General features: G+C 35.3%; 1 protein-coding gene across 1 annotated transcript; it reads left to right on the forward strand.

Moving 5' to 3' along the window:
- The first annotated feature begins 4,331 nt into the window (after positions 1–4,331).
- LOC110283778 (vomeronasal type-2 receptor 116-like) lies at positions 4,332–30,321 on the forward strand. The gene is made up of 6 exons (XM_021149261.2): positions 4,332–4,552; positions 16,909–17,203; positions 17,583–18,374; positions 19,107–19,322; positions 21,423–21,546; positions 29,393–30,321. Exons 1-6 carry the CDS (start codon positions 4,332–4,334, stop codon positions 30,319–30,321), a joined length of 2,577 nt encoding a protein of 858 aa, XP_021004920.2.
- Positions 30,322–50,704: the final 20,383 nt, after the last annotated feature.

Genomic DNA, 50,704 nt, shown 5'->3' on the forward strand with positions numbered 1-50,704 from the left:
AATATCCAATATATATAAAGAACTCAAGAAGGTGGACTCCAGAAAATCAAATAACCCCATTAAATATGGGGCTCAAAACTGAACAAAGAATTGTCACCTGAGGAATACCGAATGGCAGAGAAGCACCTTAAAAATTGTTCAACATCCTTAATCATCAGGGAAATGCAAATCAAAACAACCCTGAGATTCCACCTCACACCAGTCACAATGGCTAAGATCAAAAATTCAGGTGACAGCGGATGCTGGTAAGGATATGGAGAAAGAGGAACACTCCTCCATTGTTGGTGGGATTGCAAGCTTGTACATCCACTCTGGAAATCAGTCTTGCTGTTCCTTAGAAAACTGGACATAGTACTACCGGAGGATCCAGCAATACCTCTCCTGGGCATATATCCAGAAGATGTCCCAACAGGTAAGAAGGACACATGCTCCACTATGTTCATAGCAGCCTTATTTATAATAGCCAGAAGCTGGAAAGAACCCAGATGCCCCTCAACAGAGGAATGGATACAGAAAATGTGGTACATTTACACAATGGAGTACTACTCAGCTATTAAAAACAATGAATTTACGAAATTCCTAGCCAAATAGATGGACCTGGAGGGCATCATCCTGAGTGAGGTAAGACAATCACAAAGGAACTCACACAATATGTACTCATTGATAAGTGGATATTAGCCCAAAACTTAGGATACCCAAGATATAAGATACAATTTGCTAAACGCATGAAACTCAAGAAGAATGAAGACCAAAGTGTGGACACTGTGCCCCTTCTTAGAATTGGAAACAAACACCCATGGAAGGAGTCACAGAGACAAAGTTTGGAGCTGTGACGAATGAATGGACCATCTAGAAACTGCCATATCCAGGGATCCATCCATAATCAGCTTCCAAACGCTGACACCATTGCATACACTAGCAAGATTTTTCTGAAAGGACCCAGATATAGCTGTCTCTTGTGAGACTATGCCGGGTCCTAGCAAACACAGAAGTGGATGCTCACAGTCAACTATTGGATGGATCACAGGTCTCCCAATGGAGAAGCTAGAGAAAGTACCCAAGAAGCTAAAGGGATCTGAAACCCTATAGGTGGAACAACATTATGAACTAACCAGTACCCCGGAGCTCTTGACTCTAGCTGCATATGTATCAAAAGATGACCTAGTCGGCCATCACTGGAAAGAGAGGCCCATTGGACAAGCAAAGTTTATATGCCCCAGTACAGGGGAACACCAGGGCCAAAAAAATGGGAATTGGTGGGTAGGCATGTGGGGGGGGGGGGAGGGTATGGGGGACTTTTGGGATAGCATTGGAAATGTAATTGAAGAAAAGACATAATAAAAAATATTTTAAAAAACAATATAAAAAAGAGAGAGAGAGAATTGTATAACTGCTTCCTGGAAGAGATCTTCTAAAGATTCATGTGTCCTATAGTCCCAACTAGAGTCTTTTAAATTCCCCCTTAATGTCTCCTTCTTCTCTGACCTCTCCCATTTCCTACTGCTATCAGCACAATCTAATGTATTTTCTTTAAAAATACAGAATAGTATAATTTTGGGAATCCGTACTTTTTCTAAAAACATTCATAATTCCACAATCCTCAATCTTGTACCTCTTGTGTATCAGGAAATTGTTACTTAGTCCAAGTTTCAGACAGAGATGTTGTCTCAAAGTTCATATGAGCAATGACAGTTTTTTGAAAAAAAAATCAATAATGTTCATTGGTGAAAAGATTTTCTGTTCAACAATAACAGGGAAAACTATACATCCACCTACAGAGTGAGATCATCTGTTTATTTTTACCTAATAGAGACACCAATTCAAATCAGGTTAGTGGTATTCACTTCTAACCCTAATACACTGAAATTTGCAGAAGAAAACTGAGGGCATACAGTTAATGTCACATGTATAAAAACTCTCTGAACAAGAATGCAAAAGAGCTGAAAACCATCAAATCATCAGCAGATGAGACTACATGAAATTAATTTCTCTGCAGCAATAGAAACTGTCCCCACAAAGACTCAGCAGCCAAAGTAGTGTTGAAAAAAAATCACTTCAAAGTGTACTGCAGAGAGTACACTTGGATATCTAAAATATTTAAGGAAATGTATAAGCCAAATAAATACCACAAACACAAAATTTTCAGTTAATAATTCTTCTAATCAAATGAAAAGACAGTCCTAAAAGTAGAAAAACAAAGTCTAATGAATATTGTTCTGTAATAGTCACCATTCTTGCCTATCAGAGGAAACTGAATTACAACTACCTATTTTTTTCAGCAGTAAGAATGACCAAATCAGTGAATTGAATGACAACACATTGATTACACTTCAATAGAGTTACTATGGAAGTCTGTGTAGAAGTTCGTAAAAGTATTTAAAACAGTATCAGCTTTATCGTTTCTGGGCACACAATCAAATTACTCCTTACCCAACTTCAGACATACTTGTTTATCCATGTTCATTGTTACAATATTTCTATTCACAAGCTAGGAATAAAGGAAAGAGCCAATATTCAGAGAAAATGAGTAGGTAACAATTTCTAGTATATTTACACAATGAAAATTTTGAGAAAGTGTTAAAAATAAACTCATTTACCCCATCCTCAAAATTCTATATTCCAGCCCAAATCTCTGGTTGCTCTACCTGAGGTCATGCTGACACAACAGAGCCCATGTAACCAAATCTTCCCTGAATTCCACCCAGTTGACCTAAATTGCACCCTGTCACTTGTATCCCATATAATGGTACATACCTTAGGCAGAATATCTCAGCATTCCTGGAAGCAAAAAATTTATCTATGAATTCCAGTGGTAACATTGTCACAAATAAATAAACAAATAAATTAATTTAATCAAATACAGATACCACACCAAGGTAAGATAGATAGTAGAAGTACTTTGTTCAAAGTTATGAAATATAAATAAACTGGATATTGTAAATATAATTCTTATTCTGATATTTCTCATACTTGTTTTTATTGTATATAATATCCTAATGTGAGAGATAAAGCCCTGTTTTGGAGTAAAAGGAGGGTAGTTGATATATCCTTTGCTTACACTTTCATTGTCAACTGACTGTGAATGTGTATCCCTGTAGTTAAAATTGTAAATTGTGCTGGCAAGTTAATTGCTGACAATTTATATGATGATGTCATTTCTGTAATTTACAATTACTGCTTTCTCTATATAATTGATTCTGACTTCTTTGTCTGACAAAAAATAAAAACATGATTTTCTGAGATTACCATATTAAAATATTAAAATGCAAACTAATGTGGAATATGGCCACATGTGCAGAGTTCTGCTACTGAATTGCTTATAATGAGTAAGCTTTGGAATATCTCCCACTAGTATTTTTGTTATTGTTGTTTTGTTTTTTTTTGTTGTTGTTGTTGTTTTTGTTGTTGTTTTTCCTTATTCTTTGTGGCTGAAAAAAAAAGTATGTCATTTGATAAAGAAAGAGCTGAAAGGTGTATCTGTGTCACAGCATGCAGAAACATGGTAGGAATACAAGGATGCAGAAAAAGGATTCTGAATGATGTGAAATGAATAGAGTACTGAGGTAAGCAGAGAGAGAGAGAGAGCCACTTGGTAGAAACAAGGTGGCAAGAAAGTCTGGACTAGAATATTAGCTGAAAAAACATCCCAGCAAAAATATCAACAATATTATACAGATAGCTCTGTGTTTTAACTATTAAGGCATAAATGGGATCTTTCAAAAACCCTACAATAAATATTTTTGAATATATATATATATGCAATGTTTACATTTTTATTGTATCTTCTTCTGTTTTATTTTATTTTTTTCCTCATTATTTTTTTAATTAGGTATTTTCTTCATTTACATTTCCAATGCTACCCCAAAAGTTCCCCAAACCTCTCTCTCAGTCCCCTTTACATTTTGTTCCTTTCCTTTTTCATGTAATTGGGCTACTCTGATGTAACATGTGGGAATAGCCCTAATTGTTTTCATATAAAAACTTCCTTGCTTCATAATTTTAGGCAATTCATCCCAAGAGGAGGTCAACTCTTATCTTTGGCTATTTGTATCATTGGCTGAAATCACATTGCCTTTGACTAGTAAAGGCACAAACTTATATCCGAGGTTGATTTTCATATGAATACAGGCCTCAGCTGTATAGCTCAAGAGAAATTGGTTAAAAATTCCCAATAGAAGGCAAGTAAGGAACAGAAAAATTTTGAAATGATTAGTGTGACAGTTTCACACATTAACAAAGTCAAAAACAACCTTGGTCATAAAAACATGCCCTTAGCATATATATATTAGATACCGTGTGATGTGCATCAAGCAAATCAACTTATCAATAAGATGTTCTACTGGATTTTTATTTTCTGGTTCTTACAGATTCCCAAACTTGTCTCTGCCTTTATAACTATGAATATCAATCTGTGCTTTTACAAAACCCCTGAAGATTTTCACCATGATGGAGATGTGATGATTGGTGCATTTTTTCCTATTCATACTTACTACACTGAATACAAAATTCCACATCCATTTCTTCCATACCAATATATGGACAATTATTTGCAGTAAGTACAATTATTCTTTTTTATGTTTAGAATTCTTATAACTTTTTGAATGTGGTCATTAAAATGTGCTAATACTTTAATTTTCTTTTATTGTTAGCAACTCCTCTTTTAGATATTCTAATATCTGTTCTTTAAATTCATTATCATTTTCTTTTTTTTCCTCTCTCAGGGAGAATGAAATGATAACTTTGAGTTTATTCATTTTAATTTCCTCATTTGGTTAATAAAGCATACCTCTTCTTTACAGTTGCCGTTATGCCAGAATATCAGAATAGTTTTCAATATTATGGTCTCAAGGAGAAGTAACTTAATCTCAGCCTGACCTTGTTGCTTGTATTCTGAGCTTGTTCTTCTGATGATTTCAATAAACACAGTATGCCCTGTGTGTATTTTGTGCTGCTTGATTGAAGAGACTGTGTTTTGGTATGTGCTACTGATTCCTAACTTACTGTGTCACAACTGGAATTTGTGGATACTTTTGTAGTGCACAGATATTTCATCTATCTCATGTCTCATTATGTGTTTACTTGCTGATTTCACTTTTATTCTTTGCTTTCCAGTGTTTACCTACTTACTTTACAAGTTTGAAATGTTTTCATTTTCATGGCTGTAATTACTAAGATATTATGACTATGAGGGAGTCATCTTTTTGCTGTTTCTTAGCCTGTATGAAATATTTCAGTTGGATGGATAGTATCAGACAGGTCTTTATGAATTAGAGAGAAATATTCCTGAATGTTTTCTCATAAAGGCAATAAGATTTATTTATCCCAATCAGACTTTACATTCCCATGAAAACCATTTATATCTTTACTTATCCAGAAAATAAGACACTAAAATAGAATATTAACACTTAGAAATTCCTTTAAAGACATAAGGAAACCTGTTGGGAGTTAACAAGTGAAAAATAACCAAAACAAATACAGTTGTGGAGGTAGAATATGCTCAGTATGACAATACAATGTGTTAAATCATAGTGTGATATTAAAAATTACATCAAGTATAGTGGACAAGAAAGTAGGTTTACTTGTGAATGTATATTGAAAATTATGTTACCCTAAGGGATTTATTTAGATAATTAAATTATAGCAAACATGGCTATGGAAAATTTGACTTTTAGATAAAATAATTCATGATCAGACTATTTATTTTAGAGAATCACATTTGTATCAAATAAAATTGCAACATTTTTTAAATGCTTAGCAGATAGGGAACGTTTGGATGTTTTTTTTTTTTTTTTGTTTTTTTTTTCGTTTGGATGTTTTGGAGTCTCTTCTATTTATCATAGTTAATGTTCCTTGCAACTTCACTTTTCCTGTGTCCTTTACTCTTCAGCAATTCAGGCACCAATATTCATTGAAATGTGCTTCCAGTATATTATGCACTATCAAGCCCTTCACTGCAAAGACAATAGTTTTTGTTCTGTGAGAATTATTGTCTGGCATGTTCATTATAAATAAAAGTATTTTTCCTATCACAAATATTTAACTTACCATTATGTCAGGAAAATTATATTCATGACATAAATGTGTTGACATTTATTATAAAAATTAACAATATTATCTTATAAAATTCATTCACTAAGTGTAGTTTTTCATGTAGCATTGACCACAAATAGTCATATATACTGCAAAGCAGAGAATGTTCTTTTATCTTTCTCACTTAATTCTTTACTTATCTGTTTGGAAATATTTTATGTATTTTAAAGGATGATTTCTCTCTCTGCAATTCTTAATTTTTTTTTTTTTTTTGGTTTTTTCGAGAGAGGGTTTCTCTGTATAGCTCTGGCTGTCCTGGAACTCACTTTGTAGACCAGGCTGGCCTCGAACTCAGAAATCCAATTCTTAATTTTTATGTTTGCCAGCAAAAATGTTTTCCTTGTTACTATCACATTTGCAAAAAATAAGTGTACTGTCATTGTATTCTGGTATATTAACTTTTTAAAGATCACATTTTCTAAGAGGTTCTTTCATTTTTATCTACCATATAGGAAATATAAAAAGTGAATATTGTATAGAGTTCCTATTGAATATAGAATAATTTAAAGGGGAAAGTGGCTCTTTTGTCTGTTGCATTAATAGTATAGTCTTTTCAAGTTTACTATCATATATAATATTTGTGTGTGTGTGCACATACTTTTGATGTAACTCACATTTTCAGATGAAAGAAAAATTGTGAGGACAAATTGTTTTATCCTACAGTGAGTATATTGAGATCAAACTCAGACCCTCTAAGTCAGTATCAGGATCCTACAGTGCCCAAGCCATTTTTAGGCAATATTTTCCGTCCTTTCATTGATCTTTCTGTTTCCAAATCCAACTGAAAATTTCCTCTATGCTTTTGTATAGTAAATTATTTTCCCCTCACATCAACTAAATTATGGTTATAAACTTATATATCCAAGTATCCCATCCCGCGGGACTCAGTTATTCGTGGGTGTGAAGGGGACCACAAACCTTGGAGAAAATTGGATGGGAGAGAAAGAAGAGCCGGTGACCAAGTAGATCTCTCCTATCAAGGTCTCCTTTTATTAGGCTAAGATGCCGGGTTTTGAAGCATACATTGAGGGGAATAGGGAGGGGTCAAGGGGGAATTAACAAAGAACAAAGAAGTAGGCATCTGCTGACATGAGGGCTGAAGTCCTGCTCCAGTCGGCCCGCACGCACTCTGCGTCTTATGTCCGGAACTTAGATCCTCTTTAACAGCCTTGGGTGTTAGGCCTTGGGTGTCAGGCCAGGCTCAGTGCATAACTCATGTTCTTGGATGTCATAGGAGTCAGGAAGAGATACGGAAGAGGGGACTATAATTCAGCTTTTACAGCCTCTGGTGCCAGGAAGGGAACAGGGAGAAGGGAGTGATGACAGGCTCCTAGCACGAGACCATTTGGCTTGTCAGGATGGGAGATTGTGAAGGGCTTGCTTTCTTGTGGTATGGTCTCTGACATCCAAGTGTTTTTTATCAACCATACATGTATTTCTTTTGTTTTGTCTTTATAAGTTTGACATATCACAAGAACTTATTCCTTGTCAATTTAGATAGTAGTTATATACCATCATCAACAATTTTTCCTAATAAATAAAAAATTATCTGAAAAGTTATTTTAAATTATTTTACTTTATGATATATTTTATTCATATTTTATGTTCATTACTCAAAGTATAGGAAATTACACTATAGCTAGAAGTTTCCAATATTTAATCCCTAATAACAAACAAAAATTATCATTTTGAAATGCAGAAATATTTAATTATAAACATATATACACTAATCCAAATGAGTACTACATTTGTTTGAAAAATGAAGAACTTATAAAATATTACATTGCAAATTTTCTAGATTTCTCTTGTAGATAATGAAACCCCATAGTCTTTATGTTTATATTATGTACATTTTCAGTGAATGTGGTCTATTAACTATATTTTGATTCTGGATTGGCCTTGACATTGATATTCCTCTTTCTTTAAATTTCAGCAGTATGGTTTTTCAGTACATGGAGAAAGCCTGGATCATGAGTGTTCACAAAATTCCTTCATGTCCTACCTTTTTTATGTTAACTAGAAAATCCTTTCCTTGGTGATTTCCCTGTTGCTTCCACTTGCCTTCATTCATTCTCAGCTTATGCTTTTTATTGGCACCTGGGTCTTGTTTGCTAGCTTTTTATCAGTGTGCTTTGTAAATAAGATGTAATATTTTTTTAGAGGAAAACAAGAAATAACAACACAATCAGCTCATAAAATATACAGCAAACTTTCTGGATTAAGGGTGTTTGGCAAAGTTTCACTTGGGTAAGTACCAATGTCTCTTGTGTTTCAGCAGGGTAAATATTAGTTCACCATTCATCACATATAAATATGTGCATCCAACTAAAATATTCACATTAATATTTCAGACATGTATAGACTGATTTTCTATAAAATTAGTCACATGCTCAAATAATATAAAATTAAATAGTATACTGCTTCACTTTGTTTTATTACAATTGCATAAGTAAATAGAGAATTTAATTTTCTAAGATGTTCAAATATTTTTATGTTGAAAAAAATTCATAACTGCTTTGTCTCCTATTTTGTTGTGACTATCATACTTCTTGAAATGCCAATTCTGATTGATTAGAATTATTTTTTTGAGTACACACAATCTTAGATTTTATTATTGAACGAGATTTCCACTTTCTAAACATTTTCACATGGCCCAAACACAGTAATATGAGTAACACCTAAAAACAGGTCAGGTACTTTGCATATAGTAATCATAATGAACTGTGATCCAATCTCTGAGATACAAGCTTCAAACTCTTTGAGGAACAACAAAATGAGCTAACCAGTACCCCCAGAGCTCTTTGGGACTAAACCACCAATCAAAGAAATCACTTGGTGAGACTCATGGGTCTAGCTGCATATGTAGCAGAGGATGGCTTAGTCAGTCATCAATGGGAGGAGAGGCTCTTGATCCTGTAAAGGTTCTATGATCCAGTATAGGGGAATGCCAGGGCCATGAAGCAGGAGTGGGTGGGTTTAGGAGCAAGGGGAGCGGATAGGGGATTTGGGGGAGGGGAAAGTAGGAAAGGGGATAACATTTGAAATGTAAATAAAGAAGATATCTAATAAAAAAAAAGAAATGTTAAAAAATAATCAGAGTATATTTTAGTTCATAACATTGCTTTGTGTTTCTTGGGTGTGACCATCATCCTTAATACTAACTTCACTTTCCTTTTAGGTGGTTCTTTCTTTGGATGCTTTCCAGAACCGAAGAGGTTTTTGTTTTGTTTTGTTTTGTTTTGTTTTGTTTTGTTTTGTTTTGTTTTGTTTTGTTTGGGGGTTGTTATTATTTTTTTTTAATCTTGTTTTTGGATTTTTTTTTATGATGCTGAGAGTGGCTCTATTTTATTTAAGTCTAAGTTTTCTATCATATGGCTGTATCATTGCTCTTAGCCCGATTAACATACAAACATTCTCAACTTAGTTTTCCTGTAGGCAGGTATTCAACTTGGAAGCTTAATATCTCTTGGCATATTTTTAATAATCGCTAAGGAAATTCTCTTTATTCTATAAAATCCTATTGAGCAACTTTAATTTTACTTGTATATAGTATTTCATTCGGTGGTGGATAACCATTTTGTGTATCCGTTTCTTTGGAAGAATATAACAGTTTGGGTGGTCTTCAAAGCATACTCGAGTTAGAGTGTGAGTATGTGTATATAGTTGTGTGTGTGTGTGTGTGTTTGCATGTATATAATTTTATGCCATTCTTGGCTATTAATAATTGAAGAGTCCATGAATTAAGAATGGGAAAGGAGAGTGATAAGGTTTTACATAGAGCAAAAAAGACGGGAAATGAAACATTTAAGTCATAATGTCAAATAAGAAAGATTAAAAATAGTTGTCATTTTCAAAATATATTTATTATATTTCATGCTCTATCAAAATCAGGTATACAATAGAGAATGATCAAATCTGTTCTATTAACCTTTCTTCTTATCATTGTTCTGTAATTGGAGATATTGAGTTTCTCTGCTGTCTTTTTATGCAATTCATAAAAGTGTTTGTTACTTATTTGTATGGAATTGTCAAAAATCATTTATATCATTAAATATATATGTATTTATTTGAATATATAGTAGTTATCAATCATAAAATGTTATTTTTTTCTATTTTGCAAAATTAAATAGTCTACTTATCAGTTCTCTTCCAGTGAATAATATTATTGTATTTACTCATTATTTGTCTCTTTTCTTTAAAAATAATATCCACTAATTTCTTTTTAACATCAAATAACTTTCTTAAGCTATTTAATGTAAAGTTAAGTTAATTTTAAAATAGTGCATGCATTTCATAAGAGCATTATATAACGTCTCAATGATAAGCACAATTAGGTATCATAAGCAGAAATCATACACCACAGCTGCCAGGTTCTTAATCATGCATTTTATATTTCAGAAGCTTTATTAATCCACATCATATTAACATTAATAAGATGACTGTATTTCTTTTTATTTATGTGTGTGTGTTTGTGCAAATTAGTATTTGATCATATATATTTGGAATTTTGCATGGTTTTATGCTAATATGAGTTCTGGGAAGAATACTAGGATTCTGTGGAAAAAGAGTATTATATATTGCTGAACCAGTTCTCTTCCACACCACAATTTTTCCTTACAAATCTTATTCAATATATTTACACATATAAGCAATTAAGTGTTTTGGTTATATTCTCCAAAGTTCCAATCTACTTTAATATCAACCATTTCTGTCAGTATCTCTCTACCAACCCAATTTTAATTTTAATACTTTCCTCCCCAATCATTCCACTCTTACTAACCCACGTGATTGTGAAGCCATTCCAGAATCTAATTTGACTATGAGACATCAGATTATTAAGGAATTCTGATTCTTCTTGCAGCAGTTATCAAGTTTCAATAATGTTATTCTACGAGTAAAAGTAGCCCTTATAGATTCATATGTTTCTATGCTTGTGACATACTGAGCAGCACATTTAGGGTACGTTGTCATTCTTAAGCATGTGTGACCTTGCTGTTAGGAGTGGTTTAGAAGTCTAAGAAGCTTATGTCTGTTCAGGGTCTTCACTTCTGTTTCCTGAAGAAGAAAATTTAGTACGTTCATCTCTGTCTCTAAGACCTGGCCTGCTTGCTCATTGCCATGCTTCTCAACATGATAAAATGGATAAAACCTATGATCTATAAGCTAGTCCCAATTAAATGTTTTCTATTATATGAGTTGAAAAGGACTTTGTATCTCCTCACAACACTAAATCCCAACGAACACAGAAATTTAAACCAGTTGCTGGTGTTTTGTTGTGATAGGCAAGGTTTACTGTTTGCAGAAATAATGAGTGTGAATTTGTTTGAGGAAATCAGTAAAATTCATTAAGTGGTGCTTAATGAGCCATTCTAAGAGGAACTTGGAAAAGGTGTTACTGGGAGTCAGCTGTACTCTGTGTTCCTGGCTAAAATGTTATGAGAGTAGATGAACATTAGTATGATTTTTAGAGATTATGCTTGTTATATTTGAGCAAATACTATAGTTGCTTTTTGGCCTAGTCAAAAAGTTTCACTGAAGCTAAAGTGAAAATATATAGATTAAATCATTTGACAGAAGTAATCTCAACACTCTTATTTTGGCTTCGTTGTGTGGTTATTACTGTCTACTGTTATGAAGTTCTATAATGAAAAGAAAGAATATGAGGGAGGAAGATTACAGATTGTACATTACTGTACAGAATGTACAAAGTACAGAGATTGGGGCCAAAAAGGAATAAGAGTTAGAATGGTGCTAGATAATGTTTTAAATATAGAGACTAACTGAAAGCTTGATGGTAATTGGAATGGAGGCAGTGGAGACATTAGGCAAAGATTTCACCCAGATAAGTAAAACAGAGTTCAAGATATACTTAGTCCTGTGTGTATTGGACCACAGCTGTAATTCCAGTTGGTACATTTCTGAGTTTGATGTGAGATTGAACTGACTGTGGTTTAGGACATTCAAAAATAGAAAGTAAAGGAATTAACAAGATGAGAAAGCTGGCAAAAAATTAATTTTATTAGGTGGAGGGAGCATGTTCCAGCTCTAACAAGCAAGAGAACTTGGCAGCTGTAGTCATGAGGTTCTGGCATTAAGAGTCAATGATAGAAGAAAGGTGTTATTGAAATTTTCTCTGGAAAGAAGGAAAGATAAGGCCAACAATTTAAAGGGGATGTCTTTGTATCCTAGAGGAGTCATTATGTGAAGCTCTAAAGGAGAACCCTGGCTTGCCATTAAGATCAAATGATGTAGAAAATGCCTGAGCTCAGGGATACCAACCAAAAAGCACTGCTATCAGGAAATGGAATAAATCCAAGAAAAAGAAGTGTTTTACAGTCACAAAAGATGAAAGAAATTAGAGATCTAAAGAGTATTTTAACATCAAATATGGGGAAGCAAAGTTTGGAGTTTGCCCAGCTATTTATTTTCTTCTTTCCTTCCTTCCTTCCTTCCTTCCTTCCTTCCTTCCTTCCTTCCTTCCTTCCTTCCTTCCTTCCTTCCTTCCTTCCTTCCTTCCTTCCTCCCTCCCTCCCTCCCTCCCTCCCTCTCTCCCTTCCTTCCTTCCTTCCTTCCTTCCTTCCTTCCTTCCTCCCTCCCTCCCTCCCTCCCTCCCTCCCTCCCTCCCTCCCTCCCTCTCTCTCTCTCTCTCTCTCTCTCTCTCTCTCTCTCTCTTTCTTTCTTTCTTTCTTTCTTTCTTTCTTTCTTTCTTTCTTTCTTTCTTTCTTTTCCTAGCTTTGTTTCATCATTTCAACGCTGTGCTGTGCTCCCCTTCCTCAAATTTGAAATGGTAATGTATATTCTGAGTCAATATATATTATAACTATGGGATCTGCTCTTTTATTTTGATTTTACTGGAAATTAGTTGATGAGAGAATGCAGGATTCTCAGAAGAGAATCTGAACTTTAGATTTTAAATAAATTTGAGGATATTTTAATTATGGGATGTTTTGAAGACAGATTCAATTCATTTTTCATTATGTTATGCCTACAAGCTAAGAATGCCAAGGAAAGGAAGGTAATGGTTTTAACAGGAATGCCTCCCATATTCTATTCTTTTTTAAATTTTTTGCATATAATGTGTTGTACTATTATGAGGTATGACCTTGTTTGAGTAAGGTGTAGACTTTCTAGAGTAAGTGTGTCACAGTCGGGGTAGGCTTATATGTCTAAGAAGCTTAAGTCTTGATAGTATGTCTTAGTTTCCACTTTTGCTGCATGTAGATTAAGATGCAAAAATATAAAATGGAATTTCTGCCTGCATAGTGCTGTACTTTCCACCATGACCATACTAAACTAAAGCACTGAAATGGGAAGTAATTCTTAGTTAAATGTTTTCCTGTATGAGAGTTGCTGTGGTTATTGTGTCTTCTCTCAGTAATAAAGCACTAATAAGGACAGCCTGTCAGCTTGTGCTTAGTTTGCCTGGATACCTCCATTCTCCATGCTAGTGCTTTGATTTATGTGAGCCTTCACATGTCATTGTGTATAGTTATAAATACTATGAAATCATAAATATATTCTCCCTAAATTATTGAGGAATTATTGTACTCTTGAGATTAATCCCAAAAACTGATTCTAAGACCAAGACTTTATAGAATATTTCAGTGCTTCTGAACTAAGTTCTATAAGCTATTTGGGGAAGAAAACATCACACAATGGAAACTTAATGAAGCCTGTTTATGAACAACACCCTGATACTGAAATGAAATATATTTGTATGTAATATATTTGGGGCATTTTAGAGAAAAACTGTAGTTTTCTTTTCACATAAGTTATTAATATACAATTGAAAAGAAGTCTCAGAGAGTATACTATTCCAAGTAAAAATCATGACTGGAGGTAATATTTCCCAAAGCAATGTGAGAGCATGCCTGTAATGCATGATCATATGGAGTAAGTTCTAAGCTGGTCTTTTATCCACCAGCAAATTCTGATTGCCATAATGAGAAAAATAATATCAGAGTTATGTTAACAGTGACCCATATGAAATGTATTTAACTGGGAATATTATTTAATAAATATACTGTTTAAAAATCTTATTGGTTGGATAATAAAAAAATGTGGATTTTCATAATTAAACATCCTAGAAGACCAAGATCAAGATACCATAAGATTTCTATTTTTGGGAGAAGGTTGATTCAAGATATGTAGACTGATCATTTTTGTATATAATAATAAATAATAAATAAAGTATGCTTTGAGGAACTATAATTAGTGAGAAGTAATATAAAATGAGCATAAGCCATTGATTATCTGTCCAGGAAAATTTTCCCTGTGCCCATATGTTCAAGGCTTTTCCCCACTTTATCTTATATTACTTTTAGTGTATCTGGCTTTATGTGGATGTCCTTGATCCACTTGGATTTGACCTTTGAAAAAGGAAATGATAGTGAATTGATTTGCATTCTTCTACATGCTGACCACCAGTTGAACCAGCACCATTTGTTGAAAATGCTGTCTTTTTTCCACTGGATGGTTTTAGGTTCTTTGTCAAAGATCAAGTGACTGTATTATGTGAGTTCATTTCTGGGTTGTTAATTCTATTTCATTGATCTACATGCCTATCTCTATACCAGTACCAGACAGATTTTATCACTGCTGCTCTATAATACTGCTTGAAGTCAGGGGTGTTGAATCTCCCAGAAATTATTTTAGTGTTGAGAATAATTTTGGCTATCCTTGGTATTTTTTTTTTGTTATTCCAAATGAATATGCAAATTTCTCTTAATGTATGAAGAATTGAGTTGGTTTAACTGGTGGTCAGCATATAGAAGAATGCAAATTGATCCATTATCATTTCCTTTTACAAAGCTCAAATCCAAGTGGATCAAGAACCTCCACATAAAGCCAGATGAGGATTGTATTGAGTTGGTAGATTGCTTTTGACAAGATGGCCATTTTTACTATATTAATCCTGACAATCCATGAGCATGGGAGGTCTTTCTATTTTCTAGATCTTCTTCGATTTCTCTCTTCAGAGATTGAAGTTCTTGAACATACCCATCTTTCACTTGCTTGGTTAGAGTCACATCAAGGTATTTTATATTATTTTGAATATTGTGAAAGGTGTTGTTTCCCTAATATCTTTCTCAGCCTGTTTATCCGTTGAGTAGAAGAAGGCTACTTATTTGTTTGAGTCAATTTTTATATCCAGCCACTTTGCTGAACTTGTTTTCAGGTTTAGTAATTCTCTGGTGTTATTTTGGGGGTCACTTAAGTATAGTCTTGCCACAGACTCTCTGGGTCCTGTGCCTGCATAAAACGGTTCTCTAGAGAAGATGGGCAAAGATTAGGACGTGACAGACAGACAAACACACAAGAGAGGTGTTGAATCTGAATGTAATCTTCTGGTTGAGCTTAGACTAATTATATTACAGCGAATATCATAAATTGTAAAACATAACAGATATGGTACATTGAAGTTTCCCAGGTGCAAAGGGAGTGACTGCAAAGTTTACGTTAGGGATCAGCATCCCTCCAGATGTAAGAGGAGTGACTACAAAAGGGCTATGTTTATCTTAGAGATTAGCACCTGTTGGGGTCTGGCTGAGTTTCACACTTTAGAGTTAATTGGGCTAGAGGGGTTTTTAACTCTTGCCTGGCCTCAGGAATAAAGTAGTGTCAAGGACTTAGGCCTTGTTAATACTTATCTATGTCTGGAGAATTCCCATTTATCAGTATAGTAACTTAATTTGCTGTTGGCACAGAATATAGTCTGTAATAAGAATTTCTATCTCAGTGAGAATTCCAGTCTCTTTCTGTAGATAGCTGATTTAATGACTAGTACTTAATTGGTTATTGAATAGGTTAAATTCCTTGTTACTATCTGGAATCTAAGAACACTGGGAAAAGGCTTTAGCTAATGTTAGAATACAATCTTAAAGGGCATTTACTATAGGGTAATGCTTAATAGAGTGCGCGTGAGTCTATACATTAAACTAATGCGGTGGGAATTTGATAATTATGGGTTCAGGAGAAAATGCCAAACCTCCAGGAGAAGAATTACCATGGAACTCTGATCCTCAAGAACAGCTTCCAGGCTTTATGCCTGCCAAACTCATCCAAAGACTGGAGGGTAGACTTTCGTCAGACCTCCAGGAGAAGAGTTTTAGGAATTCATTTCTCATGAGCAGCTTTTTGGCATTACTGCCTACACAAGCCTACTCCACCGGAGTTCTCTGGCATAGTCTCATATCATCTGCAAATAGTGTTATTTTGAATTTTTTCTTTCAAATTTGTATCCCTTTGACCTCTTTTTGTTGCCTAATTGATCTGTCTAGGATGTCAAGTACTATATTGAATAGGTAGGGAGAGCACAGGATGCCTTGTCTACTCTTTGATTTTTGTGAGATTGCTTCAAGTTTCTCTCCATTTAGTTTAATGTTGGCTACTGGTTTGCTGTATATTACTTTCACTATGTTTAAGTATCGTCCTCCATTTCCTGATCTTTCTAAGATCATGAAGGGGTGTTGAATTATGTCAAATGCTTTTTCAGCATCTAATGAAATGATCACATTCCTCCATTGTTGGTGGCATCAATGGGAGGAGGTGTCATTGATCCTATGAATCAGTGAAGGGGAATTCCAGGTTGTGGAAGCAGGAGTGGATGGGTGTGTGGATGGTGGAGAACCCTCATAGAAGTAAGGTAAGGCATGGTGGGATGAGGGTTTCTTGGTGGGGGAAATCAAGAAAGGGGATAACATTTCAAATTAAAAAAAAAAAAGAAAATAGCCAATAAAAGATAAGAATACAAGCTTACTATACTCAACATGTGGTCCATGCTGTATTTTTCTTGTGTGTATTTTGCCATTTATACAGGTATAATTTTAAGAACTACCAATATATTCTGGCTTTGGTATTTGCTATTGAGGAGATCAATGGGAATCCTAATCTTTTACCTAATATATCTCTTGGATTTGATTTCTACAATGTCAGATTCACTGAGAAGGAAACTCTCATGAATGCCTGTTTTTGGCTCACATCTCAAGGGCAGAAAAAGATTTTACCAAATTACAATTGTGCCAAAAGAAAATTTACTGCTGCCCTCACAGGAACATCATGGACAACATCTGCCCAAAATGGAACATTACTTCAACTCTTTAAATTTCCTCAGGTAAAAAGATTTGGAGTGTGAGAACTGGAAATCACATCCCTTGTTGATAATACAGGTGTTTTTAAAACTACAAGAGGGGTATTCAAATTGTTCAACATCAAAGCAAGTACTCAAACACTTGGATATCAATCCAAGTTTCTCTTGCATGCAAGAGAAAGAATGAAGATATAATAAATAAATAAATAAATAAATAAATAAATAAATAAATAAATAGGTAGACCCTTGAAACTAACAGGTTTGGCAGGAATTTCTGTACAATTATATAAATGGCATTTTCCTATAAATTTTCGATAAAACTAACTTTGTTTTCTGTTGTCATTTGTTGTTAAGGAATGGAATTTTGTTCAATGTTAATATTCTTCCTCTTTTTTTGGTTCAGCTTTCTTTTGGACCTTATGATCCCATCCTGAATGACCGTGGTCAATATTCTTCGCTTTACCAGATGGCCCCCAAGTACACATTAATTCCACTTGGCATTGTATCTTTGATGGTTCATTTTAGGTGGTCCTGGGTTGGCCTCATACTCCCAGATGATCACAAAGGAAATATAATGTTATCTGAGTTCAGAGAAGATATGGATAGAAAAGGCATCTGCATAGCTTTTGTGAAAATGATCCCTGACACGTGGGCTTCATATATTAACAAATTTTGGGAAAATATGGATGAGACAAATGTCATAATTATTTATGGTGACATTGATTCTCTCACAGGTCTAATGAGAAATATTGGTGAAAGATTGTTGACAGGGAAAGTCTGGGTCATGAACATTGAACCTTATATTACTGACTATGCTGATTATTTCATGTTTGACTCATTCCATGGTAGCCTAATCTTTACTTACCATTATAGAGAAAGATTTGAGCTTACTAAGTTTATTCAAACAGTTAATCCTTACAAATACCCAGAAGACATTTACCTTCCTAAGTTATGGCATTTGTTCTTCAAGTGCTCATTTTCTGATATTGATTGTCAACTGTTGGCTGACTGTCACTCCAATGCTTCTCTGGATATGTTACCTAGTCATATAATGGACATGACTATCAGTGAAGAAAGCAACAATATCTATAATGCTGTGTATGCTGTGGCTCATAGTCTCCACCAGATGACTCTTCAACAAGAACAAATACAAGCACATGAAAATGATGAAATGATGGCCTTCTTCCCCTGGCAGGTAATAACCACTGTAGTATATTGTATTATCAGTACCCTGATGTATGCAATCTGCAATGAAAGCAAATTAGGTATCCTAAAATATATTCATCTTGTTCACTCATGGGAAATTTGTGTTTCTAAATTCATTTAGAAGTAAAAAAATTTCAAGTGTGTGTTGCTGATAAATGGAATGAAATATTACAGGAGGATATGTTATTAGTCAATACAAATGTCATGTCATCAAGAGCTAGATATGTGATATTCTCATTATAGTACATACAATAAAAATCAAAAATTTTTCTGTATATTTCTTACAACAGGAATAAATGATTAGAAATTTAAGCGAAACAATGAGAGTGGCTTTATAACTAAATAACTCCCTTTTATTACCCTTTAAACATCAGCACCTTCATTTAAGACTGTCGATCTTTGAAGATATTCTGAAAGCAAATGAGTCTGGCTAAGTTTCAAAAAAGTTAACATTTGCATGAGTCCAAAATCTTTCATCATTACATGAGTTTGCTTAAGGTGATAAATGTATTAGTTAGAAAGTATAAAGATAGTATCACTGTGGAGTGATTCTATCATTTTCTCTTGAAACTGCATTGTCATTCAAAGCAGAATGGTATCCCACACACTCAGCCATTCATTTATTTAACATTAATGGAAGCTTCATTAATTTGACTTTCATATCAAAATTCAATTCTGCTTCTTGGACACAGTGTAATATAAATTAATGAATTTCTTTTAGCTTAACATTTTCCTGAAAGACATTGATGAGAGAAACAATATGAATTCAGGTGGGAGACAGAAATTAAATGCAGAATATGACATTCTTAACCTGTGGAATTTACCAAAGGGTCTTGGACAAAAGGTGAAAATAGGATCCTTCTCAGCAAATGCCCCCAAGGGCCAACAGTTGTCCTTATCTGAGCATATGATACAATGGGCAGGAGGATTTTCAGAGGTGGGTTATATATTAAATCAATACTTTAAGCTTGTGTTAAAAATTAATTTCAGATGAAATAGCATTTGTTTTATGACTTAAGGTTCATCACACTTTGATTACTAGACTAAAATAGCACAATTGTAGTACTAGGGTATTATGTTTTTTGTTCCTTCATTCAGATTAGAGGAAGTATTTAGTGTGAAATAAGGCTTGCAGTAATCATTCATATGAATATTATTTAGTTTCCACTTGTCAAAAATTAGCAACACTGGAAGAGGAAATTTCCAGCTCTCAAATGTCTTATGGGTCAAAGTGTTTTAGAAATTTTCTCATTTGGGATTAATAACATGAAACAATATAAAATTTACTTTTTATTATATAATCAAATGACATTTTCAAATGTGACTTATGGTAAAAACCTGTATATTTTTGGTTATGGCTTCAGAAGTATGAAGGTCTTCCATTGACAGAGAATGGCAGCAAGGGTAGATTTGTCATGAAGAAAGGCTCAAAAACTAGAAAGATACTGTTACTATATATCCATATTTACAGTAAGAACAATGTTAAACCTAGACCTTAGTAGAGGATTAAAATGTTTCAGTTCCAACCACATTGAAATAATTACTCCAGCAATTCTGTATTTCCAAAAGTTTAACTTACTTCACAAATGTTGCCAGTAGTATGGAAATAGATACCCAAATAGTTTAGCCTTTATTGTATTTTAAATACCATAACTCTGTTAGTATCCCTTAACTGTCCATATATTCTCAGTAAGTTCATTGTCAATTTACTTAAAAATTCCATCCCATGAACAATTGTGCTAGCTTTTTCAGGCACTAGAAAAAGAGACCTATATGGCATGCACGTGGAGAATCTACTGGTTTGCCAATGTCCTATAAATAGAGAACTGAAATAACTTAAGAAGAAATTTGAGGGTGCAGTATATTTAGACATATATATATATATTCTCTGAATGAGAAAAAAACATGAATAATGCTGCATTCTTCTATCTTCTATACATTTGTTGTAACATCATCAGAATTTAAGTGCCCCTTTTTATATAAGCTAAATTTATCTATATATTTCTTCCTAGATATACACATAACTTTGTTTCTATGTCCAATCTAAATCCTATCAAATTTAAAGACAAGATTCACAATCATGATGGAAGTAAAGATGATAAATGTCAGAAAGTATAAAGATAGTATCACTCTGTAGTGAGTCCATGATTTTCCTTTTTTTTTTTTTAGCCTTCTTGAAACATTTTATATTTATTTGACAATTTAGTTCTCTTTTTAAATTATTAGATATTTTCTTTATTTACATTTCAAATGTTATCCTCTTTCCTAGTTTCCCCTCTGAAAATCCCCTATTCCCTTCCCCCTCCCCCTGCTCACCAACCCACACACTCCTGCTTCCTGGTCCTGGCATTCTCCTATACTGAGGCATAGAACCTTCACAGGACCAAGGGACGTTCCTCCCATTGATGACCGACTAGGCAATTCTCTGCTACATATGCAGCTAGAGCCATGAGTTCCACCATGTGTTTTCTTTGATTGGTGGTTTAGTCCCAGGGAGCTCTTGGTGTACTGGTTAGTTCATATTGTTGTTCCTCCTACGGGGCTTTTAGCTTCCCCTTCAGCTCCTTGGGTACTTTCTCTAGCTCCTTCATCAGGAACCCTGTGCTCCATCCACTGGATGACTGTGAGCATCCACTTCTGTATTTGCCAACCATTGGCAGTGCCTCTTAGGAGACAGCTATATCGGGCTCCTGTCAGCAAAATCTTGTTGGCATCTACAATAGTGTCTGGGTTTGGTGGTTGTTTATGGGATGGATCCCCAGGTGGGGCAGTCTATGGATGGTCATTCCTTCAGTTTCTATCCCCTATCACCTAAGTTTCTCAAACTTGTCCATACCTTATTATGTATACAAATTCACTAACATTGATAATTCTCAGATAAATCCTTAAGCACATTTGTTTCTCCAGGACATAATCTTTCTAAACAATCCTCTGTATTTATAAAAATACTCAGAAATTCATTGTATAACATTAAAGATTCTATTTATTATTTTCATAAAACCATAAGATTTAGAAAACATCACTTTTATTTTCTCAGATCCCTGAGGCTGTGTGCAGTAAGAGCTGTGAGCCTGGTTTCAGAAAAGTAACCCTGGAGGGCAAGGCCATCTGCTGCTACAATTGTACTCCTTGTGCAGACAATGAAATTTCTAATGAGACAGGTAAAAGCAGGTTTTAAAGAAATCTTTCCCATTTCTCCACAGGATTCCATAATAAACTAGGCAATGAAAATGGTCTGAATTCAATCAGAAATAAATATTTTCATTTCTTTTTTAGGAATTTAAATGTCATAATTCTTAGCGTCTCTTTGAAATGGACCATCATAGCCATAAAAATTTATACTTGATTTATTTCTGTGATTCACTGACAATATTTATTGTGGAAGAAAAAATATTTTCATTGTACTTCACAATATGTTTATATGATGGTGCCATTTAGCCCATATTGATAAGGTGCCAATATCGCTTTTCCAGCTGTTTCAATAAATTTAATACTCAGATCTTTTACATCTTCATAGCAGTGATTATCTCCAATTCATTTTCAAAATATAATTTCTCTCATTGTTTAGTTGTTTAATAACTTTGTACAATGTGTTTTGATTATATCCACTCCTTGTTTTAGTTAGGGTTTTACTGCTATTAACAGAATACATAACTACAGAAATTTTGAAAAAGGCAATATTTAATTGTGGCTAGCTAGCAGGTTCAGAGATTTAGTCTATTATCATCAAGGTGTGAGCACAGCAGTAGCCAGTCAGGCATGGTGTAGGAAGAGCTGAGAGTTCTACATTTTGTTCTGAAGGTAAACTGAAGAAAATAGCCTTCAGGACATCTAGGACCAGGGTATTAAAGCCCATGCCACAGTGATACACCTACTCCAACAAGACCACACCTCTTATACTGCAACTCCTTGGCCCAAGCATATACAAATCATCACATTCCACTCCCTGACCTGCACAGGGTTATTCAAACCCTATGTTCTATGGAGCCATGCCTAGCCACACCATAATAATAAATATATTCTGTCTTTGACTTGCAAATTCCCCCAGGTCTATATCATTCTCAACAATGTTAAAAGTCCAAAGTTCAAAGTCTCTTCTGAGATTCATTCAGTCACTTAACTGCTATCCCCAAAGTAAGACAGGAAATCAGCTGGGCAAACTCAAACTCTTCATCTTTACATCTGATGACAAATAGACTTTAGTTCATCAACTCCATTTTCATCTTTGATCTCCTGGGCAGATACCACTCTCTGTGAGCAGCTTTCCTCAGCAAGTATCCCACAGCTCTGACATCTTTCACATCTTAGGGTCTCCAAGACAATTTCAACTTCATCGCTTCTTATTACGGTGTCTGAAATGCACACATGATCTTCTCAGCTCCTCTAAAAGGCTTATGTCACTTCTCTAGCTCTGTCCTCTGTAGCCCTCTAGACTCTTGTTGACTTCACTCCACTGTGACTGCTATTCTGGGAGATCATCTCATGGTACTGGCAATGCCAATATACTATGGCCTTCTGCTGCAACTAGGCTTCACCAATAGCCTTTTTGCATGGTCTCATGCCTCAGCATCTTTGCATGACCTCTTAATCCTGGGTTATCAACTGCAGCTGAAGTTAAACCTTCACCAACAGCCTTCTAAGGTCTCTCACAATGCCAAGCCATAGCTGCTCTCCCCATCAGACCTTAAAAGCCAGTACCATCAGATTTCTTACACATTACTAAGTTCAGTTCTTACACGTTACTAATTTCAGTTCTAGCTGTAGGTGCAACCTTGGTTATCTCTAGAATACATCTTTGTGCTCCTTGAAAACTCCTCCCAGATTGCACCACAGTGATGCTAGTCTCTTCTTAATAATTGCTAATTTCTTAGCTACAGCTAACCAGCATCAATTGTTTCCGTACTCCCTTCTATTCTTGAATCTAAAACTAGCACTACAAAGTCATACTGCTGAGTTCTGCTGTTTGCTGTGACTGAAACTTTGTCCCTTTACTCTATTATATTATCACCAACTTCCTGTTTTCCAACTTCTTCTTGGCCTAAACTTGGCTATCCTGGAACTTGCTCTATAGATTTTTCTTGAATGCAGAGATCTACATGCCTATCTCCTAAGTGCTATGAATAAGCTGTGATCCTCCAAGCCTGGACTTCAACTTCTCTCTACTTACAAATTGCTCTTTACTAGGCTGCACTTGAACTCAGAGATCTGCTTGCCTCTCTCTCCTGGGATTAAAGGTGAGTACCACTATGCCTGAACCTAAACTTAGCTGGGGGCTGAGGAAGAATCTTCCCTCAAAGCCCTACTCCCTTAATTGCTTTATTTCCTTGAACATATGATTCAGCTGCATTTTACTTTCTGGTGCCCCTTCTAATAATTGAACAATATGTTTTGTATTTTTTTTCTTTTTCAGCTTTCTCCTTTTCATTAAAACACTCTTCATAATAGTGAACCACACAACAGAAATTATACAAAACTGCTTTTGAGACTTAATTTTTTTCAAAGCAATTAATCTAAATTTGCCTTCCAGACAGCTGGAATCAATGTTTTAAAGCCTATTCCCAGAGTGACACACCTATTCCAATAAGGCCATACCTCTTAATAATTTCACTGCATGAGCCAAGCATATACAAACCACCACACCATTCTCAATCATACCAGATCTATTCCCTTCTTTCCTAACTAGTCAAGATTTTGTAATTAACCCAGTAAATAATTTCTGTGATATTCTTCTACATCTGTGTATGTAGATCTCATTTGTGTTTATCAACCAATATGTGAGGCATGATAAAAACTGACTCTCCTACCAAGAGCTACCAATTGTCAATATCTTATTTTCTGGGGGTGCGTTTTTTATGCCTACCTCCACTCTTTATATGTGAGTTTGGTCTGGCTTATGTATGCAGCCTATAAATTTATAGGTCAAACTGCCCAATATGTTCAGAAAAATCTAATTTCTAGTAGTTATTTGCACAGTACAGGGATAGCTAACTCCTTGAATTCTCTTGGATAAAATTTTAACACGACATTTTATTTTGTTATTGGGCAATTCAGGAAAGATTAGTATTTGAGATCCTTTGCAGGGTGATGCGATACAAGAGGTAAGATTTGAGATTTTAAAAGGTTCTCTATTTTCTCTGAATTCTGCTTTCAAATAAGGATACAAGAATTTATCAAGTGCTCAAGTGTCATCTCTGTCTGTTTATTGATATGTCAGAAATGGACTAACAATGTAAACTTATAAGCCAACACCCTAGTTAAATAATTTTTATTAGTTCTTGTCTGTTCACAGGTATAGAACAATAACTAAGACAGATTAACAATACAATCACTTAATTTTTTTGAAAATTTTATTTAGAACACATCTAGCTGAGTATACCCAAGTGGCAATTGATAATTATTGCATTTCACACACATTTTCATTTGTATTAGTTAAATATCTTTCTACAATTTCTGTTGCTATATGAGAAAATTATGGATTTGAATTTAAAATATAATAGATTAATTTGTATGACTATTTGAAATATGAGAGTAACATATTGCTAGGATCTGGAGAGTGAGCTTTTGTTCTCATTAAGAACACCAGGTGGGGCTGGAGAGATGGCTCAGCATTTAAGAGCACTGACTGCTCTTCCTAAGGTCCTGAGTTCAAATCCCAGTAACCACATGGTGGCTCACTACCATCATAAACATAAATAAAGAATTAAAAAAAAAACACACAAGGCATCTATAGGATGGAACACAGGGCTCCTAATGAAGGAGCTAGAGAAATACCCAAGGAGCTAAAGGGGTCTGCCACCCTATAGGAGGAACAATGATATGAAGTAACCAGTACCCTGCCAGAGCTCGTGTCTCTAGTTGCATATGTAGCAGAGGATGGCCTAGTTGGCCATCAATGGGAGGAGAGGCTCTTGGTATTGCAAAGATCATATGCCTCAGTACAGGGAAATGCCAGGGCCAGGAAGCAGGAGTGGGTGGGTTGGGGAGCAGGGTGGAGGGAGAATATAGGGGGCTATGGGGATAGCATTTGAAATGTAAATTAAGGAAATATCTAATAATAAAAAAAGAAAAGAAAACAACACAAGTTTGTATGAGAGAAAGACTATTATATGGCACTTTGCATATAACTCTTGTAACTAATGATCCACTTCCCATATTACTGCATAAATTGATGAGGAGTTTGCTATCATGAGACAATACAATTAGGCCATTTTTTTATTGTTGATTTTAGGAATGAATATCTATCACATGAATTAAAGTTACAGATATACATGTACATACATGTATAATGTATGTGCTTTTATATGTACATAACTATGTATGCAGATGTCATATATTTTATTTAAATACATGTTCATATATGCACATATACAGAGAGAAGATAAATACACAGGTATATATATATATAGAGAGAGACAGAGAATAATAATAGTTACCACCATTAATTTGCAAACATATTTTATATCAGTTATTTAATAATTACATCATTGAAGCTCAAGTATGCATATTTTGAATAAGCTTAATTGTATTGCTCTGGAATCTTAAAATTTACAGTGAATTTTATTATTTTATGTTATAATTACATTATAAATTAAATAGAAATATTTTTAAAGAACAGATAAAGTCAATTAAATGAGAGTTTTTCAAGTTTTCCTGTTAATTTTAACTTGATAAAGAGTAATGCATTATGGGAATACACAGAATATGAACGGATTAACAGTCTAACATGATTTGAATGATTAGGTTGGCAACTATCATCCATACTCTTCTCTAATTCTTCTTAGTAGAAGGTTCTGATTTCATAATTTACATACATTTCATAGATTTCAAATCAACTAAATAAAAGTTGGTTCCCTCAAGGAGATAATTTTTGAAATAACTACTGCCGCCTTACTATATGTTGTGATTTTGGCTGCATTCAAGAGAGTAACATGTGTAGTATATAAAATTTGCTATTTAATTTCAGGTCAGTTATAGAATAGGTGAGAAACTATTAATAGTGCTTCCATAGAAGTCACAAAATCAATCTTTGAAACTTATTCACAATTTTTGAATGCATTAATACTTAGATTTTGTGGTATTTATTAGTCTTTTTTATGATAATACTGACATGACCATATGCTAGACATAAAATGGCAAAGTATGGCAAAGTACACAAATACAGATAGATATACACAAGGGAGGGGCTGGGGAGAGCATGATGTCCAAGAATGCATTTCAAGGACACTGACTAGGTTTCTTCTTGGTTTAAAACAATGGCTTTTATTTTTATGATATGCTTTATTTATAGTCTAAAGTCATATAATTTAAAAATTTTTAAATCACTTGGAGCTTCAAAGTATACTGATTATTTCTTTTCTATAGTAGCTCTAGTCACACAACACACATTTTTCATGGTTTTGTTTTGTTTTGTTTTGTTCTCCTTTTGTTTTTGAATTCTCTGTAGATAAACTCTAACAGAGGTAATGTATGTGGTTTCATAATCACCCTCAATGTCATATCGTTTATCTTCCCATCTTACTGAGTCACAGATTTGTAAACTTCAGGACTTTTTAATATCACTTGGCTGACATTAAAGATTTATATCCACAATAAAAACAAGAAAAATGTGTCAAAAATAGTCAAAGGCATGAAAGATATATCACATGTACATACTCATCTCTATATAATCTGTGAAAATTAATTTTCTGAAAATGTTAGGATACTAAAATTAAAGAATGTTATTTAATTTGTTTAAGTTGGATATCACTAAGCATTTTCCTTATTCTATCTTGCTAATATGAAACCATTCGCATGAATATAAGTTCATGTCCTAGCACTTGTAAGTAATATCAAATTCAATCTAATTTTCATAGAAGGCTGGAGATTGGAAATTTGCATTTGATTTTTCCAGCATAATTACTGTCTACTATAACTAAATATTTAAATTTCCTAAACATATTGGATTATATTACTGTTGTTTATCTCCATGCAGTAGAAAAAATATATGTAATTATAAAGTCAATTTACAGTGCATATACAACTTACAATGTATACAATCTGTAATGTAGAAACAAAGCAAGTCTAAGAGGTTTTTGGAATAACATATCTCCACTTTGAAGAATAGTTAATATACACAATTATCCTGTCTTCAACAAAGAAAAATATAATTCTTAGTATTTCTTTATCTATTAAAATTTCATCAAGTGTTGGATCAATTCAGAAAATTTTAAAATAGTATTTATTTACTTCTTTCAAAATCCTATAAATTGTATTTGATATTTCTGCCTTCAAAACATACCAGAACCACCTGTACATATCTACTTCCCTAACAGTTTGTTTTCACTCAAAAACAAAACAAAACAAAAACAAAACAAAACAAAACCTCTCAAATACAATTTAGCCAAATATACTTGAATGACAGACAAGCACTGTAGAAAGCTCTACTTTGTAGTGTTCACAATTTTACACGAGGTTGACCTATCTATACATAGCTCCTCAAATAATGGTGTTATTAATGTCAAGTTTCCTTTCATGATGATTATCCATCAAACCTGAGCTTGCAGTGATTGTGTACATGATGTTGCAACCATGAATTTATGTATATCACTGTATCTATCTATCTAACTATATATCTGTCTATCTATCTATCTATATATCTATCTATCTCACTATTTCTTTACAGTCTTTTGAGTTTTCTGATTTTTATGAAGTTTTCCACAGTCTCTCATTTCCATAAATGCCACCTTTTGATAATAGTACATTTTACAATCAAATTTTTAGCTCCCAAATCTTTAAAAATATGTGTGTATCTGTGATTGTGTTTGTGTTGCTTATTTATAAGTATATGCATACTTATAGTATATTTGTGTCTTTATGTATGTATATATATGTATTCATATCTTATACATGTGAAAAACTGAATTAGTCAATGTATGCTGCGTACACATAATCACAAACTGTCTCTCACCAATACCAAATTTGCCATGGATCCAGTTTATTAACTCTGCTGTAGAAATAAATGCTAAACACTGAAAATTTGAAAATATTGCTGATTGAAACTAGTGCAATGATATAATACAATTTTTAAGTTGAAATATTAATTTATTATTATTAATGAAGTAAAATTCAAGGTCTGGTGATCAATTCACATTTTAAGCAATATAAATATTTGGTATATTGATAATGTAATATAGAATCAGGGTACATATATTTTAGGTTAATCAAACAAATTAAAAATTTTCAAGGGCACAATAACATAAAAGAGTTCTCTAAAGTCTGTCAGCTCTTCCAGTAATTTTCTATTTGAAAATTAATACTTGGTCAAAATGATATGAAAACAGTTATAGGGTGTTTTTAAACATTTACTAATATAATGGGGTCTATTCACTAAATTCCAGCAGAGAATAAAGAGAATTTGAAAAGACAGAGAATATTAAAGAGAAAAGTAAATTTAGGACTGACATGTGAAAAAGCATGATCTGAAAACATTGCAAAAATACTCCCTGTTTTGTATGTGTAATTGATAAAGCATATGTAATTAGTGGGGTGATATATCAGGCCCAATGTCATTATCTGCAAGTTAACTCCATAAATTAGTTATTTCCAAAAGATATATAGCATTGTAATAAAAGGCAGAAAAAAATTGTAAGTCAAAGCAGAAAAATATTAGGCTAGTTCAAGACACTATAAACAAGATGAATTTTAACAGAAGCTACTAGAATTTGATGTCTATCTTAAGAAAGACATAATTAACTATAGAAATGTAAATTACTTATCTAAGTGAAAGTGTGTGTTGGTAGTAAAGAATGATTGGATGACAACCATAGATACTTAGAAATACATTAGAGACAAGGCATGCTTTATAATTTTTTAAGTATTTGCAACAGTGTTCTTAATAATTTTTCACTGTAAAACAAGGAAGGTGAAGTTTGTGATGGTCCTTCTACATAAAAATAACTCAGAAAAAAAAAAAGGAATCAATTCAGCCTGGGCTGATGATCTCATGATAATATATACCTTTCTGAACAGATGTGGACCAGTGTATAAAGTGTCCAGAGAGTCATTATGCAAGTATAGAGAAGAACCACTGCTTCCAGAAAGCTTTGAGCTTTCTGTCCTACAAAGACCCGTTGGGGGTGACACTAGCCAACATAGCTTTGTGCTTATCTGCACTTACAGCCTTTGTAATTGGAGTCTTTGTGAAATATAGAGACACTCCCATTGTGAAAGCCAATAATAGAGGTCTCAGTTACACTTTGCTCATCACAATCACCTTCTGCTTACTATGTTCTTTGAACTTCATTGGTCAACCCAATACAGCCTCCTGCATCCTTCAGCAGACCATATTTGGAGTTGCATTCACTGTGGCTCTAGCTACCGTGTTGGCCAAAGCTATTACTGTGGTCATTGCCTTCAAGGCCACCTTTCCAGGGAGAATGGTGAGGTGGTTAATGACCTCAAGAGCTCCAAACTATATAATTCCTATTTGTACCCTGATCCAACTTCTTCTTTGTGGAATATGGATGGCAACGTCTCCTCCATTCATTGACCAAGATGTTCATGCTGAACATGGACAAATCCTACTTTTTTGCAACAAGGGATCATCTGTTGCCTTCCACTGTGTTCTGGGATACCTCTGCTCCTTGGCTCTTGGGGGTTACACCATGGCATTCCTATCTAGAAATCTGCCTGATACATTCAATGAATCCAAATTTCTGTCATTCAGCATGCTGGTGTTCTTCTGTGTCTGGGTCACCTTTCTTCCTGTCTACCATAGCACTAAAGGGAAGATCATGGTGGCTATGGAAGTCTTCTCTATCTTAGCTTCCAGTGCAGCCCTCCTTGGCTTCATATTTGCTCCTAAGTGTTACATTATCTTGTTGAGACCAGAGAAGAATTCATTTCATCATATCAGGGACAAAACACATTCTAGAAGGAATAAGTCTCTTAAAATATAATGGAAAAAATAAATTTATCTTCTATGTTAGCAACTTTTAAATTGTTTGAATTCATTCCCTATTCCATTGTAAACATATGCCATATAATCATAGTATGGATTCATTTACATCAAATTTTATTTCTTTAACTACTTATTCTACAGTGTTATAGTATGAGAGAAATTTCTATTTTCATTCATGAAAACCACATATGCTCTCTTGATCCTCAACTTCTCTGAGTCTATGAATTGGTGGCATCAAACCTGAACCATCTTGAAATTTTAATCTTTCATTGATATAAAATTTTCTTTATCCTGTTTTTCTTTTAATGTGCTTATTAACTATACTTTGCATATTATTTTCTCTGCCTAAAGTAGTAACATATTCAATATGAAACATCCATCCAAATAAAATGACTTAATGTCCTTTAATAAAGCATACTGAAATTCCATTGTTACATAGGCAATTTGTAATTTTATTTTACATTCAATTTTCAATACATTCAAAATGAATAAAATTATATTTATAATGATAACAAGACATTTAGTTAACTTTTAATGTTTTGTTTGACTTTATGTGGTTATATAAAAAACAATTGGTATCATTATTTAAATGTAATTATGTTTCAAAATAACATTCTAGTTTATTGCATCATATGTTACATATCAACTTTATATGTAGAATTATATAGCAATGTATTTTATTATTCAAAATGAAATGAGTCAATCCAGAATTATCATCTCATAGTGAACAATACTCATCCCATATTCATAATGTACCAAGTTTTATTATGTGTCCAGCATTTTGAAATCTTGATGACTATCCTCACTTGCAGAAGAGCTCTGAATCTGAGCATGAACTTTCATGTCTTATCAAAAATATGCCTCTCGATTCTTAAGTGTTGGTTTATAGGTTGATAAGAGAAAATTGTGTAAAGGATATCTCTACCTTGGTTTACCAAGGATGAGTAAACTTATTAATCTAGTCATGATTTTAACAGATAATCTCTTTTCTGTCATGGTTTATAAATGATGAGACTCTACTTAAGTACTCATTACCAAAAGGATGTTAGAGCACATATCCAAGGAGAGAAATTATATACTCTAATTTTTAGAAAAAATGTATCAATTCATGCTTATTAATTTTGTATAAAATAAGCACTCTGATATATCCATATATCTATGTCTGTACATCTATTGATACATAGATATACATAGTTATTTCAATATTAGTATATAAAAAATATCCTCAGTGAGGTAACCCAGTCACAAAAAGACACAAATGGTATGTACTGACCAATAAGTGAATATTAGGAAATAAGCTCAGAACAGGCACAATAAAACTCACAGACCATATGAAGCTCAAGAAGAAGGAAGAACAAACTGTGGATGCTTCCGTCCTACATAGAAGGGAGAGCAAAATAATCATGGGAGGTAGGTGGAGGGAGGGATTTGAGAGGAAAAAAGTAGAGGGAGAGGAAAAGGGGGTCAGGTCAGGTCAGGTGTAGGAGGTATAGGAGATATACAGAGGGTCAGGAAATTGAACAGAGGTGTGTAGCAATGTGGGGGGGGTGAGGAATTGGGGGTTGCCACCAGAAATTCTCAGATGACAAGAAAGCAAGAGGCTCCTACGTCCCAACAGGTATGATCTCACATGCACTATTGTCTCACCAGCAAGAACACATGCGTGAGAAACTGGATCCTTCTGCAGCAACTTTATTACACCAGTTTCAACATGAGGAGGAAGACCCCAAGCACCAAAAAGGCGCTGCTTATATACACCTTAGTGTGGCATGTCCACACCTGATTGGCTGCTCTCCCAGAGCCTCATCACCATGCCCCGGGATGGGCCGTGACTTGGCACGAAAACACTCTTGCTCGTGCGCACATTGCTTGTTTACCAATTAGGCCACATAGGCACAGCAGAAACCGCTTCCCACAGTATGACATTGGCTTTAATACCCAACAAATGGGAGAGAGAGCCTTAGAGACCATATCCAGAGGTTAGACATGGTCCCCAGTTTAGGGATGGGACCATCCACCCATCTCAAAAGACTTAATCGAGAATTACTTCTGTCTAAAGAAAATACAGGGACAAAGAGTAGAGCAGAGACTGAAGAAGAGACCATCCAGTGACTGTCCTACCTGGGGATCTATCCCATATGCAGTCATTAAACCCAGACACTTTTGCTGATGCCAAGAAGTGCTTGCCAACAGGAACCTGATATAGCTGTTTTCTGAGGGTTTTCCAGAGCCTTACCAATACAGATTTGGATGCCTACAGCCAACCATCATACTGCACATGGTGACTCCAATGGAGGAGTAAGGGGAAGGATTGAAGGAGCTGAAAGGATTTTCAACCTCCACAGAGCTCCCAGGGACTAAACCACCAACCAAAGAACACACATGGAGGGACCCATGGCTCCAGTTGCATATGTATAGGAGGATGACTTTATCTAGAATCAATAGGAGGGGATTCTCTTGATCCTGTTAAGGTTCAATGCCCTAGCATTGGGGAATTATAGGTCATTGAGGCAGGAATGGGGCATGGGTGAGGGTGCACCCTCATAGATGCAGAAGGGAGGGAGGGATGGGATAGGAGGTTTGCACAGGGGAAACCAGGAGTGGGAAAATAGTAGAAATGGAAATAATAAAATAACTAATAATTGTTTTTTTTAAAGATTAGATTTAGGTTTAGGTACAGGTCCAGACACACATACAGATATAGATATAAATAGATTGTTGCTCTTGTTCAGGTCATTATTAGGCAGTCATATTTGTAGGACTTTACATATCTTTATGGTTAGCTACTTACAATCCAGAGACAGACTCTCAGCAAATTTTCTGCTTTGCCGTTTCTTAAAATCATCTGTACTCTCTTTACTAATAAACAGTGGTCCTATGTTTTGTATTGTGTTGTACATTTGTCACTTTTGGTTGTCCTTGACATTTTTTATTTTGATTGGGTGTGGCTTTCTTGAATGATCTATTTCTGTTGTAATGACAAATATGCTTGATGAATGCAGAAGACAAGAGTTAGGTTTCCCTATTGAATAACTATTTAGAACATTTAGGAACTATATCATGGCAGGGCACATAGTAAGTTCCAGAGCACTTGTAAGGAGTATAAAGAAGTGAAAAGGTGGGTCTGGCATAGTGTTCATGATACTTTTCTAATCCTTACAAAGAAACCCTGTACACACACACACACACACACACCACACACATTATTTCTCATGTTTGGGTCAATGGATATACCTCATGAGACATTAACACAAAGAACTACAGATTACTAAGAAGTTCACTAAAAGTGATAAATGATTAACTTAGGATATATAATCTACTATGGGTTAAATAAAATTCAGTTAACCAGAAATTGATGAACATGGGCTATACTAAAATGACCGTTGTTCATATAACCATATGTATGCTATTTATTTGATTTTGATACTTTATTATAATTGAATATATTTAAACGACTATATGTTCTTCCATGTTAGCTTGTTTCTTCTTGTAGCAATTTTGAGTAACTAAGCATCTAAAATGTGTGGTCTAAGCAGTTGATTCTATTGTCTCCTCCACTTTCTTCCTTCATGATTTTATTTTCAGCATGGCCTCTGTTTCTCTCTGCCTCTCTTAATATTGCTCTTTTCCTTTCTGTCAATATATATGTATGTATGTATGTATGTATGTATGTATGTATTCATGTATGTATGTACGTACTTACGTATGTACATATATATGTATGCATGGCCTATTATCTCTACACCCAATGTATACCTGTCTATCATCAATCTATCTACAAATATATGTACCAAGTTAGCTAGCCAACTAGCTATATCATCTCTTACATACCTATCTTTCATCTACCATTTTTCATCAAATATATTCATCTATATCTCTTTTTCTATTTACTATAGTCTAACTTTCTGGCTATCATTAAATATCACCGATCTTTTGCTATGTTTACACTCCTAACCAAATATTGGTCTATATACCACAGATTCTATAGAAACAATACATTTTTTTTTTTTGGTAATGAAATACTATTTTAATTCTTACCCTCAAAGTTAAAAAAAAATAAACATTTTTACATATGAAATCAGGTCAGTATTACATTTTTGTAACAAAATCTAATGAACATGTTAGTGTAGAGTTATATCAGTTGTCCTAGAGTTAAATAAATATTCTATATTTGCATTACTTAGCTTTCTCTTGGCTGTGAAAAATTACCTTAGATGAAACACTAAGGGCAGGCCATATCATTTTGTTCAAAGATTTTAAATGGATTTGAGTTTATCATGTTAAAGAAGGAATAAAAGAAGTAAAGAGAATATTCTCAACCCTTTACATATATGAAAATGAGGGAGCAGATTAAGTAGGCTGAAAAACTGAAGACCAAACTGGTAACTGTTTGTGACTGATGATTTCTGTCCATGTAGCATTTCAATATCTCAAATTTTCTACAACATTCAAAATAACAGCTTGTTGGGGACAATGATGCCTGGAGTGTAAAATATTCAGCACTTATCAAACCAAATACTGAACTAACATATAAGATATATTTGTGGTGGAGGGTTTGCTGGATCACCTGGGGGAGCCTTTTTGGTTCCTGGATTCCTCGGACACTTGTCTGCTCAGGTGAGTATGGACTACAGAAGCTAACAGCTTCTGGGACAGGCAGAAGTGACACAGCTTCAGGAGCAGACCCCATTTCGGACTCCAGACATCCGGTCACCTCCCTGCCAGAGGAGAGGTGTCCGCCCTGCTTGGGAGGGCTTTGTCAGAGCACCTGTGGGAGCCATTTTGGTTCCCAGATGCATCGGAGACTAGTCTGGGCAGGTGAGAGTGTGTACTACAGAAGCTAACAGCTTCTGAGATAGGCAGAAGCTACAAAGCTTATGGAGCAGACCCCGTTTCATGCTCTAGACCTCCAGGCACCTTCCCTGCCAGAGGAGAGTTATCTGCCCAGCCTGGGAGGGCTTTGCCAGAGTACCTGGAAGAGCCATCTCTGGTGTGAGATCGCTTAGAGACTAGTCTGTGTAGGTGAGAGTGCCGAACAGAAGCTACACAGTTTCTGGGACAGGCCCTGTGTCAGGCCTTGATCTTCTGCCAGGAGGCATGTCCGAACTCCAGATATCAGTGCACCTTCCCTGCAAGAGGAGAGCTTGCATGAAGAGAGTGCTCTGACCACTGGAACTCAGGAGAGAGCTAGTCTTCCAGGAACAACCTCTAACCAGAGACAACTATAACAACTAACTCCAGAGATTACCAGATGGTGTAAGGCAAATGTAAGAATCTTACTAAGAGAAACCAAGACCACTCACCATCATCAGAACCCAGCACTCCTACCTCAGCCAGTCCTGGGAAACCCAACACACCTGAAAAGCTAAACCCAGATGTAAAACCATATCTCATGATGATGGTAGAGGACATCAAGAAGGACTTTAATAACTCACTTAAAGAAATACAGAATACTGCTAAAGAGGTACAAGTCCTTAAAGAAAAACAGGCAAACACAACCAAACAGGTAGAAGTTCTTAAAGAAAAACAGGAAAACACAACCAAACAGGTAATGGAATTGAACAAAACCATATAAGAATTAAAAAGGGAAGTAGATACAATAAAGAAAACCCAAAGTGAGGCAACACTGGAGTAAGAAACTCTAGAAAAGACATCTGGAACCATAGATAAGCAACAGAATACAAGAGATGGAAAAGAGAATCTCAGGTGCAGAAGATTCCATAGAGAACATGGAAAAAACAATCAAAGAAAATGCAAAATGCAAAAATATCCTAAGTCAAAACATCCAGGAAATCCAAGACTCAATGAGAAGACCAAACCTACAGATAATTGGAGTATGATGAGAATGAACATTTTCAACTTAAAGGGCCAGCAAATATCTTCAACAAAATTATAGAAGAAAACTTCCCAAACATAAAGAAAGAGATACCCATGAACATACAAGAAGCCTACAGAATTCCAAATAGACTGAACCAGAAAAGAAATTCCTCTGGACACATAATAATCAGAACAACAAATGCACTAAATAAAGATAGAATATTAAAAGCAGTAAGGGAAAAAGGTCAAAAAACATACCAGGCAGGCCTATTAGAATTGCACTAGACTTTTCAATGGAGACTATGAAAGTCAGAGGTTCCTGGACAGATGTCATAGAGACACTAAGAGAACACAAATAACAGCCCAGGCTACTATACCTAGCCAAAACTTCAATTACCATAGATGGAGAAACCAAAGTATTCCACAACAAACCCAAATTCACACATTATCTTTACATGAATCCAGCCCTTCAAAGGATAATAACAGAAAAAAACAAAAAAACAAAAAAACAAAAAAAACAAAACAAAACAAAATACAAGGACAGAAAAACCCGCCCTAGAAAAAGCAAGAAAGTAATCCTTCAACAAACCACAAGAACACATTGCCAACTCTAACAACAAAAATAATAGGAAGCAACAATTACTTTTCCTTAATATGTCTTAATATCAATGGACTCAATTCTCTAATAAAAAGACATAGACTAATAGACTGGATACACTAACAGGACCCAACATTTTGCTGCTTACAGGTATCCCATCTCAGGGAAGAAGACAGACACTACCTCAGGATGAAAGGCTGGAAAACAATTTTCCAAGCAAATGTTCTGAAGAAATAAGCTCGAGTAGACATTCTAATATCTAATAAAATAGACATCCAACCCAAAGTTATGAAAAAAGACAAGGAGGGGCACTTCATACTCATCAAAGTTAAAATCTTCCAAGAGGAACTCTTAATTCTGAATAATTATGCTTCAAATGGAAGGGCAGCCACATTCATGAAAGAAACTTTAGTAAAGCTCAAAGCACACATTTTACCTCACACAATAATAGAGGAAAACTTCAACACCTTACTTTCATCAATGGACAGATCATGGAAACAGAAACTAAACAGGGATGCAGTGAAACTAACAGAAGTTATGAAACAGATGGATTTAACAGATATCTACAGAACATTTTATCCTAAAACAAAAGGATATACCTTCTTCTCAGCACCTCATGCTACCTTCTCTAAAATTGATCATATAATTGGTCACAAAACAGGCCTCAAGAGATACAAAAATATTGAAATTGTCCTATGCATCCTATCAGATCACCATGGACTGAGGCTGATCTTCAATAACAACATAAATAATAGAAAGCCAACATTCCTGTGGAAACTAAACAACACACTTCTCAATGATACTTTGATTAAGGAAGGAATAAAGAAAGAAATTAAAGACTTTTTAGAGTTTAATGAAAATGAAGCCACAACACACCCAAACTTATGGGACACAATGAAAGCATTTCTAAGAGGGAAACTCAGAGCTCTGAGTGCCTCCAAGAATAAACTAGAGAGAGCACACACTAGCAGCTTGACAACATGCCTAAAAGCTCTAGGACAAAATAAAGCAAATTCACTCCAGGGGAGTAGATGGCAGGGAATAATCAAACTCAGGGGTGAAATCAACCACGTAGAAATAAGAAGAACTATTTGAGGAATCAACCAAATGAGGAGCTGGTTCTTTGAGAAAATCAACAAGATAGATAAAACCTTAGCCAGACTCACTAGAGGGCACAGGGACAGCATCATAATTAACAAAATCAGAAATGAAAAGGGAGACCTGAAGAAATCCAAAACACCATCAGATCCTAAAAAAAAAAAATCTATACTCAACAAAGCTGGAAATCCTGGATGAAATGGATAAATTTCTAGACAGATACCAGGTACCAAAGTTAAATCAGGATCAGACTAATGATCTAAACTGTCCTATATGCCCTACAGAAAGAGAAGCAGTCATTAATATTCTCCCAACCAAAAAAAGCCCAGGACGAGATGGGTTTAGTGCAGAGTTCTATCAGACCTTCTATAATTTCAGTTCTTCACAAACTATTCCACAAAATAGAAGCAGAAGGTACTCTACCCAATTCATTCTATGAATCCACAATTACTCTGATACATAAACCACAAAAAGACCCAACAAAGATAGAGAACTTCAGACCAATTTCCCTTATGAATATCAAAACAAAAATACTCAATAAAATTCTCACTACCTGAATCCAAGAACACATCAAAAAAAAAATCTCCATCCTGACCAAGTAGGTTTCATTCCAGGGATACAGGGATGGTTTAATCTATGGAAATCCATCAACATAATCCACTATATAAACAAACTCAACGACAAAAACCACATGATCATCTCATTAGATGTGGAGAAAGCATTTGACAAAATCCAACACCCATTCATGATAAAAGTTTTGGAAAGATCAGGAATTCGAGGCCCATAGCCGAATATGATAAAAGCAATCTACAGAAAACCAGTAGCCAACATCAAAGTAAATAGTGAGAAGCTGGAAGCAATCTCACTAAAAACAGGGACTAGAAAAGGTTGCCCACTTTCTCCCTACCTATTCAACATAGAAGTTGAAGTCCTAGCCAGAGCAATTCGACAATAAAAGGAGATCAAGAGGGCAAAAATTAGAAAGGAAGAAGTCAAAATATCACTTTAAGCAGGTGATATGATAATCTACATAAGTCACCCTAAAAATTCTACCAGAGAACTCCTAAATCATATAAACAGCTTCAGTGAAGTAGCTGGATATAAAATTAACTCAAACAAGTCAATGGCCTTTATCTACATGAAGGATAAACAGTCTAAGAAAGAAATTAGGGAAACAACATCCTTCACAATAGTCACAAATAATATGACATACCTTGGCATGACTCTAAGGAAGTGAAAAATCTGAATGATGAGAACTTCAAGTCTCTGAAGAAAGAAAGAAGATCTCAGAAGATGTAAAGATCTCCCATGTTCATGGATTGGCAGGATCAATATAGAAAAATGGCTCCCTTGCCAAAAGCAATCTACAAATTCAATGCAATCCCCATCAAAATACCAACTCAATTCTTCAATGAATTAGGAAAGGGCAATTCGCAAATTCATCTGGTATAACAAAAAACCTAGGATAGCAAAAACTCTTCTCAAGGATAAAAGAACCTCTGGTGGAATTAGCAAACCTGACCTAAAATGGTACTACAGAAGAGTGTGATAAAAACTGCATGGTACTGGTATAGCAACAGACAAGTAAACTAATGGAATAGAATCAAAGACCAAGAAATGGACCCTCACACCTATGGTCACTTGATCTTTGACAAGGGAGCTAAAACCATCCAGTGGAAAAAAGACAGCATTATCAACAAATGGTGCTGGCACAACTGGCAGTTATCATGTAGAAGAATGCGAATTGATACTTTCCAATCTCCTTGTACTAAGGTCAAATCTAAGTGGATCGAGGAACTGCACATAAAACCAGAGACACTGAAACTTATAGAAGAGAAAGTGGGGAAAAACCTCGAAGATATGGGCACAGGGGAAAAGTTCCTGAATAGAACAGCAATGGCTTGTGCTGTAAGATTGAGAATTGGCAAATGGGACCTCATAAAATTGCAAAGATTCTGCAAGGCAAAAGACACCATCAATAAGACAAAAAGGCCACCAACAGATTGGGAGAGAATCTTTACCTATCCTAAATCAGATAGGGGACTAATATCCAATATATATATATAAAGAACTCAAGAAGGAGGACTCCTGAAAATCAAATAACCTCATTAAAAAAACGGGCTCAGAGCTAAACAAAGAATTCTCAGCTGAGGAAAACCGAATGGCTGAAGCACCTGAAAAAATGTTCAGCATCTTTAATCATCAGGGAAATGCAAATCAAAACAACCCTGAGATTTCACCTCACACCAGTCAGAATGGCTAAGATAAAAAATTCAGGTAACAGCAGATGCTGCCAAGGATGTGGAGAAAGAGCAACACTCCTCCATTGTTGGTGGGATTGCAAGCTTTTACAACCACTCTGGAAATCAGTCTGGCGGTACTACTGGATGATACTGCAATACCTCTCCTGGGCATATATCCAGAAGATGTTCCAACTGGTAAGAAAGACAGTGCTCCACTGTGCTCATAGCAGCCTTATTTATAATAGCCAGAAGCTGGAAAGAACCCAGATGCCTCTCAACAGAGAAATGGATACAGAAAATGTGGTACATTTACATAATGGAATACTACTCAGCTATTTAAAAGAATGAATTTTGAAATTCCTAGGCAAATAGATGGACCTGGAGGGCATCATCCTGAGTGAGGTAACCCATTCACAAAAGAACTCACACAAAATGTACTCACTGATAAGTGGATATTAGCCCAGAAAGTTAGAATACCCTAGATACAAGGTACAATTTGCAAAACACATGAATCTGAGTAAGAGTGAAAACCAAAGTATGGACACCTTGTCCCTTCTTAGAATTGGGATCAAAATACCCATGGAAGGAGTTACAGAGACAAAGTTTGGAGCTGAGACAAAAGATGGACCATCTATGGACTGCCATACCTGGGGATTCATCCAATAATCAGCCTCCAAATTCTGGCACCATTTCATACACTAGCGAGATTTTGCTGAAAGGACCCTGATATAACTGTCTCTTGTGATGCTATGCTGGGGCCTAGCAAACACAGAAGTGGATTCTCACAGTCAGCTATTGGATGGAACACAGGGCCCCCAATGGAGGAGCTAGAGAAAGTACCCATGGAATTAAAGGGGTCTGCAGCCCTATAGGTAGAACAACAATATGAACTAATCTGTACCTTCAGAGCTCGTGTCTCTAGCTGCATATGTATAAGAAAATGGCCTAGTTGGCCATCATTGGGAAGAGAGGCCCCTTGGTCTTGCAAACTTTATATGCCTCAGTACAGGGTAACACCAGGGCTAAGAAGTGAGAGTGGGTGGGTAGGGGAGTGGGGGTGGTATGGGGGACTTTTGGGATAGCATTTGAAATGTAAATGAAGAAAATATCTAATTTTTTTAAAAAAGATATATTTGTGAATCAACTAGACTCCATTTGACAATCCCACCACTGTACTTATTAATACATTACACTTTACAACTATTTTTTATTTGCCAGTATACATTCTTACATGCCACTTTCTTCAGATTCATTAGCCTTATATGTTTTTTAGCAAACATCAGTAAACCTTTCCTTTTTACCTAATACAGAATTTGAATAACCTTTTTCTGTTTTTTGGAAAAAGTTATTGTTACTACTTTGGGTCTAGCAACTAGATTATGGGTGAGAATTTACTTATAGGAGCATGGACAGCTCTAAAACACCTGATTGACATAAAAACCAACTTCATTAGTATGGTTACTTGTGAACATTGTAACCTTGAAAGTCATTCTACAGTAATCACACAATTCAAAATTCCCTATAAGTCTCCTCTTTCTTCAGAAGTTCATACTCTTGTTATTACCTTAGAAGTAAAGAGGTTTGACATTCTTATTATCTTTAGGAACTTCCAGACTTATGAATTTTTTACCTCTGAGTATAAAGGAGTCTCCATTTGTAGAAGAACTTCCTGAGACATAATATCTATATCTCCAGGATGTTAAAGTTTTAATTTAGAAGGCTATTACTACCCAATATACAATATTTTCTGTAATGTCCTATAAACATTATATACTGTTACAAAATTACAGTTTGTTATTCAGAGTACTTGACCATATTATGTAAATTGCATAGAAACACACTGTAGAAATTATAATAATTATCAGTTGTAAGTAGCATGTGCTTATCTTAAAATATGGGATTTATGGGTACTGTAGATTTCTGTGTCCAAAGTGTGTACAAAGGTTGCAAATATTTTAAGTTTGTATCAAAAGTTTCAATCACCACATGTGTGTGTGGAGGAAGTTGTACAATTAACACAGATAGACTTCTAAGGGGAATATTTGAAGCCCAGTGCATACACCCACACATACATATTCTGAACATTTACACAGAATAAAATTTATGTGTAATTCAGTCATAGACTCTGTACCACCAATTGGATTATTTTGACTCATCAAGACAACAAATACTATGCAATACAAGCCAGAGAGTCAGTAAACCTACCAGGCGTTGGTGGATTTGTTTCCTCAAAGGTCTGGTCAATGCTTCATAAGAAAACATCAGATATCTGACATCAACACAAGGCTTATGTAACAAGCCAGCATCATGATCTCCCAGACACTACTCAAAGCCTCAACTTACAACTTTGTTCAACTTGCCAGTTTTCTTCCAACTCATCTCATTTTTGGATTCTGTAAAAAGGTTTTTTTTCTGGTTTTTTTTTTTTTGAAAGCATATGTATTTTGAAGAAAAGACATTTTCTGTTAGAGATGTGGGCCCATTTATCCTAACCTGTGTGTGTGTGTGTGTGTGTGTGTGTGTGTGTGTGTGTGTGTGTATGATTTAGAGAATACTATAACTGTTTCCTGGAAGAGATCTTCTAAAGTGTCATGTTTCCCAGAGTCCCAAACAAAGTCTTTTAACTCCTCCTTAATGCTTCCATCCTGTCTGACCTCTTGCAAAGAATGATTGTTACACTGCCTCGTGCTATCAGCATAATCTGATGTGTGTGTGTGTGTGTGTGTGTGTGTGTTTTAATACAGCATAATGAGCTTTTGGGAATATGCACCTCTTCTCAAAACCTTCACGATTCCACAATAGTTAAACTTGTACGTCTGGAATACTAGGAAATTTCTAAATAGCCCAAGGTTCAGACAGAGATATTTTCTGAAAATTCATATGAACATCGAATGTTATCGAAAAAAAAATCAATAACAAGTACTGGTGAAAAAACTTTCTGCTCAACAATAAAAGAAAAAAAACAACCTACATGTCCACCTACAGAGTGAAATAATCTGATTATCTTTCACCCAATAGAGATACCAATTAAATTCAGATTAATAGTATTGATTCCTAACCCAGAAACACTGAAATTTGCAGAAGAAAACAGAGGGACTACACCTGAAATTACATATATAAAAACTCTCTGAAAAAGATTTCAAATGAGGTGAAAATATTCAAATCATCATCAAATAAGTCTACATAAAATTAAGTTCTCTGAAGCAATGGAAACTGTTCCCACAATGTCTAAGCGGCCCAAATAATGTTGTGATAAACGTTTCAAATTGTACCTCAGAAAGTTTTGGCTATCTAGAATATTTAAGGAAATGTATAAGCCAAATACTCAAATACAAACTTGCAGAAACACTAAGTCTAATGAGTATGGTTTGGTAATAGTCACTATTCTTGCCTATCAGAGGAAACTGAATTACAACTACCTTTTCATCCCAAAAGGAAATAAATAAATAAATAAATAAATAAATAAATAAATAAATAAAATGAATGACAACACATTGAGAGTAGGTTGTTGGAAAAGAGGAACACTTATCCACTCCATAAACTCTTTTGTTGTTGTTGTTGTTTTTGTTTTGTTTTGTTTTCTTGTTGTTTTGTGTTCTGATTTTGTTTTCTTTTAATTAGGTATTTTCCTCATTTACATTTCCAATGCTATCCGAAAAGTTCCCCATACCCTCCCCCCCACCCCCCCTAACTACCCACTACCACTTTTTGGCCCTGGCGTTCCCCTGTACTGGGGCATATAAAGTTTGCGTGCCCAATGGGCCTCTCTTTCCAGTGATGGCCGACTAGGCCATCTTTTGATACATATGCACCTAGAGTCAAGAGCTCTGGGGTACTGGTTAGTTCATAATGTTGTTCCACCTGTAGGGTTGCAGATCCCTTTATCTCCTTGGGTATTTTCTCTAGCTCCTCCATTTGGGCCCCTGTGATCCATCCAATAGCTGACTGTGAGCATCCACTTCTGTGTTTGCTAGGCCCCGGCATAGTCTCACTAGAGACTGCTATATCAGGGTTCTATCGGTACAATCTTGCTAGTGTATGCAATGGTGTCAGCGTTTGGATGGATCCCTTGATATGGCAGTCTCTAGATGGTCCATCCTTTTGTCTCAGCTCCAAACTTTGTCTCTGTAACTCCTTCCATGGGTGTTTTGTGCCCAATTCTAAGAAGGGGCAAAGTGTCAAAACTTTGGTCTTCGTTCTTGAGTTTCATGTGTTTTGCAAATTGTAACTTATAGCTTGGGTATTCTAAGTTTCTGGGCTAATATCCACTTATCAGTGAGTCCATATCATTTGAGTTCTTTTGTGATTGGGTTACCTCACTCAGAGAGTTTCTATTGATTATTGTGTAGAAGTTCATATAAATATTTAAATCAGTATAGACATCTTTATAATTTATGGGGAAATAAACAAAGTATTACTTACCCAACTACAAGCATAGTTGTTTTTCCATGTTCATTGTTACAATGTTTTTATTTACCAAGCTAAAAATAAAGGAAAGAGCCAATAGCTACAAAAAGTGAGTAGATAACAAATCTGAAGTATATTTACACATTACAAATTTTGTTAAAGTGCTAAAAATGAATTCAGTTACACAATCCTCAGCACTTCACATACCAGCCCAAATTTCACGTAGTTCTAATGCTGCACAACAGAGCACATAAAAGACTCTTCTCTTTAACCAAATCTCCCCTTAATTCCATCCAACTGACCTAAATTTCACCCTGTCACCTATGCCTCAAATTTTGCCACATACCATTGGCAGAAGATCTCAGCTAACTAGGAGACAAACATTTATCTAAAAATCACAGTGATAACATTGTCACAAACAAACAAACAAACAAACAAAGCAGTGGTCATGTAGACCTAAAAAACAAAACAAACAAACAAACAAAAAACAGTATACACACATTACTGGACCCGAAGACTCCATTGTCACCAAAACAACAGGGTACTCAGGCTTTAACTTAAAAGAAGAATTAGAAATAAAGGAAACATCATGAAAAACTCACTGATTTATCAAAATAAAATCAGAAAGCAGCATGTAAACCTCCAATAACCCTGAACTGACATGGTTAAAATCCAGTTCCAAAAAACATAAAATTAGCAATATCTAATACAAACTAGAGTAGGTATCCTACTACATAAAGTCTTAGAGGTATTGCAACACAGATAATGCACCCAAAAAATGCCTTAAATTAAATCATGAAGACAATAGAGACATTGGAGGAGGAAACAACCAAATCCCTGATTTGAAATCATCCACAGAGATGATCTCAAATTTCAAACATATGAAGGGATTAATATTACTGTTGAACTGAATATTGAAATAGAAGCAATAAAATAGCCTAAAGAGAATTCTAGAGATACAATATCTATGTACATAACCAGAAACTATTGAGACATCACTAAACACAAGAAAAGGCAGAATAATGTCCCATGTAGAAGATATAATAGAAGTTGAAATGCTGGTCAAAGAAAATGAGAAATCTACAAACTTCCAGACACAAACTATTAAGGAATTTGGGCATAATATGAAAAGACAAAACCATTGAATAATAGGAATAGAATAAAAGAAGAGTCGTAGGTCAAGGAAACAAAATATTTTCAACAAAATCATAGAAGAAAATATTCCATATCCTCAAGAAATGGATCATTATAAACATGAAATAATATTACCAATCACCAAGTACAATACATCAGGAAAAATCCATCCACAAGTCAAAGAACATAATAAATGTGTACATATTAAAAAATATTAAAATATGCAAAAGCATAAGGGACAAATAACATAAAGCAGACCTATTAGAATTACTCTTGAGTTCCCAGGAGAGACTCCAAAATTCAGAATTGCCTGAACAATTGTCTTTCAAATTGAAAGAGAGCCTATATGACAGCCCAGACCCAGAAAAACTTCCAGTGACCATTCATGAAGAAAACAAGCTATTCCATTACAAAACCAAATTTAAGCAATATTTATACACATGCTCACCCATACAACAGTTGCAACAAGGAAAACTGCAGAGGAAGGACTTTAAACCAAAAAATACACAAAAAATAAATCCAAACCACTGAATCCAAAAGAAGGTAAAAAACAAACATTCTTACAGGTGCACCCACAATCACAAACACATACACACACAAACACACACACCTCCAACAACAGTGTAACTGGAATTAACAATCATTAAATATCAATATATCTCAAAACAAACGGACTCAATTCTCCTAATAATAATACACAAGCTGAAAGAATTGATAGAAAAAAACAGACCCATCATTTTTCTGTATACAAGAAAAACACCCCAATAACAAAGAGAAACATTGCCTCTGAGTAAAGTGCTGAAAATGAATTTCCCAGAAAATGGGTTCAAGAAACAAGCTTGTATAGACATTCTCATATCTAAAACCATAGATGTCTAATAAAAATAATGACATATCATACCTATCAAATGAATAATCCACTAAGATGGCCTCTGAATGCTGGAACTGTATGCACCAAATCCAAGGAAAAACACATTCATAAAAGAAATTCTATTAAGATTTAAATCACACATTGTACCTCACACAGTAATAAAAATTTTGAATACCTCATAACCACCAATGAACAGGTTATCCAGACAAATTAAAAAGAGAAATAACTGAACTAGGAATTATGACACTAAAGAACCCATTGTGGGAAGCCACATGTGCCATTGCAGGGTGGTGCTGGCTACCACTGGCCACCACACATACATAGGCAGTAAAGTTTTTTTGCCAAGATGAGGTTTTGAGAATTAACTAATCAGATGAGAGACAAGTTAACCAATCAGATGAGAGACAAGTTAACCAATCAGATGAGAGACAAGCTAATCAATCAGATGAGAGACAAGTTAACCAATCAGATGTGAGACATGCAAATGAGGTGGTAAGCATAACCCATGCATAACCAATCTGGGTGTGAGACACGCCTCTCCTAGGCCTATATAAGCAGCACCAATTCTGGGCTTGGGGTCTCTTCGCCTCTGCACTCAAGCTCTCCCAATAAACATGTGCGGAAGGATCCTGTTGCAGTGTCGTTCTTGCTGGCTGGTCGGACGCACGCAAGAACCAATAAGGTATCTACAGAATATTTCACCTAAAATCAAATGAATACACCTTCTCAGCACCTTGCAGAACAATCTGCTAAATAAACAATATAGTTGTTCTCAAAGCGAGCTTTACTACATACAAGAAAATCAAAACAATTCCTGTATCTTATCTGATCATCATGAATAAATGCTGACTTCAACAGCAACAGAAAAATAGAAAGTCAATAAACATATGGAAACTGAAAAGCTTTCCTCTAATGATGACTGTATAAGGAAGAAATAATGAAATCAAAGACTTCCTATAAATCAATGAAAATGAATTCACAGCATATCCAATGTTATGGGACACAATGAAAGCAGTGTAAAGAGGAAGTTTTACATCACTAATTGCCTTCCTGAAAATTAGTAATACCTCACATTAAAAACTCAGCATCACACCTGACAGCTCTACAACTAAAATAGACGAATACACCTAAGAAGAGTAGATGGCATGAAATAATCAAACTAAGGCATGCAATAAATAAAATCAAAACAAAAACAAAACAATCAAGGAAACAAAAGGTCAGTTCCTTGAGAAAATCACCAAGAAAAAACCAGCCTCATGCAAACTAACCAAAATGAATACAGAAATACCAAAATTAATAAAATCACAAATGAAACATGACAAAACAAGAGACACTCAGAAAATACAGAGTTTTAAAATATTATTTAAAAAACTTATTCTCCACAAAATTAGGAAAATCTCAAAGGAATGAGTAGAAAGAAAAACTTGGGTGATCACCTGTCAATTAAAAAAAATACCCTATGAGAATGGTGGATCATCCAGGAGATAGAGAAAATTCTGGGAGAGAGTCAGATGGAGCGACTCACCTGGGAAGATGTGATGTTTCGGGCACATGAGCAAAGGTAACCATCCATGTAGCAGAATGTAGAATAAAATAAATGGATTATTTTAAGTTAAGAGCTAGTCAGAGAGTAGACTATTTGGACCTGTGTGCCTGAAGCTGCCACAGACCCTATGGGCCCCTTTGTCTGCATGCAATGGGTCTTTATTCGAGGGTGGACAAAGCATAGGATGAATTGACAGACAGACACACACAGGAGAGGTCGTGTGGAATCTGAATGTATTTTTAAAACTCGAGCATCAGACTTTTTATACAGAAGACCATAAGGAAGTTGGGTGACATACCAGCAAGGTACAAATGAGGTAACTGGATGCTTAATGACTCTTACACAGAACAGAGGAATGAAAATGCAAAGACTGGCGGGAACTGGGCAATAAAATAACTGAGACAAAGTCAGCCCTATCTAAGGTCAGCTATAGTCTTAGAAGCCAGGTGTGAGAACTTTTCATTCCTAGGGCAAGGGCTTTCACACCCAAGTCATGGTTCTAACTAGGGAGTTCCGTTCTAGCTAACCATCTCATGAATAATGCAATACTCTAAAACCACAGCCTGATCTACTTCCTAAACCATTGTAAATTCCTGTATATAGGTGTAACTCAGCTATAATTCTAAGTATCTATTCTGGTTTCTCCTACGATCAGAAACTTCTTTCTTCCTTGGTGATGGTAGATTCCTGTGAAGGTCAGTGACCTAACATTTACTCAAAGTGATAGTGTAATAATACCAGGGGAAGTACTGAATTCCAAGCCCAAGGTCTTGCTCAAGGACGATCTAGGACTGTTGGAACACTGAGGCTTTAGCTATGTCAGAATTCAATCTTAAAAGGCATTTATAATAAAGAGAGTATGTGGATCCATCCACTAGACTAACGCAGGAATGGAAAATTTAGAGAGCTCGCCAGACTCCAGGAGTGAGTTTCCGTGAAACTCTTTTTGCTTCATGAGCAGCTTTTAGGCATCCCTGCCTGACAGGCTGACTTGACCGGAGTGCCATGGCATGAAGCTATCCACCAAGATCTCTGGCAAGGCCAAGTGGGAGGGTTCAAGTGAAGGGAAAAGGGTGAAAAGGGTGGGAGTAAAAAGTGAAAAGTGCTTCAGCCTCCCTGCTGCTGCTGCTGCTTCTGCTGTTGCTGCCATTTTTCCAACCAGTCTAGGCTAGCGAAAGGCTACCCAGCCAGAAATTGGGGTGCAGTGGAGCTTCTGGTGGGCTTCAAGAGTTCAGAAGTTCTTTTCCCTACAGTGGTATTACAGCTTTTATGACAGACACTCTCAGATGACAGAGTAATTCTCACATAGGAGAATGGATATAGATCCCATCCCTCTGGATAGGATCTATATAGAGTTTTTGAATGTGTTGGAATCTTATAGGAGGTAATTTCTATTGGCTTGATCTCAGAGGATAGAAATGCCTCATCTACATGTGGACTTGGCGTATTGACCCTATGTGACAGATAGCCACAAATCTCTCTACAGAGGACTGTGACTACATGAAAGGGGACTGGTTCTGGGAGCAGGGAAAGCTCCAATTATTCTTTCAGGGTTTTCATGGCTTCTAGCCTTAGCCCCATATTACCAGGCTTCCCCTGACCATCCACCACCCCACAACTCACCCACAACTCACCCTTTTCTTTTAATAACGGTGAGGTGTCATCAGAATAATGTCTCCTATTTTGGAACAGTTTTATAGTGGAACAAGACCTGGTTATGAGTGGTCTTTGTAATGCTACTTATCTCTTGCTTTAGAGACTGATTATATCAAGGTGCTCAAAAAAGAAAAGAAAAGAAAGAAAAAGAAAAAGAAAAAGAAAAAGAAGAAAAAGGAAAAAAAGAAAAAGAAGAAGAAAAAGAAAAAGAAAGAGAAAAAGAAAAAGAAAAAGAAAGAGAAAAAGAAAAAGAAAAAGAAAAAGAAAAGAAAAGAAAAAGAAAAAGAAAAAGAAAATGAAAAAGAAAAAGAAAAAGAAAAAGAAAGAGAAAAAGAAAAAGAAAAAGAAAAAGAAAACCTCCAATGGCTAGTATGGGGCCAAGAGGGGAAGATCCAAGCTACTTACTTTTTTTTTTTAATTGTGAGAAATGTTATGGTTTTATTATTTTTAAGATTATTTTATATAGATATTTTCTTTATTTACATTTCAAATGTTACTCCAACTTTCCTGGTTTCCCCTCCAAAACCCCTACCCCCTTCACCCTCTGTTCCCATCCCCTGCTCACCAACCCACTCACTCCCACTTCCTGGCTCTGGCTTTCTCCGCCACTGGGGCATAGAGCCTTCACAGATATAAGGTCCTCTCCTCCCACTGATGACCAACTAGGCCATCCTCTGCTGCAAAGTCAGCTGGAGTCATGAGTCCCACCATGCGTACTCTTTGATTGCTGGCTTAGTCCCTGCGAACTCTGGGGGTACTGGTTAGTTCATAGTGTTGTTCCTTCTATCCAGTTACCAACCCCTTGAGCTCCTTGGGTCATTTATCTAACTCCTTCATTGGGGGCTACATGATCTGTCAAATGGATGGCTGTGAGCATCCACTTCTGTTTTTGTCAGGTACTGACAGAGCATCTCAGGAGACAGCTATATTGGCTCCTGTCAGCAAGCACTTGTTGGCATCTGCAAAAGTATCTGCATTTGGTGATTGTATATGAGATGGATCACCAGGTGA

Source organism: Mus caroli, unplaced genomic scaffold (genome assembly GCF_978045245.1).
Source record: "Mus caroli unplaced genomic scaffold, Mus_caroli_1 scaffold_18, whole genome shotgun sequence".
NCBI lineage: Eukaryota > Metazoa > Chordata > Mammalia > Rodentia > Muridae > Mus > Mus caroli.

Bases quoted from the DNA above. Each gene is read 5' to 3' on its own strand.
- LOC110283778 (XM_021149261.2), top strand. From the start codon at position 4,332: ATGTTCTACTGGATTTTTATTTTCTGGTTCTTACAGATTCCCAAACTT. The intron at 4,553-16,908 runs GTAAGTACAATT...CCATTTATACAG, and splicing joins TATATGGACAATTATTTGCA to GTATAATTTTAAGAACTACC. The intron at 17,204-17,582 runs GTAAAAAGATTT...TTTTTGGTTCAG, and splicing joins AACTCTTTAAATTTCCTCAG to CTTTCTTTTGGACCTTATGA.